This window comes from Patella vulgata, chromosome 3 (assembly GCF_932274485.2).
Source record: "Patella vulgata chromosome 3, xgPatVulg1.2, whole genome shotgun sequence".
Taxonomy (NCBI): Eukaryota; Metazoa; Mollusca; class Gastropoda; family Patellidae; genus Patella; species Patella vulgata.
In genome coordinates this window covers 76,061,918-76,117,716 of record NC_065881.2, presented here as the reverse complement: position 1 = coordinate 76,117,716, position 55,799 = coordinate 76,061,918, and the positions used below count along the sequence as shown (strand labels likewise).

General features: G+C 35.4%; 1 protein-coding gene across 1 annotated transcript; it reads left to right on the top strand.

Annotated features, from left to right (window-relative positions):
- Nucleotides 1-21,050: 21,050 nt before the first annotated feature.
- LOC126816130 (T-cell immunomodulatory protein) lies at nucleotides 21,051-54,983 on the top strand. The gene is made up of 17 exons (XM_050542335.2): nucleotides 21,051-21,283; nucleotides 23,080-23,313; nucleotides 24,762-24,816; nucleotides 25,724-25,804; nucleotides 26,567-26,685; nucleotides 28,373-28,431; nucleotides 29,048-29,129; nucleotides 29,817-29,911; nucleotides 30,994-31,157; nucleotides 31,692-31,842; nucleotides 32,423-32,525; nucleotides 34,157-34,200; nucleotides 36,994-37,072; nucleotides 39,095-39,216; nucleotides 39,811-39,893; nucleotides 41,565-41,682; nucleotides 52,270-54,983. The coding sequence occupies exons 1-17, from the start codon at nucleotides 21,088-21,090 to the stop codon at nucleotides 52,327-52,329; spliced, it is 1,845 nt and encodes a 614-aa protein (XP_050398292.1). The 5' UTR covers nucleotides 21,051-21,087; the 3' UTR covers nucleotides 52,330-54,983.
- The last annotated feature ends 816 nt before the right edge of the window (nucleotides 54,984-55,799 follow it).

The window sequence follows — 55,799 nt, the reverse complement described above, 5'->3', positions numbered from 1 at the left end:
GCCAAGAAACCGTAAACTCATTTTCATTTACTCTTACTTAAAGATACATTATGGGAGATTTGATAACGAGTTGGCAGTTCTCACTATAATAGTTAAAAACTAGATAATGTAAAGGGACTTTGCCGAAAATTTCATTCAAATTGATCCACTATGAACCGAGAACTAAGCGACTGAAATTTCTGCCTAGCCTCGATCATCATTACTAAAGTCAGTACGATAAACGGAATAGTCTTGATTATCCATTTAATCGTTAAATCGTGAAGGAAAGTTATGCAGTAAATCGGCTCATAATCCACTAAAGATTGCAGACTAGCGATGCCATCTAGAGTTGATTATGGTCTGGATAAGTTAATTAATGTCTAATTCATAATTTAGATAACATTTCAGGCCTAAAGAAAGACCTGCAATAGACAGATTTAGCTCTTGCATAATGTATGTTTAAATGACGAAAAGAAGACGGACAGACATAAAGACAGGATAATTAAAACCTACCTGTTTACCACGTACTAATACGGTTGTAACAGACGGAGCTAAACTGTCAACTAATTTACCCAACAACGCTGAACATAGTCGTACAACCGACCAATGTTTATGTGCTCCAGCTCGATGAATCAATTTCTCTAGTTTCTCACTGACTGTATATGAGTCAATACGGAAAGAGTGACCTTCTCGTTCATAAAGAATTTTTAAGATTTGACTCTGAGGCTGCATGTCATCTAATGATTTTAACAAAGTCACTAATTCATAGCTGGTCTTGGGTTTCAATTCCTAACAAAAGAAATTGGGAAATAAATAATACAGCAATAAATATCATATTAAATACTAACTTTTCAAGATTCCAAGACAAAGAAACTTGAATGAACTTAAAGACTACGCTTTATTTTAGCGATATACAAACTACAAATTTAATCTCTAACGGGAATATCAATCCAAAAGTGGTTCTATGCTGCTCCTTATGTAACAAGACGGTTGCCATCTTTTTCTGCAGTGAACGAAATTGATGGCCCTGTTTTAAACGATTGAATCCAAGCCGGGAGATAATCTAGCATTAGTACATATATTTGATTTTGTTTTCTTAATTAAATAACCAATCTGAGTACCGGTACATATTAGTGTGCAAATCTGGCATCGTTACTTTAACAAGAATGATCAATACAGGAGAACTATAATCTACATGGTTTCAATGTGGCAGGGGCAATATCTCTGTGTACAGACTCTTAATTTCATAAATGTTCCTCCTCTGATATTCCGAGCGCTTATAAATAAAATGAAATGAAATGGGGTTTAACGTCCTAATGTTCTGCTCCGAACTAGGCTAATCATGACGGGCATACGCCATACTGTGTGCTATGAAGGAAATTTTGCCCGGACAGCAGCACTACGGCCTACTCTTATATCGAATTCCAACTGTCAAGGAATCTTTTACGTGCATGCCAATGTGTACACGGGACCTCTGTTTTTCGTCCCATCCGAACGGCTAGACAGCTGTCCTTGTCAGGCCCTCCATCCTGCATCACTGACAAGGAGGAACCATACTGGAAAATCTGGATGAACTTTCTCGGCCAATGCAGGGATCGAACACCTGAACTAAAAACTAGCGAGCCAGGATCTTACTTATTCAGCCACTTTGACCCCCAGAGCGCTTACAGGATGACAACACTTAAAATGTGGGAAAATAAACACCATACCTTTTCATTCACATAATGGCCATCAGTTATATCTGTCAATGTTGGAAGATCTGTTAAACTTTTAAAATTTGACCCCACAACTTTTTCTTTAAGAGGTTGAAATATATCGGGATCTTCAATTTGATGTAGAAAATCTAAATGTTCGATACATGCTGACTGAATAAATGACTGAAGAAAAAAATGAGTTTAAAGAAATGAATGATCAACACTGACTGTTTAGAATTTAGAGGACTTTTATTGTCCATTTGATACAGCTTAAATCATTAGGGGCTGAGATTACGTAGCTAAGAGATTCTAGTACCCAGAAAAATTCATTTGCAGTGAGTCGCCCAGGAAATTTAGAGAACGGTTATACTCATTCGACGCCACTTTTCGACCAATCAGCAGAATTCAAGAAAATTCCATTTTGGGCTACAATAATTAATCATCAAACAAGCAATTGCTGATTGGTAAAAAATATGATCGTGGATAAGGCATGTATAACTCATAACTGTGTATCAGGGATCCTAATTGGTTGATTATAGTCGGCTTTGGCAAGAGCTGATTGATAAGACAATGAACCAGCCACTATGGTATCATAAATCAATCTACTTTCGGCTCAATTACAACAAGTTAATTATTACTTGTTGATTAAGAAGTCAATCAACTTGCTTGTTGGCTACAATAACAGCCTTACCTTAGTGAGTACAGGCCAAGCAGTTCATATGATTCAAGCAATTAGCTCATTTAACGGTAATTATAACGAGGTAAAAAAAAAAAAAATTTTTAATAATGACTTTAAAAAAAACAACCCAAGGTTACTGATTATCCATAATGGATTCAGTCTGTACAGAACATGGTGTCCATTTATAAAACACAGACCCAGACTTCCACCAGCAGCCATTTGGCACATTTATAAACAGCAAATTCTGGGTAAAAAAATCTATTGATGTATAATAGTAAAATAAAATAAGTAAACTTACCTGTAATCTTCCGAGTCGAACTCTGACCCCATCAACATTACCTTTTTTAAATTGTGCTAACAAATCTAAAAACTCTCCAAAATTGTGGCCCCTGTAAAATGTAGAGAATAGTTACAAGCTTATTCTTGAACATCGATTAGGACTTAAATGTTCTATAAGCTAAGCTGCAGAGTTAACACTATTTAACCCCAATTAGATATCAGATATCTCATAGATACATGACATGCATTGATATACCCTTCTATCAAACATAAATTATGATATGCATGTTGTTAACAAAACATGTGGATATCTTTCAAAGATATTTATTGAAAGATTTATATAATAATACAGACAGCTTTATGGATATCATTTACTAAATTCATTAACTGTAATGTTTCAAAGATGATACTCACATGGTTATCAAGCAATGATAAAATCTAACATGTTACAGAATGTTGATAATGGTTAGAGTACCCTCATTGAAACATTAAAGTTAATAAATATTGACCCGTTACAGTTAAACTTAGTGAATGATATCCATAAAGCTATCTGTATTATATAAACTTCTGGAATTTCAAGAAACAATAAATTGTAACCTAGTTACCACATAACTAGCTAGCATTAATTTCATAAATTAACTTTCATGTTTACATTATCATCTTTAGAAACGGAAAAATCATCTTGTATAATCTAAATTTCCTTTGATTAAAAACAATCTGAAGACAGACAGTGTCCTATGAGGGAAATTTTACTCAGACAGTGGTTCTACAGCCTACCCTTAATTTGAATTCCAACTGTTAAGTGCTCTTTTAAGTGCAGGTCAATGTGTACACATATACTCAGTTTTTGGTCCAATCTAAACGACTAGACACTTTCTTATCAGGGCCTCAAATCATTCACAACTGAAAAGGGAAATCCACTCGGGAAAATCCTAAGGAACTTTCTTGGCCAACACTGGGAGCACATTCGAGACCTCCTGGTAAGCGAGTCAGCGTTTACACAATGAACCACCATGGCTCCGTATTTTTGAGAGAGATTAAAAACAGGAAGATATAGAATGTTACCTGATAGAATTTTCCCTAATGACCATACACCATGTAGGACGACCAGATAGTTTCCAACAATTTGATAGAAATGCTAAATCATTCTGAAATATGTAAGTAATTATGGATAGTTTGAAACACAATAGTACAACAAAAGTTTGTTAGCTATAGGATGTACCATAAAGCAAAGTGCTTCAAGAGAGTAGACTGCCTCATGCATGACACCCAACTACTTACGACCAAAGGAAGATTCAATAGTTTGGAAATCAATTTTCGAAGGATAAAAGATAACATCGGGGATAAAGCCATCACAAAAGTAACACGTCCATACAAATGTGCAACACTCCAATGAAAGTTCTACCAAAAGGCTTGTTGGTAAGATACAGGAGGGGTAGGGTGCGTATCCAGGGGGGAACTAGTTTCATTTAAGCTGCCATATGTCAACTTTAATCATAGAGCTTTAAATTTCAATTAATACATGTCACAATTTTGAGCTATATATTAGTTTATTAGTAAATCTACAAATTGATTGAATTTATTGTGTTTTAATAGAAAATCAAGTAAAATATACCAAACTGCTATTATTCAGCTGGCCTGTTATTACAGTCCTTACTGATAAATATGACTGAAGCAGTCATTACTGATCTATGTTACTGATAAACAGTTGTTTATCAGATAAATATAACTGAATTGGTCATTACTGATCAATATGACTCAAACAAATATGACAGTCATTACTGATAATATGACTCAAACAGTTATTACCGATAAATATGACAGTCATTACTGATCAATATGACTCAAACAGTTATTACCGATAAATATGACAGTCATTGCTGATCAATGTGACTCAAACAGTCATTACAGATAAATATGACAGTCATTACTGATCAATATGACAGTCATTACTGATAAATATGACAGTCATTACTGATCAATATGACAGTCATTAATGATCAATATGACTCAAACAGTCATTGCAGATAAATATGACTGATAAGATATATCCACTTACCCTACAATCATCCATAACAAGTGAAATATCTTGAGCTAGATAAAAATCACTGAGTTCAAACAAGAGAGGATAACATAATATAGTTCTACTGCATGCTCGGTATATCTGTAAAATAAATAACATTAATCTGTTTATATACACCGACCTTATAATGCACTATATTAATGATTGTTTCAATAACAGGAATATAACTTCGTATCTATCATTTGAAATATTCTCATCAATTCATATTTTATAAGGAGAAGACATTCATAAATTGTTAGAATTTTTGTTTAAACCTTTTGTATTGTACAATGAAATGTTGATACAATAAAATAAATTTAAACTGAACTTTAAGAAGACGCATTTCATCAAGTATCATTATGATATCTTGAATGTTTTCCGAGATGTGCTCCTTAGTAACACAAAAATATGTGTTAGAAGTCTCATAAAAATATCTTGATTGGTTTATGAAATGTGATCTTGCACAAAACAAAAACCAAAGGACATGTGTAAGAAGTCTCATAAGATATCTTGATCAGTTCAGTTTATGAAAAGTGATCTTGCACAAAACAAGAACCAAATCCGTAATGTATAAGACTCAAAATAAACATATAAACTTTAATTCTGAGTGTTTTTTTTTTATAGGAATACCGTCTCTTCAATGATTTTGAGCTATAGAAACAGATATATATAGTCGTACAATTTTCCATTCAAATTTTTTTACCTTGTCTAATCATAAAGCATAAATAGATACAGAATATATATAACAGAGTTATCTTTTCTTACCTTTGATGTACTCAAAACACCAAACGGTCTGCTAGGACGTCCAGTTAGGTCAAGTTTATCATTATGCCCGAGAAATTCATAAGCTTTGGTTAATTCTTTTGGTGACCATATTTGTATTGGTTCTATCTGATGTGCTGTTTGAGTTTGAATACCATAGGTAGCTAGTAATTGCTGGAGTCGTGCTGTTTCTGCTATTAATACGATTTGGATGACTAGATCTGGGGGCGTGCCCTATTTAAGGATAAAAGATTATAAAGTTTCATATTTATTCATGGAAATCTTCTCTCACTTTTGATGACAAAAACTCTAGGCTATATTGTTTGAATGTACCGTGATCAGAGCCAGGTGATATATGGAGCATAAATGACGTTTAAATTGCGGAATCTACCTTATTTTCTTTGCCAATACTTCTATTATCTGTGCTGATATGGTAAATGTATATAAAGGTTGTCTCTTCAGGAAATTTTCTGCAGTGTGTTAGTGTTAAAGTTAAAGACCACATAAGATTAAAAATCTTAATTGAATGTACTTATAGCCAATGGTTACTATATCCATTTCACAGCAAGTTCAAACCAATCTGATTAAAATTAATTCAGCTATTGAAGTTTAAGTATCCGAAAGCCAAAAACGGTTTTCAAATTTTCAATTACAACCTTAATCCGGTTGATTGGCTGGTGACGTCACAGGCACTACACATACTATATACATTATCTATACAATACACACCACCAGTTGACAAGTGTGTATGTGTCCAATTAACATGTGACTGGCATAATTATAATTACCAATTATCGTCTTGCGTTGTTATAGATTAGACATTTGTGATTGGAATATTTTAGAGCAAATTTAAAATTCTGTATCATGCCCTAGATTCATTTAAGGTGCCACTGTTTAAATAGGCCCCATGACAACTAAAGACGACCTAAGCAATTAGCGCATTTACCGGTAATTTTGATAAACCCATAATACTTGATATCCCAAACTATTCTCTATAAGTACAGAAATACAAATGGTGCCAGTCAATTGTCGATATATTCATTATTAGCTATATATAATAACTAGCAGGATACCTGGCTTCGCTAGGGGGGTCATAACTCCTAAACCGGAAGTGGTAGACTAACGCCACCTGGCCTATGTTACTCCCCGGTCCGAGCTACCCCTATACCCCAAATTTCAGACTCGGGGCAGACGTAGTGTAGCCGCCAACCCCAAACAGACCGGCTTCGCTCGGGGGTCATAACTCCAAAACCGGAAGTGGTAGACTAACGCCACCTGGCCTATGTTACTCCCCGGTCCGAGCTACCCCTATACCCAAAATTTCAGACTTGGGGCAGACCTAGTGTAGCCGTCAACCCCGAACAGACAGACAGACAAACGACAGTCCCAAATATATATATAGCTAATAACCATTTCTATACACAAAGAACAACTTTTATCGTAACTCCATTTGAAATTCACAGCGAATATGGAATTTTCCGATGACCATGCATAGATCGCCCTCATTTTTCAGCCAATCAACGCTGGGAATCTTATTGCCATGTACGGTTCCATGCACGACAGGCTTAGTAACTGAGGTTAAACTTTGGCGCGAAAATAGCGTGGGATTCATGGACATGAATATCAAATACACTTGATCATACGCAGAGTTCCTGATGCCGTTTGGTGAGTGATTAAACTGTCAATGCAATTGTAAAATACTTTTATTATAAAGAAGATAACCTAAATCATATCACAAAAGTTTATCCCTCGAATAATTTATATTCAGATTTCATATCAAGTCAATTAAATGTTGTTTAAACGCCAGTCAACAAATAATACGAGGCTACTTGATTACAAACACATCGGTGAGCAATAATTATTGGGTAAATAATAATTATAAACAACTGTTGAGTAAAAGTTAATTATTTTATACAATTAATATGTGTGTGTACGATTCTACCATTAGCTCATTCGTGGGTACTACGCACATGTTCCACCTAGAGTGATGTCTTTGATCTGGCCGGCGTCAAAAAGATAATTACCTAATCAGCATTCTTAATCCCACTAACAATCACTGCTAACACCGAGATGTAAATTAAATTATGACCCCAAGTCTGTATAACTTTAGTCGGATTGATTAATTAATGACAGATATTAACGACACTACTTGCCATAATATACAAAGATAGTTAGATGACCCCTCTCAATCTGTCTGTTATTCCATTTAGATGGTTACCAACAAAATTTATTTGTACTGTTAATTCTAACGTATATTGAGATATTTTTTCATATTTCATTTTTACGGTCTATTTCAGAGTAATGAAGTCAATTCCTCTGTACGATGATAACGGATCGTCATTTACAAATCGCTTTTCAATCATGTTTGACTTTTATGATACATTTTACATGACACCATCTTTTTACTCCTGTACTCTTTTACTCGGGGAAATTAGAACCACAATACTCTTTTGACGAATATGTATCTCAAATCGATTGGACTGCACCTGATGTTAGAGGGTATTAAAATTGCTGTCGTGAGAAACGAGAGCGACCATACATTATGAAACAAATTCTAAATTGGATCTTAAATTAAAATGAATTACAAAATAAATTATTCCGTAGTCAATTGTTTTATTTAATTATGGGAATTAAGGAATCAGTCAAGCGTTAATGAATACACAGGCCGCCTGTATATAGGTAATTAAGAATAAACATTCTGAATATGCATTCGGTCACTGTGACGTCACTGGCGTCTGAGGGGATTAAGAGTGTTTTCGATAATTGGCAAAGTCGTTTTTAAGCGAGGTCTATTTTTACGACTTTGAGTGAAGATAACTGAATTAATTTCAATCAGATTGATGCGAACTTGCCGTAAAGTTGATATAGTAACCATTGGCTACATGTATCGTAAATTTCCCAAACCCATCTTATGTGCACTTTAATAATACTAAAACTAATACTAATAATAATAACAATAATAATAATAATAACTAGATCTGCCATCTACTAGGCAGATATGAAAGCTTTCATATTCATAGTCACTTCCTATCTCATGTTACGGATAATACAAAAGAATCTCAAAAAGGAAAAAAGAATTATTCAAATCAGTCAGAAAATCGCAAGTTATAAGCAAAGTTGTAATTAGAAAAATTTTACCCAGGTGGAAAAACATTGAAAAAAAGGGAGATAACTTAGATGTATTTAGACGGAATTGGATTGACCTTAGCTGTCTAAATATGTAGGTCACATTCGATGATTTTGAAAAGTAAGAAAAAGTGATTCGTAAACATTATTTTCGGTAGAAAATACGTCAAAGGCAAAAAATCTAAATTTTAAATGCCGTCTATCAGACCCTATGAAAGCTTAATAATAATCTTAACAAAAACAATAAGTTTTCATATAAAATATGAAAGCTTCATAATAAACTTTATCTAAAACAAATTTAGAAATTAGGCCAATGGCCTTTCTTACATTTTTCCCCTTATACTAAAATGAAATGAAAAATACAGAAAACATGAAACTCAAGTAGTTCTTAATTCAATCTGATTAAAATACAGATTATATTTTGTTTCTTTTTTTATACTTTTGATGACCTCTACTACATGAAGATCTGACCAGTTGTGTATGTAGTGGGGGGGTCGTTTCAGGGGGCATACAAGAGGTTTTGACCCTATGACATCAGAATTTGATTAACCAATCAGTGTTGATGTTTCTAGTAGGATACCCACAGTTCCGTGCATAACGCGCAAAGAACACAGCGTTTCATTGGCTAATCCATCACATTAAGCAGAACGTGTTTGGTATAACAACTCTTCCAGATCCTAGTGTAGTGAGAGTACACACCCTCATTGAAACATATTTAATAAACTTAGTGAATGTTATCTATAAAGTTGTCTGCTATTGTTTAAAAGTAAAGAAAATATCGTTTTTTTAATCACTGATGTACCTACCTGAAATTTTGAATACCTGGTACTGAATTTAGGTCGTTCTAAAGCTGGTAAATATCTTCTAATTGGATCTAATTCATTAACATTCAGAATACCTTGAACTATAATATAAACAGATAATAGTCATCACAAACAGAAATCTACTAGGCTAATGATGAGGGGTGTACACCATACAGTATGCTACAATGAAAATTTTTGCCTGGACAGCGGCGTTACAGCCTACTTTTATTTCGAATTCCACCTGTTCTTTTATGTGCATGCCAACGTGTACATGGGACCTTCATTTTTCTTACCATCCAAAAAACTAGACACTGTCCTTGCCAGGCCCTCTGTCCTGCATCAACTGACAAGAGGAAAATTGGGCTGGAAAATAAAATCTAAATTTTCATGGATGAATTTACTTACACAGCATCTGACTAATTAAATAAACAGATTGACCCCACATAAATACACCCTCGCTGGTGCCCTCTGGACTGGGTAACCTTTCCTGACTTCCAGGTTTCCTTCTTTCTGCTTCTATTTTATTCTTTGGTACATAATAATACTTTGGCAACAATACACCTATAATAGATAAAGAAATAATTAGAACAACATATGGTTTATTATATTTTACTCGGACTAAGATACATGAAATGAAATAAAATGGGGTTTAACGTCCTACTGTTTTGTAGTGTCTGGGCTAATGAAGAGACGGGCATACGGTTTGTTATATTTTACTCCATCTTCAATAGAAAGTTTGATCTCACTTTAACTACGTACATCTTAACAAGGCCTTCACGTAATACCCTGCACATTGAAGCACTAATTTCGATTGGGTACAAGCCCAACTTGTGAGCCTATTAAATTCCTTGCTCGTCGCGAATACTAAGTCTCGCGCTTTCAAGCTAAAATGTCTACCTGTGATAATCGAGTTGCAAAGTTCAAGGTTCATTCGATGTCAAGGTTTCCATGGAGGTTGTGATGTCACAACCTCTGATTGGACGCTACTGCTCACGTGTCTGTAGATAACATAGCTATAAGTTCGGGAATTGTGAAGTAAACACGCAATGGCCAGATGTTGTGAAACTCTGACTAGATACATGAAATTAAATGAAATGGGGTTTAACGTCCTACTTTTCTGCAGTGTCTGGGCTAATAAAGACAAGCATGCAGTGTGCTATGAGGAGAATTTGCCCAAACAGCGGCACAACAGCCTACTATCATTTTGAATTACAACTGTCAAGGGTTCTTTAACGTGCAGGAGAATGTGTACGTGGGACCTCAGATTTTCATCTCATCCAAATGAATATATGATGTCTCTTGCCAGCTTCTGTATCTTACACCACTGAAAAGGGGGAAGCACACCGGAAAATCCTATGAACTTTCTCCGCTAACAATGGGATCAAACACTGTACTTCCAGGTTAACGAGCCACCGTCTTACTAAGTGAACCAACGTGCACACTGACTAGATACAAGCTTGTGTCATATTGACTATTTTCTAAGATTTGGAATGGCAGAATTATCTATTTATAATGGTAAAATGATTTCTGTTTGATGGCGGTAATGATTATGGTTGTAATGACAGTGGATTAATTAATAGTTAACTCACCATCTTTACTGTGTAATAATAGTGGTTGTAATTTCTTCATGTAATTTTCGGCTTCCTTTCGATGTCCATGGAAAATTTCTAAAATATAAAACCAACATCTGAGTCTAGCCGGAATTTGTCAACTCAGTTCTCAATTGATCTTACTATATTTAAACGAAACCAGATAAATGTTGTTTGCTTTAAATAAAAAAAGGGACCTGCTTCTTTAAGACAATGGTGTTTAATGGCATGTCAGCGTCAACTGGGCTATATTGTGCCAAACATATGATGATGTTCGCAAGACAATCCTTTAATAGAGAAGGCAGATATCAAAGTTAAACAAAGTGATACAGCACTGCACAGGTCCCCGACGACTATATACAGGGAACATCCGCACGATTTCATTTAAGCCTGATGAGTTCGAAATGAATGAAACTAGTAGCTTCATGAGAGAAATCTAGGACAGCTACCCGTATCCCAGGTATCATTTAATCTTGTGTATCCAGCACTAATTTCTTTCACATTTGTTTAATATCAATTCTTTGTTTAAAAATTCGTAAAAATCGTTTAAAATCACCAAAATTCATCTAATTTGTACATGTGTCCAGTTTAAAGCTGACTGATTAATTTTGATAATGAGTGTCCAATTTACAAGTATTTAATTTCCTGACCACTGTTCAAAAATTAATCATTAATCATTATACATCAATAATCAATTGGGTTGTTTATATTTTAACAGTGATTGAGAAATTAAACACTTGTAAATTGAACACTCATTATCAAAATTGAATGGTCACCATTGGTCAGCTTTAAACTGGACAGAAGTACAAATTAAACGATTTATGGTAATTTTAAGCAGTTTTTACGAATTTTTAAACAAAGATTTGATATTGGATGAATGTGAAAGAAATTAGTGCTAGATACACAAGATTAAATGATACCTGGTTTACAGTGGCTCGCCACTCATAGATTTCTAACTTTATAAAAAAATTTGCATTTCTCGAAAGCAATTATATTCCTTTTCTACTTACTGTCAATCATCAAATATAAATAAAACATCGGCCATTCACATTCAACACCATCAAAGTTCTGAAATACAACGATCATGTGACATAAAATATAAACCAATGGGATTAAATGTTTCTTTATAATGTCCACCATTTGTACAGGTATATCAAACTTTTATACTTGATTGCAACTTGACAAATTAAATTAGTTTGGGTTTTTCCATTTTATACCTCTGCCCATATTGAAACCATTACAAAGCCCAGATATCCTGATGGTTGTGACTGTGTTCATTAGCCCAGTCGGAGAGATCAGTAGGATCTTAAACCCCATTTCATTTCATTTCATTTTATCTGATGGCTGTGAAAACTAGTCTGTTAGACTGACAAATATGTAACAAAAGAAGAAGAGAATATATTTCTACGGAGGAATTTTACCTTGATTTCAGCTGGACGATAAAATTTTCTAGTTGGATCCTCTATTTCTGTTTTATAACCATCTCGTAGAAAACGTTTCATTCCATAACGTCCTTCTAGTTTTCGTTCAACTTTACTCACTGCTCGTTTTTTAATTGGTTCTTCATGAATAGCGAAAGCTGGCCAGCAAATAGTTGGAAGTAAGGAAGCATCCGTGTTCTGAAAAGAAAATGATCAATTCAGCAGAAAATGAAATCGGATTTAATGCCCTACTTATCTGCATCAGACGAGTTAATGAAGACGGGCAGTGTGCTATGAGGAAACTTTTACCAGGACAGCAACATTTTATATTCTATTTTCAATTTCCAACAGAAGTGGGATCTTTAGCATGCTGCCAATGTTTTACACATGACCTTGGTTTTTCTGTCCCATCCGAACAACTAGACAATTTCCAACAGAAGTGGGATCTTTAACATGATTCCAATGATCTACACAAGACCTCAGTTTTACTGTCCCATCTGAACAACTAGACAATTTTCCTTGCCATGCTCCCTGTTCTGTACCACTAACAAGAGGAAATCAGATTGTAAAATCCTGTGCAACTTACTTGGCCTGGAACCTCCTGGCTATTGACTAGCAAAATATTCAGGATGACCACACATAAAAAATTACAAACCCACAGACAAGACAGACACACAATATAAACAGACATTTCAAACAATGAATGCATATATATGTCAAATCAAGTGAACGGATCCAGGGATTAGCCATAAGTGTCCACTGCGATGTACAGTCCCGGGCCTGTAGTGATACAGGCTCCACTCAGAATGAAAACATACAAACAATAAGGGACACAATCCAAGAAAAAAGAGGGAATATTTTCCATCATACTTGGTGAGTCATGATCATCGGCTATGAGCTACAAGAAATCACTTGATATGATTTACACGGTTGTCGTTTATTCATTGCAATGTATGTATAATTTATGTGTTCCATTGTCTGCAGGTTTATCTAATGGGTTTTGTTTGTGTGTAGTGTGGTCCTCCTGCATTTGCTATTAATGGTTGAAATCATATATCTCACCTTTGAATTTGACTCTCTTGGTAAAATGGTTTCAAATATTGTTCTATTTCTATTATGAGCATCAATATCTACATAGATTACGGACCAGGCAGCACCAACTTCACCATATAAGTTACAACCATTAACGGCCTCTAATGCAGCCTTGGCCATTCCAATAGAACTATGACAATAGATTGGTAAATATATACTATTAGTTTATTAAAAGTAAATGCTTAAACATACATTATGCAAGAGGTAAATCTGCCTATTGCAGGTCTTTTTTTAGGCCTGAAATGTTATCTAAATTATTAATTAGACATTAATTAACTTAACCAGATTATAATCAACTCTCATTGTCAACGCTAGCCTGCAATGTTTACTGGATTAGAATCCCATTTGCTGCTCCACTTTTATTCTTGATTTAATCTTTAAATGGATAATCGAGAATGTTTTTTATCTTACCGACTTAAGGGGTGAGGCTACCCGGAAAATGCTTTCTGAAATTCTAAAGCTAGTGAATTGAAGATGGCACAAGTAGTTAGGAAATGTAATAAACAAGGGAAAGCTAACATTAAATATAAAGAAAAAAAAGTTGCTGCTAGGGTAACACATTTTTTTGGAAAAAGTATGAAAAATGTAGGTACACCATACATGTATCTCTGGCACTTATAAAGATAAATGTCTCATTTTCGGACAGCTAATTCTTTAATGATAACCCCAAAACCAGACAGAGAGTTTGTCTCTATAAGTTTATAGTTTCTTGGAAAATGGTGTTTAAAACATTAGCCTAAACACAATTTTTTGTCTTTGGAGAAATATTTTGATAACTTTTGAAATATTAATGATAATTCAAATTGCTTTCTGTCTGATTCTGTGGTAGATATTAGTTTATATATCCTGCAAATTTGTCAAAGATATCTTAATTAGTTACAGAGATATAGTGTACCTACGTTTTTTATAATTTTTTCCCAATGAGTTACCCTGGCAACAACTTTTTTTAATGCTAGTTTTCCCGTGTTTATTACATTTCCTAACTACTTGTACTATTTTCAATTCAATAGCTTTAACATTTCAGAATAAAAATTTTCAGATAGCTTCGCCCCTTAAGTAATGATGATCGAGGCTAGGCCAAAAATTCAATTGCTAAAATCTCGGTTCAGAGTGGATCAATTTGACTGAAATTTTCAGCGAAATCCCTTTACATTATCTAGTTTGTAGCCATTAGAGTGAGTACTGAGAGCTCTTTATCTAATTTCCCATAATGTATCTTTAATGAAAAATGATTTCCTCAGCTATTAATTTACTGTCAACTTGCATTAAGACAGTGTCGCGTACCTAACACAAAGAGCATGCACACTGACGTTCCTTAAGTCACACAAATAGAAAATGGTAAATTCTACAATCAGGGTGGGTTTGGGATGGTCTAGTGGTCTTGAGTGTCACGCTTCTAGCTCTACAAGGCCAGTCACATTTGGCATAGGTTTGTTGTTTCGATCCGTGGTTTGGGCATAGGGGTGACTGCCTTCTTAATCTCATGGTTTACACCAGTTTCCTCCCACAGGAAACAGCCCTAAGCGCGCACAGAATATAATAAAAATCTGACTTCTCCTCGATATCACCGTCAGTGCAAGCAGACATTAAACCCTATGAATTAAGAATCTTACCTTGCGTGTAATTCTGTAGAACCATTGTTATATTTACTGCCTCTTTCCCACATACCATAATCTGGTGTTCTGTAAGCTCGTTCAACGTAAAATACTAAATTCTGGACAAAGTTCACTTCATCTGTAGTAAATATTATCTAGAATGACAGAAAATAATAGATTATTAAACATACATTATGCAAGAGCTAAATCTGTCCATTGCAGGTCTTTCTTTAGGCCTGAAATGTTATCTAAATTATTAATTAAACATTAATTAACTTATCCAGACCATAATCAACTCTCGATGGCATGGCTAGCCTGCGATGTCTATTGGATTAGGTTCCGATTTGCTGTTCGACTTCCATTCATAACTTAATCATGAAATGGATAATTAAATTAAAAAATAGATAATCGAGACTATGTTTTTTATCCTACCGACTTTAGTAATGATGATAGAGGCTAGGTCGAAATTTCAATTGCTTAATTCTCAGTTCATAGTGGGACAATTTGACTGAAATTTTCAGCAAATTGCCTTTACATTATCTAGTTTTTAACTATTATAGTGAGTGCTGCCAGCTCTTTATCTAATCTCCCATAATGTACCTTTAAATAAATTTAATTCAACTTTCATGTATGAAAATGTTGCATGTTAAGTCCTTTATGAACCAAATTAGAATGTTTGGTCAGGTTTCACTTAAACTTTTATTTCTCAAAAAAAATGTAAGTGAGTACAGTAGAGTTTTAAAAAGATCTGACTCATTTATTTTTTAAAAAATAATCTCAAAAATTGCTTTTACTTCTCACAATACAAACCATAGAGAACATTTTAATTGTAGGGGGAATGTAAAAGAGACAGGTGCCTTTAAAAAATGTAATCACATACAGTGGAATTTTAAAAAGATTTCACTCCTTTATTTTAAAAAAAAACGTATCAAAAATTGCTTTTTCTTTTACCTGAAGACCTGATGTTATCATTTGGTTCAAAAATATTAAATATAAAGCTACACAATCTATCTGAAATATAGAAAATATTATACGCATTTTTAATATTTGGTTTAAGGCAACTATTTTAGTGTTATGTTGTGCACAGACGACCTTGACATCAACAGAAAGCAAGAATACGTCTCGCCGAAGGTCCTTGACATTGATAACGTTCGTGATGTCACAGTACCCCCCAAAATGAAATTCACAGACTTGGAGAACAATCGGATTATCGGATTAAAGTGTTTAGTAACGGTTGTGGCCTCCTCTAGCGTCTCGTACTGCCACACAACGTCTTCTCATGGATCTCAGAACATTAGTAAACACTACCCGAGGAAGACGTCGCCACTGCTCAGCAAGAGTATGTTGAAGGTCCTGCAACGTCAGTGGTGGATTCACTTGCTGACGAACACGTCGACCCAGTTTGTCCCAGATGTGTTCAATAGGATTATGGTCGGGGCTAAGCGTAAAAAAAATCTGGGTAGCAATTGTTGTATGGGGTCGAGCATTGTCTTGTTGAAACGTTAGTCCAGGCCCATGTTTCTGCATAAATGGAAGAAGAACAGGTTGCAAAATTTGATCCCTGTACTGGACAGCATTTAAGTTCCCTTGGACAACAACAAGAGGAGAACGTCCATGTGCACAAAAAGAACCCCAAACCATGACGCTGCCGCATGACGCATACTTGGGCGTAACGTTCACCTCGTCACTAAAGACAACCGAATTCCACTGTCTTTGAGTAAATCTTATGTGTCTTGTGGCCCACACATATCGGTTACGGCGATGAAGGGGTGTCAATATTGGTCCATTATAGGGCCTCCGAGCTCGAAGACCAGCAGCCTGCAAGCAATTTCGAACAGTTTGTGCAGTTACCCTTCCACCAAACATCCCTCTACTTGTGGAGGTTGCAGTGACAAATCTGTTTCTAAGATGACGTAATCGTATTGCTTGTTCTTCCTGGAGTGACGTCACATGTGGCGCTCCAGCCCTTGGGCGGTCGGCAATAGTTCCAGTTTGAAGCACTCTCATTCTAAGATTAATTATTGTCTGGCGTGAACAATTAAAGGCTCTTGCAACAGTGACCACAGACTGACCAGCATAGAGCCTACCTATAGCACGTAGACGTTCTACATTTGAAAGACGCGGCATTTTCTAACAAAGATGAAAATAACAATTTTAATTTGTTTTTCCAGTTCAAGTTACGTGTGCGTGTTCAGTTTAAGCAAAATTGCATCGATTGACCTCACGAGTTTGTGTTTGCACGTGTTTTTCAGGTTTTTCATCTTTATATGCTCAAAAGTCACGTGATCCACGTGACTTTACAATTTTATGAAATTAAAGGCTTCTTACTACTTACTATCGTTAGAAACACTTTAAAATTTATTTGACTTACCAAAAAAAAAAAATTGTTGAAATTCATCAGTGTCAAGTTTTTAATTTGGCTGAGTATATTACTTTATTATAGTATTAAAATGGAATACTGGTAATTTATAATTCAGTTATGTTACACATTAATTGTAACATAGTGTATACAAGCCGTTCTTTTAAACCACATACAAATGAATTAGGAAAGCCCCCTCAAACACCTGATGACCACTGAGAATTGAAATATACGCAAAAAGAATGCTAAAGAAAAAATTGGTCAAATAAATTCCTCTCTCGGGTGGTGATATTCCCCCTTGAGCCACCGGACTATACTCCTTGTCACGCACAGGCAGTGGGAATCAAAACCACGCCACTTGACTCAAAAGTGCACCCAACCTCCCTTATACTCAATATATTCGCTAACTTGTAGATGTCCGTATTCCTCATCTGTATAAACAGGATCACCAGTTATCATATCAAATGTTGAATGGAGAGCAAACTGGGGAAGCTGATGACGTTTGAATTTCTCCACCTGAAATAAATATCGATATATTTTCAATTTATTTTGTAGGACACCATTATTCAGTATCACCAATGAAAACTTTCTTTTTCCGTTGGGTTATATTTTCCTTACGGATTAGAAAATGACCCATAATTTTGACTTCGGATCACATCAGAACCTTGAAAACAACATTGAGGCAGTATTGAATTTTAAATGATTTCAATTCAGTTTGCAGTTTGATGATTTCATTCAGCTTTGTATGAACAGGTGACTCTGATCTGATTAACATCTCCATTTTGACATTTTAGTTTTTATTAAAGAATAAGAGAGCCGCAGGGATTTAGTGCGTAAGATGTTGGCTCGATAACCTGGGGGTCCCGTGTTCAATCCCAGTGTTCATCGGATGGGATGAAAAACAAACGTCCTGTGTGCACATTGACATGCACGTAAAAGAACCCCTGACAGATGGAATTCTTAATAAGAGTAGGCAATAAAGCAGCTGTCTGGGCAAAATTTCCTTTATTGTACACTGTATGACAATCAGTGGGAGCAGAACAGTAGGATGTTAAACCCCATTCCATTTATTGAAGAATTAAACCTTGGTTTAACAAAAGAACAAAACATTTCAGAACTGTATAGTCCAAATAAAGAGCTAGTAACAGAATTAAACAAAATTTCTTTAGTTAAATTCAAGATTAACAAACCTTTTCGGACTGTCGAATCCAACAGAATAAAATACCTCTCATACATTTTACCGCTATCTGACCTAATTCATGTGTTCGTCCATTATCATCATCTATACGCCTATATTATTTAAATAGTAAAAATATATCTATCAGTATTTAAAGGAGCTAAATCGCTAATATTTTCTGACCTAGAAATTGACCCAAACTGATCTATATTCAATTGTTTCCGTTTTGACACTAATTTCAAATCAGTTATGTCCAGCGAAATACGGCATCAGTCTCAACCGAATTGAAATTTATAGTGTCTGGTTATTCCAGTCTTTTGCACATGCTCTCCAGATAAGATATGGCGTCACCGGTTGACATGAGTTGTGGAATATGTCTAGCCTCGTTCTTTCTGGTCACTTGTTACAAATGAAGCTGAAACGCACTATGGTACACGATTCGTGTACCAATGGTAAAATGTTTATTATGTCTTAAATATTGGATATCCGAAACCTACCGTTTCCTGGTAAGATCACAACACCAATGTTGATTTTAATTAACAAATAATTTGTATTTTCAACGTGTAAGACTTTGGATGATACTGAGTTAAGAGACTTAACTACTTTAATTTACAGAGCTTTGTGTTCATTTAACACAACTGAGCCATTGTCCCAGTAAATTCACTTCCAACCTATAAACATTTTTTTAAATAAACAAATTATTTACCTGTAAGCCTGAGAGAGTGACCATGCTGCCACCGAACAGTATATACTGTCTCGTACATGTGCCACACGACTTGTATTATTTGGGGATCCTACTGAAGGAAATAATCCCAGACAACAATTCTGATACTGAAGAATTTGACGCTTCACTGAAAATATAGAAATTCATAAACTAAAAGAATAAATTGATATTTAAAAATCCCAGCACAACAGCATGACAAAAACAGACTTCGGTCATCATTGTTTGATCCAGCAGCTACAGAGAGAGAGAGAAGAGAGAGAGAGAGAGAGAGAGGGTTTAACATCCACTTGACACAAATTATGTCATTTCGGGACTAACATGTTTTAATTTATTTCAATAATTCACTTGCGCATGGGGGTCTTTAGCAGTGGGAGGAAACCGAAGGACCTGGAGAAAACCCACGAGGTTGGACAGATGACCCTACTACTTCTCACGTACAACCAGGGAATCGAAACCACGCCTGTTGACTCAATGACAGAACTTATGATACAGCGAGCACATGCTAACCATTCGGCCATCCAACCTCCCTCCAGCAGCTATAAAGATCTACTGGCCTTTCTCGCCTCTGCTACTCTTTGAAGGGAGCGTTGTTTTGCAGGTCTTCCGGTTTCCTCCCACTGCTACAGAACCCTATGTGCAAGCGAATTATTGAAATAAAACTGAACATATGTTAGTCCCAAAATTGGGTCGAGTGGACGTTAAACCCCATTTCTCTCTATCTATATATATATAATTAGCTGTACATCGATAAAAGCTGCACTAGATTCTCAGCAGGGCCTTCACTTCAAAATTTACCAGTCGAAACAACATCGAATGAAACATGTAGATGGGCGGACAGACAACCCGGAGAAAACCCACAAGGTTAGGCAGGCAATCTTACAAGTATGGGATCAAAACAGGTGCTTCTTGACTGTGCATGCGTTAGACCATTTGGCCACCCAACACGCACCACCCCTATCTCTGGTGAAGCTGCATCAATTATTCTGCAAATGTCAGGTAGGATATTAGCCTATAGGCCTAGATAATGGGAGCCATGGTGGCTCAGTGACTAGTATGTTGGCTCGCTAACATGGAGGTCCTATGTTTGACCCCTGTGTTGGCCGAGAAAGTTCATAAGGATTTTCTGGACAGAGGGCCTGGCACCCACAATAATGTGAATTTCATTTCGGTGGCCTATCTTCTGATGTCATCTGATTTAATAAAGTTACAATGTAATTGTTTTCATGAGGGTTGTAACTATCAAATCCACACCTAAAATGTAGGCTTATGTTATTGTTAGTATGTAATGTATCATTAATAAAATTCCAGTCTTACGTGTAAAATAAAAATCATTCAATTTCTTCAGAGTTTCCTCGTGAGACTCTACGTCCTGTGCCATTTCAGCAGTGTGCCATACATCACTCTGCTGCCTTTTAAAGGTTTTATTAACATGAATGCGAAGGTTATCACTCATTTTTGTTTGGAGGCCAATTTGTAGCCCTCCCTGCCGCGGCTCTGGTTTTCAGATTGACACTGACAGCGCTAAAATAGATCAGGTTCTAAATAATCGGTAAAGAACCCATTGCTACAACCAGAACTGCTGCTGTCGCTGATTAAAGCTTTGTTCCTTATTGCCTTTTTTCCTTAATTTACGAGATAAATTAACCATGTAACCCAAATTAATGCAATGTCGCAAATGTCGTAAACGAAGACCAATTTCCGTTATACATGTAATGCGCAACGCTTTATGGCTCAATGGCTGATTAGATGAGTCAAAATGACATGATGTGGATTTTAACAGTTTTTGTCGCGTTATTATTTCTTAATTTCACTAAAAATTGTCAGGGTTCTTTTTCTGACACTTCGTCTGGTATTTTTGGAAGAACCAAAAATGGTCTCTTAGCAGCTTTTGGCGATTTTAACGCCGACAAAGCTACCGATGTGTTTATCCTCTCTGACGACGGTTTGTTGACATTTTTTGTGTGCAAATCTCATGACTGAATTATGGTTCAGCTTATTGTACATTCTGTTCAGTTGAATAATAAGTTAACAAACCTAAAATTTATATCTTTGAACATTAGCCATATCAACGTACTGCACCGATTTGCCACGGGGCGGCCACTAGCTTAGGAATTATAACGTAACAGCATTTTAAGACTCTTATATATTGGTTTTGAATATAATCATGATCATGGGATATATTTAAAAGGCAGTGGATATTTAACCGGCAAAGTATCTATTTCCGCTATTTTACCGTACATCGTTTCTGATTGGCTAATTTGTATGATGAGGTCATACCTTATATAGCGGAAGTAGATACTTTGCCGTATACGGTCAAAATATACACTGCGTAACCCTTACCCAACACTGCAACAGTTCAAACCCAAATCCTAACCCAAACCCTAACCCAACAGTTCTTTTCGTCCTTTGTCTAACATTGCTTCTTTCTCCGTTTCTTATAAAGGAACGAAATAGCCATACTTGAATTTCTATGGTAGAAACTGGAGAATTATTTTTAAAAGATAATAAATGTAAATTGTAGAAAAGCATTTAGAATATTATTCTATTTTGGTCGAGGGCGGATTTTGGTTTTTAATTTAAGTACTAAGACTGTCAGTGGTTTATGTTTTTCTCCTAAAATCGTGCCGAACTTGAAAGACGAGTTGCCAAAATGGTGGAATATATCAAGAATCGCACAACTGCGCAAGTCGAACGATGTACGGTACAATAGCGGAAGTAGATACTTTGCCGTATACGGTTAAATATCTACTTCATATTTAAAAATAGAATATATATAAAAAAAATGATCCAGTCTTCTTCAATAAGTGTTTAGCATCGCAGACAAGTTGTTTTATTTTTATTATCTTATAGCAGGTTTTTGGGGAGGGGGGGTCTCTCCTGTGGGAGAAGGCGGCTATACATCTATCTCCAAGCCACATACGTTCACAGCAGGGATCTAAACCACGGCTGAAAGCCAGAGGTGACCAGCCAGCTAGAGCATGAAGCGAGACACTAGGCTATCCCAACCTTATAAATACTGTAACTAAGTTTGTTTTAGTTAATGGCATAAAACAATCTGGTTAAAACACAGATCCTATTTCGTTTCGTTTTTATAGTTCAAAATTTCGTTTTACTTGCCTTTACGACACTTTGATCTGGAAGACTTGTTATTTAACTCGTGTTCTGCTTGAAATGAGGGGTCAGCCAATCAAATGGTCTGTCGAATCGAGTGTTTGACCTTTTTTGCCCGGAACTGTGGGTAATCCACTAGTAACATCAATGCCTATTGGTTAATCAAATGTCTGATGTCATAGGTCAAGAGTCAGTCTTTTGACCCCTGACGTGACGTATCGCTATAACTTGTCAAATCTTCATGTAGTGTAGGCCATCGAAAGTATAAAAAAACGAAATATAGATCTGGGCCCTGTTTCACGAAATTTTAACTAAAGATAAAATCAAAATTTTAGTAGATACTTCAATTTTGATTGGCTAAGCACTAAAATCAATCTAATATTATCCAATCAGATTACTAAAATTTGGATTTTATCTTAGTTAAAATTTCGTGAAACAGGCCCTAGTATTTTAATCAGATTGGGCATAAAACATCCATTGGCTGACTGTGAACTGGACTTAAAAATTTTGTTTGAACTGTATGTTACACACAGTGTTTACAATGTTGAGTGTGATTTAATTACCATAATTTATTTTACACGTCATACGGTACATGTATGTAATAAATTGTTTGTCTTTTTTTTGCAGGGAAATCCATCCAACTTGTTCTGGGAACAACTGAAAAAATAGATGCATCTTATTCTGAAAAGGAATTGATCAGTAAATCCCAAACAAATGATACCTATATTGTAAATGTAGTACCAGCGGATTTTGATGGTGATTCTATGATGGATGTCATGGTTACAAGAAGAAATGAAGGTGTTACACAGGGACCATTACAAGTAGTCATCTACTGGGGAAATATCCTCAAAAATAATTTAGGTAGGACTTCATTGCCAGCAGTTTGCTTTAAAATTATACTATTTATGCTTAGAAGATCATTTCCATTTTGTACATGTAAATTCTCTTTAAAGCTGAACTCCGATTACAAAACTACAGAAATAATTAAAGGAGCTAAATCGCTAATATTTGGGACCTATATAATAATGTAATCTGATTGTATATAAACTGATTTACATTCAATTGTTTCCGTTTTGACTCTTAATTTCAAATCAGTTATGTCCAGCAAATTACTACATGTGTCTCAACCCTATAGCAATTTCTAGCGTCTGGTTATTCCAGTCTATTGAGCAGGCTCTCCAGTTGAATATGTCTAGCCTCGTTCTTTCTGGTCACTTGTTGCAAATCACGCTAAAACGCACTATGGTACACGAATGGTAAAATGTTTATTTTGTCTTAAATATTGGATATCAGAAGCCTGTCTTTTCCTGTTAAGATCACAGCATCAATGTTGATTTGAATTGACAAATAATTCGTATTTTCAACGTGTAAGACTTTGGATGGTATTGAGTTAGAGACTTAGCTACTTTAAATAAAAAAAGGTAAAGCCCAAAACAACCGCCATACTTGTTTTGTTTTGAATTTGTAGAACAACAATGCCGATTACTTTGGGCAAACAAACACATAGACAGGCCACACCCACTTCCAGTAAACGCCGTATGAATTATTTCTGTAGTTTTGTAATCAGAGTTCAGCTTTAATTGTTTGCATAGGACAAAAGTCAATAATCCTGTTAATAAAATGATTGCGCAAGTAAAAGATCATTTGACAGATGGAATTTACAGAAGAGTAAGGACAAAACATGTTATGCAGTCCAGAAACCACACCCTCCACTGCACGTGTAATTTTACCAAATTGGAAAAATTTATATTTGTGAGTTTCTAAATAAAAAAAATAGAGAGAGAGAGAGATGGGGTTTAATGTCCAATCGACATAAACTAGGTCATTTCGGGACTAACACATGGTTCAATTTTATTTCAATAATTCGCGTGTGGGTCTTTAGCAGTGGGAGGAAACCGGAGGACCCGGAGAAAACCCACGAGGTTGGACAGGCGACCCTACTCCTTGTCACATACAACCGGGGAATCGAAACCACACCAGTTGACTCAATGACAGACTTTATGGTACAGCGGGCACTTGCTAACCATTCAGCCGTCCAGCCCCCCTCTAAATAAAAAAAGAATAGCATTGACAAGACATTTAAATCCTACTTATTTACAAACTTATTGTACGTAACTTTTGCTAGCATCTCTATAGATATTATACAGTACTATACTTACAATAAATGTATTTATTTTATGGTTGATCATTTTCTTAATTCAGAATTTCAACTTAGTGGTAGGAGTGATTTTTTTTTATTATTTTTTATTATTCATTTTTTTATACATACTTGTTTTTATTACAACATTCTGTATTTTAATTAATTTCAGATACAATACCATTAGTTATAAAGGAAACATTCGCAGATCAACCAGCAATAATAGAGTTAGTTGTTTTGTATTTTTTTTTAATTTTTATTATTAAATTAGATTACCTACACAATTTGAGTCGTCACTCAGTTATGGCCATTTCAAGATTCCATGAGTTTTATGCATTATAGAAAGAAGTGGTTTTCAACAAAACTCTTGACCAGTTCTTGCATTTTCTTTAATTAGCTATGCCTAGCTTCAGTTTTAATATGATTAATATCTACATGTAAATCAATTTTTTTGTTGAAAAATTGTGTGGATAGTTATTGTTGCCTGTATCTCTTTAAGCTTCCATTTCAGATTGGGTTTCCTCTCAATAAATTTATTTGCCATGAAAAATTGCTTCGACTTTTAGTTGGTACATATACACGAAGGCCAAAGTATGTTGAAGTGTGAATATGCACATGTAGAGCTTTTGAAGTCATTCTCAAATTTCTTAAAAGATGTAAACACAATCATCAAGGTTATGAAAGCAACATATAGCTTTCTAACAATCTGATTATAATACAGATCTATATTTCGTTTCGTTTTTTTATACCTTCGATAGCCTACACTACATGAAGATCTGAAAAGTTATAGCGATAGGTCACGTCAGGGGTCAAAAGACTGACTTATGACCCTGTGACGTCAGACATTTGATTAACCAATCAGTATTGATGTTAATAGTGGATTACCCACAGTTCCGTGAAAAACACGCCTAAAGCTTGCTGTAACAGACCGTTTCATTGGCTTATCCCTGACACCATTCAGAACACGAGTTAAATAACAACTTTTCCAGATCCAAGTGTAGTAAAGACAAGTAAAACGAAATTTTAAACTATAAAAACGAAACAAAATAGGATCTGTGTTTTAACCAGATTGAGCTTTCTAATAAATATTCTGGCTTTCAGTTATTTGCATCATGTCCAATTTTAATATTTCAGCGTGAATGGAGATATGATTCCAGATTTAGTAGGAGAAAAATTTATGAATGGAGATAAAGAAAGAACATATTGGATATTTGGGTACGTTACTAGATAATGCAATGGCAGATCCCAGGGGATTTGGTGGATTCAAAATATCAGCACCACTCTCTTTGTCTTCCATCTTGTTATCATAAGTTATTACAGCTACATGTATAACTTTTTTTTTAAACCATGTCCTCCTCCACTTCAGAATTTTGTCCCTGCACATATCTCTGATATCCCGACTGCAAAACTGCTATTTGTATGGGGCCAATCTCTCCTTGTAAATGGTTTTGTTTTGGTATTTATAATTTGGGTTTATACAACAACAAATACCAATTTAAGTGAATGGATTTTTGGACCAACCATAAGCGTCCACTTCGCTGTACAGTCCCAAGCTTGTATTAATGCAGGCTTCACTCAAAATGAAAAGAAAATTATTAATTTACAAGAAAGACTTAATGCGACTGGTCTTGACAGTATGGCAATAGTCTGTCCGTTGACATCATGAGTGATAATGTAATGATTTAAGCTAGATTGTCACTTTAACCATTTATTTGTCTTATCACAGTAATGGTTAAAGCTAGATAAAGCTAGATGACGTCATGAGTGATAATATAATGATTAAATTAAGCTATTAAAGCTAGCTAAACTGTCACTTTAACCATTTATTTGTCTTATCTCAATAATGGGTAAAGCTAAATAATGTAGATAATAATTTGTATCCGTATGAACAAAATGAATCATTTTATCAGACTAATCCTTACGTTTTTTAAATAAAACCGTTTCCAAAATTCTAATGAAAGTTTAATTTTTCGACAGTGAGGGCAGAAATTATACATTAGAAACAGTCAAAAATGAAACATCTTCCGCTCCTTTAGCACCTCTGTATGTTCCACAGTCCAGCGCATTCTTAGATTTCAACATGGATTTAACAGCAGGTAAGTTGTGTTTTTGTTAGAAAATTGACAACCAGAAATATGTTAAGAAATTTGTCATTTTATTTTCAAGTCACCGTAGATCATTTTAGGGGGTTGGATGCACGTGCTGTATCATAAGGCCTGTCATTGAGTCAACTGGCGTGGTTTCGAATCCCCGGTTGTTTTCTCCTGGTCCTCCAGTTTCTTCCCACTGCTAAAGACCCCTAACGCAAGCGAATTATGGAAATAAAAATAAAACCATATGTAAGTCTCGAAATGTTAAACTCCATTTCTCTCAATCTCTCCCTGTAGATCATTTGAATTTATCAGACAATATCACGGCTTATTCAACGCTAAAATCTACTCAGATTCATTATTTAACATTTACCTGGTTATTAGAAACAATATCTCCCAGCTTGGATTCAATTGGATAAAAAAAGAGGCCCATCAAAGATTTCAGTAGTTCTGGTTTATGTTGACTATATCCTATATCGTCTACAGTGGATGAAGATTGTTAACAAATTTGTAATTTGTCATATCTTTATAAATACTGAACCATTCTGAACCAATCTGATTAAAACACAGATCCTATTTCGTTTCGTTTTTTTATAGTTCAAAATTTTGTTTTACATGTCTTCACAACACTAGGATCTGGAAGAGTTGTTATATAACAGGCGTTCTAGTTGATGTGAGGAATTAACCAATGAAACGGTCTGTTACGGCGAGTTCTTGGCGTGCTCTGCATGGAACTGTGGGTAAACACCTTGAAATGTCAACGCTGACTGATTAATCAATGTCTGACATCATAGGGTCAAAAGTTGCTTGTATAACCCCTGACATGACCTCCCAGTACAACTGGTCAGATCTTCATGTAGTGTAATAGGCCATCGAAAGTATAAAAAAACGAAATATAGAGCTGTATTTTAATTAGATTGTCTTTACTACACCAGGATCTGGAAGAGTTGTTATATATAACCTGCGTTCTATATTCAATTTAGAGAATCAGGTTTCACAATGTTATAACTTGTCATAATATGTTTATAAATTATAAACCTGTTTGAACTTATATTCCATTTAGAGATAAGTATTTTACAATGTTATAGTTTGCAAGGGATGACAAATCCCTGAACTGAGACCAGACTGTGAGATTATGAATATCAAATGTCATGAATATTGCATCTGCATACGCACCCTGTCCATTACTGGCACTCGCCCTGTACAGTCGAATAAAGTGTTTATGTTTCCATTTATATAAACTATTACATTGAGCCGTATAGATAATCTCAAAACTTGGATTCAATCGAATTGAAAACAGGTCCATCAATTAGATTTCGTGAGACATAAAGATGGCGGTGTACCAGTACATAGGGAGCAGCATAGATTGACGCAATTTCAAGAAATAGAAGAGAGAAAAAAGAAAAACTAATATGTTATATTTACAAAAGGGCCAGCATAAATCGTGACATCATATCTCCGTAAATACTGAATAAAACTGAACTATTATTGGACTAAATAAACTATGGCTTCAACCTTGTTATTGTAATTTTGTCTATATATGTTGCTTCAAATTTTGTTATATTGTATTAGGTTAAAAATGTTGAGAAAATACTCTTCGAAACGTCGCCTAAATAAATCAGTAGCTGTTTTCCATAAGTATGTTTATAGTTTATTTATCTGCCCAGTTAAGATAATGTTCTGTTTGTTTCAGATTTGATAACAGTTTCTGATGAAAGTGGAAAAATTCAATTTGAAATCTGGCTAAACCAGGTAGGCTATGCACGTTAGTAATAATATCTGAAAATTTTAATTTAATAATCCATCCACAAAACAGCTTTATTTTCTACAAAATATTTCTGTACATTTTCGTAACTTGTGAAATACAGCTAGGATACAGTATGGGAAATGTCAATGGTAGATGATCTCCTAGCTTGGAATTAAAAGAGACTCATCAAAAGATTCTAGCAAAGATTATAGATGGTACTGGCTTGTTTTCACCCCGTTAATGTCATCTGTAGATGATGCCAATTGTTGACATGCACCATTTCAACGATGATTCTCTTGGCTATATCCAATCGGATTAAAACACAGATCCTATTTCGTTTCGTTTTTTATAGTTCAACATTTCGTTTTACTTGTCTTTACTACACTAGGATCTAGAAGAGTAATTATATTACCAGCGTTCTGGTTGAAGTGAGGGATTAGCCAATGAAATGGTCTGTTACCACGAGTTCTGACTGATGTCATACGATCAAAAGTCGTTCGTATGACCCCTGACGCAACCAGTCAGATCTTCATGTATTGAAAAGCGAACCAAAATCAGATTGGGCTTTATCAAGAAAATGTTAATCTTTCAAAGGGATCTAATTTTGATTGTTATTTTTAGAAAGGTAAATTACTGTGGAATCAGACAATTGTATCACCCGAAGAATTAAAATCATTTGGTCAACCAGTATTTTTAGATATGGGTAAGTTTAAACATAAATCTTTTTCCTTAAAATGTGAAGAAATTAACTAGAAATGTTTCTTGAAAGATTTAAATCTCTGCTACAGCGGTGTTGAGTAATTAATTAGTCTGTATCATAAGGTCCGTCATTCAGTCAACTGGCGTGATTTTGATTCCCCGGTTGTATGTGTCAAGGAGTTGGGTCGTCTGTCCAACCTCATGAGTTTTCTTTGAGTCCTCCGGTCTCCTCCCACTGCTAAAGACCACTATGCGCAAGTGAATTGTTGAAATAAAATTAAATCATGTGTTAGTCCCAAAATGAACTAGTTTGTGTTGAGTGGACGTTAAACTATGCGACAGTAGAAATCCAACAGTTTTAACAATTTATCTACAATGGTTTGAATCTAAACATTAAATACTCTCTCTCTCTCTCTCCTGCTAAAACAGGACAACTACAAGATACCTGAGTTTTAGTGACAAGGCTTAGTATCCAAATTATAGAGCACTATGTTACAGGGTCAGCAAATATCGACTGCTGATCACTTTAGGTCAGGTAGTTAGTTAGAACACTGTGTTACCTAGTATCATTGTTAGTTGATTACAATAATGTATTAAGTCGTGAGATCGCATTCCTGATCTAATCAGGTTTTTTGGGGGACTTAGTTTTCAGATGACAACTAAATTTATGAAATAAAACTGTCTATTTTAGATAATGATCATAGTGTTGATATAGTATTACCAGGTTGTACAGATGCTACTGACTGTACTACTACTAGTGCAATATATGTCTGGTCCAAAAATGAGGTGAGTAACTATTATTAATATCGTCATAACTGAATCGTTTAGATACGATAGATTATTCAACTACTGCATTATTTACGTAAGATAGACTATTCACTTACATGGGATAGACTGTTCAACTACTATTTACATAGGATAGACTATTCAACTAATATTTATATAGGATAAACTATTACAAATACTATATCATTTACATAGGATAGACTATTCATGCAATTCTGCATCATATACATAGGATAGACTATTCAAGTACTGTATCAGATACATAGGATAGACTATTCAAGTACTTATCAGATCTTACATAGGATAGACTATTCAAGTACTATTTACATAGGATAGACTAAGGGTGGATTTGGAAAAATAGGGGTACATTTAGGAAAAGGGCGTGGAGGGGGAGGGGACATCTAGGAAAGGGGGTGTATTTAGGGAAAGTGTCTGATGGAACTTCTAGGAAGGAAATGTATTTAGGAAAATAGTGTTGAGGGAAGATCTAGTATTGATGGAAGGGGGGGATGCATTTTAGTAAGAGGCATCAAGGGAATAGTGTATGAAAAGAAGAGTTAACCCCTTAACTGTGTAGTTTTTAAAACGTTAACTACCCCCTATTGTGTAATTAATTTGACGAAAAACGTCATTTTTGGACCTTTGTATTCCTGAATAAACACTATAGTAGACTGAAACCATATTAAAACTAACGGTAAATAGAGTTGTCTCCCTTCAATTAGATTTCCTCGACCAGACATTATATAACGTCCTACACATGCTGCGATCGTATGTTCGAGGAATAGGTTGGGGAAAATACCTCCGGGGCGTTATATTACATCCTACACACGGTGAGTGGCAGTTGTCCAGGACGTTATATAACGCCCTACGCAGTTAACAGGTTAAGAGGGGTACCATCCCAGGTAAGAGGTTGATGGTGTGTGCAGGAGAGACAAGGAAAAGTATGGGTAGGCTTCGAACAGTGTTAGAGATATAAGTTTTCATTTCCTCACCCTTAGACATACTGCATTCTGTAGAACTGACCATATGTTAAAATAGACATGGGTGTCTTAATTGTTTGTTTATAAATATTCTATTTTCAGTGGTATAAATTAGATGTTAAATTTAATGATGGAACCAATCAATGGGGATTCCTCCCAGACAATACTATCCCAACTCTTTCTGTACCTATCAATCTCAGAATGGGAGACTTGAATCTAGATGGCTTCCCAGATGCATTGACAGTTTTATCCTGGAAAAAAGCAGAGTGAGTGAAATTGCGATATATTTTAATGTCATTTATGGCAAGATTTGGGGCCTTTTGTGTGGAATATTTTTCACCACAAGTGTTCCACAAGATATTGGACATCAAAAAGAAATCAGTTTTTTTTTCAAAAATATCTTTTAAGATCCCCTTTATCCCTGTTCACGTAATTAACTTAGTTGTTTCAAAATATATTCCTTTATGATATTACTAATATTAGACATTCTTTTTATACAACCATGTTTTAGAAATTATATCTGAACTAATGGGGGTTGGGTGGTCTAGCGGTTTAATGTGTGTGCGGGAAATCACAAGGTCACAAGGTCTGTCATTGAGTCAAGTGGCGTGGATTTCAGTTCTCTGCTTGTAAATGAGAAGTAGTATGGCTATCTGTCCAACCTCATGGGTGTTCTCAGGTTCCTCCGGTTTCCTCCCACTGCTAAAGACATCTAAGGGCATGCAAATTATTTAAATAAGATTGAACCATTTGTTAGCCTAGTCCCGAAATAATCTATGTGGTTAACATTTTCTTTTTAGGAATACATCTCAAGTAGCATATGTTTTAAAAAATGTTGGTTGCAGTACCTGTGATGGATTTTCTCGAACTTTTACAATTCAATTCTCGGATCCGCTAACCAAACCAACAACAATTCCTGTTTTGGTAGCTTTCTTCGACATAGGAGAAAATGTACGTAAAATGAAAAAAAGATCTAAAATTGTTTTTACTAATTAACACACAATATATATATATTTTGATTGCATTATAATTGGGGGCTGCAGTGACTCAGTGAGTAACCTAGATTTCCTCTCTTTGCTCACTTTCTTGGCTGAGAAAGTTCATCTGAATATTCCAGCGCGGTTCCCCCTTGTCAGTCATGTAGGACCTGGCAAGGGACAGTGTATAGTCCATCGGATGGGAAGACAAACTGAGGTCCTGTGTAAACATTGACTTGCACGTAAAAGAACCCTTGACAGAATTCGAAATAAGACTGTGCCATAGTGCTGCTGTCAGGGCAAAATGGCCCTCATACTGTGTGGCGTATGCCCGTCTTCATTAGCCCAGTCAGAGCAGAAAAGTCGGACATTAAACCCCATTTCATTTTATTTTATAGCACACTGTATGGCATATGCCCATCTTCATTAGCCCAGTCTGTATAGGACATTAAAAAACCTGTTTCATTTCATTGCATTTTAAAAAATTACTCTTTGATTTACATTGTCAGTGGTTTATGATGTAGAGTAATGTTTAATTTGATTGTTATTTTCAGGGTATTTTAGACATAGTTTTGTCGAATTATCAAGATAAAAAAACACATCTTCAGGCTTTATCTCAAGTTTTTACAGAAGATGCATATTTCATTAAAATCATGGGTGAGTTATTAAATTGTTACATTTTAAAATTTTGGTGTTGTAGACACTTAGAAGTCCATGAGCATGATTTGAGTGATATAGGCATGCCTTGCAAACTATAATATTGAAAAAGTTAAATTTCTAAGAGGAATATCAGTCTAAAATGGATCAATTTGTTCAGTATTTACAAAAGATATAATAATGTAAAAATCCATTGATCTATGCTGTCCCTTTTTGTAAAGCGTACACATTAACTTTCTATTTTGTCTCTTCTTTTCTTGACAGAATCTGTCGACAAAACCCATCTACATTTCATTTAAGTTGAACTTTCCGCTATTTTGCAATCTACGGTAGGCTAATTGCCAAAAAACAAGTCTCTGTACTGTCAGAATGATCTCATGATATTATAGCACGCCACCTTAACGTGTCTGCGAATCTAATTGATAGTCATTTTCTTATCTGATTAAATCCCAATCTGGTTAAAACACAGATCCTATTTCGTTTCGTTTTTATAGTTCAAAATTTTGTTTTACTTGTCTTTACTACACTTGGATCTGGAAGAGTTGTTATTTTACTCGTGTTCTGAATGGTGGCAGGGATAAGCCAATGAAACGGTCTGTTACGGCGAGCTTTAGGCTTATTTTTCACGGAACTGTGGGTAATCCACTAGTAACATCAATGCTGATTGGTTAATCAAATGTCTGACACCATAGGGTCATAAGTCAGTCTTTTGACCCCTGACGTGACCTATCTCTATAACTTGTCAGATCTTCATGTGGTGTAGGCCATTGAAAGTATAAAAAAATGAAACGAAATATAGATATGTATGTTTAATCAGATTAATTAAATCCAAGTCAGGAGATTATCTAGTGTTGATATTTTAATTTCTTAAATACATGTTAAATAATCAATCTGAGTATATAAGCATGGATTAAGCTGTGAGAAATTTGAAATTTTCGGACAAAAAAATGAATCACGCACTGTTACAATTAATTGGTTATTGACAGTTTATATCGGCCGTCAGTTGACGAGAAAGAGAATAGGGGTTTAACATCCACTTGAAACAAACTAGGTTATTTCGGGACTTACATGGGTTAGGTTTATTTCAATAATTCGCTTGCACGTAGGGGGACCTGAAGAAATCCCACACGTCCGATGCAGGACGGAGGGCCTGACAAGGACAGATGTCTAGTTGTTTGGATGGGACGAAAAGATGAGGTCCTACGTACACATTGGCGTGCACGTAAAAGATCCCTTGACAGTTGGAATTCGATATAAGAGTAGGCTGTAGTGCCGCTGTCCGGGCAAAATTTCCCTCATAGCACACTGTATGGTGTATGCCCGTCTTCATTCGCCCGGTTCATAGCAAAACAGTAGAAAGTTAAACCCCATTTCATTTCTTCTATGGAACTTAATCACTTTTATTACTGGGTGACATTTTGCCTAGGCTTCTCGTAGAGTTTATCAAGCAATGGTAAAATATAAAACGTGATGTAAAAACAGTACTTAGTTAATTATGACCAATCAGAGACATCCCACTATTTACCTCGAAGGTAACCTATTATCATTTCTTTCCTCCAATCCTTTCACGTCTAAACATAACTCTTATCGCCATTGACAATAAGATGATTTATTATTTATATATATTTTAGTGTTAAGTGGTTTATGTAAAGATGATTGTCCAGCTGGTCATCAGGTAAGAAGAATGTCATATTTGTTTTAAAACAGGGTTATCTTGAAATGAGCTGTGATTATGCAGTTGGACGATTTACCCAATACTACTAGGGGTTTCAGGTCAAAGTTTCAAATGACAGAAAAAAATTTTTTTTAAATATTTTGTGAAAATATACATAAAATGCTACCCAAATTTTTTTATTTCATCAAAATATTCTGATTAGATCAAAAGTTATGGAATTTTAAAATCTGAGATCGACGTCAATAATGTAATCAAAATGCTCTATACCAGTCAATGCGTGGCATGGCACCAAAATAAGTGCTTTTCAGTCATATTTGAGTGACGTCATAAGCGGTATTTTCCCTTCAGAATTGCTAGTACCAATTTTAAAACTGAAATCCGCACGTTATTGTCAGCTAAAATTTATTAAAATCGTAATAATTTGAATGATAATATGTCAAATATTTATAATCTGGATGATACCTCAAGAAACTTTTTTTATATTTAGTCGAATTTGGCAATTTTCATTCATCAAAACAGATAAATCCCATTTTCTACGGGTCTACTTGTCCGACCACGTTGTATCAACAACCATAATAACCACAAAAATGTTATCTATCGTTTGATTGGTTCTATATCAAAATCCCCCGGTAACTAAGAAGCGGATTCACCAATGAAGTGAGTCGTAGCAATGGAAAATCTCAGGCCGTGTGACGTCAGAGCGGTATTTTCCTGCGAGCGTCTCATGTAAACAAACGGTCATTTCGCTTACATTTTGATAATTTTTTAGCCTGAATCTTTGCTGATATTGAGATAGCACACTATATGCCCGTCTTCATTAGCCCAGTCGGAGCAGAACAGTAGAACGTTAAACCCTATTTCATTTCATTTCATTTCATATAAAATAAAAAGAATTAATTCAGGGAATTAGCAAAATTTTTACAATAAACTGGAAAAGTATATTTATAGTATCGGTACCCGGTAGTTTAAGGGTCTGAAAGTCTAGCTAAATATGACCAAATATCTCCCAATACTACAAAATTCAACCACATACTAACTTATTATTATCCAAAATTGACAGAATTCTGCAATTACTTCAATATCAATGAATTAATTCCTTTAATAAGTAATAAATGAAACAGCTAATCATTGAATAAATAATTTATTTTCAACAAGTAAACATTTTGTTATTCAAATAATTTTACTTTTATGTCATTTTTAGGTAATATTACCACTAATATTTGTTAGTATTAGGTGATCAATTTGCCATACATTTTTGCAATTTTTCCACTTATTAACTAAAACCTTTTGTCATATAATTGAAGTATTCTGTTAGTTTTTCTCAATATTGAGGTAGTACATGTATGTGGTGGTATTTGGTAGTATTTAGTTAATATTGGGGTCGTATTTGGTAGTATTTAGTTAGTATTGGAAACTATTGGGTGATATTTAGTATTGGGTAGTATTGGGTGGTATTTTGTAGTATTTAGGTAGTATTTATTAGTATTGGGTAATATTTAGTTAGTATTGGGTGGTGTTGGGTAGTATTGGGTGGTATTTTGTAGTATTTAGTTAGTATTTGGGGTTGTATTAGGTAGCATTGGGGAGGTAATTAGTTTGTAAAGGGGTGGTATTTGGTAGTATTTACTTAGTATTGGGTGGTATTAGGTAAATAGTCCCACATTTGATTATGCTTTATATTCATGTACAGTAGAATCTGTATGAGCAGCCACTCCTATTCAGCGACATCTCCTTGTAAGCGGTCACGATAAATTCCCCCCGTAGAAATTCTGTTGTTTCATCTCTTTATTCAACGGTCACTCCTCTAGCGCGGCCAGCGGTCACTATTTTACTAATAAATTCAACAAAACATCGCCCATTCAACGGCCATTGTTGAATGATACCATCTTGTCGTTCTTTGTAACACCCCCGCTAATCCCGTGAGTAGTAGTTAATTAACTGGACCCCCACTGATCAGGTAAAAAGAAATGTAAACATAACAATCAACCCGGGATTATCTGTTAATTAATCTTTTGTTTTATTAAACGACTAACCTGATCATTGTTTTCACGCGTAACGACACATTATTTGATACTTTGATGTTTTTTGTTCATGTGCTTTTTTGATAAAATAAAATGAATTCATCGATTTTCTTCACAAAAATGGATAAATATTATCGAATGCATCACAATGGTAGACAGTAGTATCGAAGGTTGCTACAAAATGACAAGTTTACAGAAGTTATGTCCGAGATTTGAGTAAAGAATTTTCGTCCGGCGCAAGATTCAGCGACGGCCAAATTTACCGCTTCCAATGCATCCAAGCGTAATATTTAATTTATGTCGGCACAAAAAGCAACAAGATTTTATTAAGAGGCCACTCCCGTTAAGTTATGTCCGAGATTTGAGTAAAGAATTTTCGTTCGGCGCAAGATTCAGCGACGGCCAAATTTACCGCTTCCAATGCATCCAAGCGTAATATTTAATTTATGTCGGCACAAAAAGCAACGAGATTTTATTAAGAGGCCACTCCCGTTAAGTTATGTCCGAGATTTGAGTAAAGAATTTTCGTTCGGCGCAAGATTCAGCGACGGCCAAATTTACCGCTTCCAATGCATCCAAGCGTAATATTTAATTTATGTCGACACAAAAAGCAACGAGATTTTATTAAGAGGCCACTCCCGTTAAGCGGTCAGTTGTGAAAATTCCCTTGGGTGGCTGCTTAATGCAGATTCTACTGTAGTATTCTCAAATATATTTAGTGTCTGCTGTATCTATTGTCAGGTATATAAGGTTTTGTTTTTTTGTTGACTAGAGATATGGTGTTAATCAAGTTGGACCAGCAGTAAGATATGAGACAGTAAATTCCAACGGAGACCAACAGATTGGAATAGGTATGTACCATCGATATATTCAATCGTAGAAGTTGAAATTAACCCTTACTCAAGACATACACTCATGCTTTGTATTTAATATACTATGGTCAGAATAGTCATTTAGTCATATCCAGCATGGTTTCCCCTTGTCACTGGTGAAGGACCCAGGGCCTGGCAAGTATAGTGTCTAGTCATCGGATGGGACGTAAAAAAATCCTTGACAGTTGGAATTGGGTATAAAGAATAGGTTGTAACACCACTGTCCCGGAAAAATTTTCCCTCATAGTCACAGCACACTGCAGAAACGTAGGACATTAAACCCTATTTCATTTTATTTGGTAAATGGTAGACAAATCTAAAATCCTGACTTTATGTGTGTTGTCCATGTTCCGCAGTTTTCTCCCATTGATAAAGACTTAGGAGAACAAGCAAATTATTGAATATAGATTTACCATATTTTAGTCCCAGCAAAATATCTGAGTTTGTGTTGAGCAGACTTTTACCCCATTTCTCTCTCTCTCATCTAAAATTCTTCATTCTTTAATAAAATAAGGTTCGCACCAGGGTTCTGAATCCATTTTTAAACGAATCAGGTAGAATTGGGTCATATGAGGTCCTGATAGGAACTGGGTTTTAAAATTTCAAGTTTCCATTCCCTTTAATTAGTTTAATACAAGTTATATAACCAGATTTCAACAAAAATAATTCTTGGTAATTTGTTATGAGGAATATATCGTATTCTACTGTAAGTAATTACCACAAATAGCCTATAACATCAAACAGGTACACCGTTCGGAAAATTGTCCATATTTAATTCGCGTACCAGCTTAAAATTCACGTCAGTAATATTCCTGAATAAATTACTGTATTCGTTACTGTAACTGGTGCTAATTAACGGATTATGAACCACATGGCCGATTCTTACTAAGGTATGATTTTTATTGTAGCCGACAAGCAAGTTGATTGACTATTTAATTAACAAGTAATAATTAAACCGTTGTAATTTGGCCGAAAGTAGATTGATTTATGATAGCATAGTGGCCGGTTTATTGTTTTACCAATCGGCTTGATTGAACTTCAAGCGGCTAAAGCCGACAAAAAACAGCCAATTAAAATCCTTAAAATCCAGAAAAAATGAAAATGTGATTTCCAGTACTGGAAAATCCTGGACAAACAAGATTACTCCTTGAAACTCCTGGAAAATTAACATTTGTGGTTTCCCTATATTTTTTAGTAGTAGACAAATGTCTCTGTCGCAGTTGTTAAAATCTCGAAAGAACAATTGGACACTGCAAATGGATACCATTATGCTTGTAAAAAAATGAATAAACTCTGTTGAAATCTAATTTTGATGAGATCCTTTATTTCTTCGAGTCAGTCGAACAATGTTCTTCAAGCGTAAAAAAGATACATTATGATGTAGAATTCTGTACAGGGACTCCTGGAATCTGGTAAATAACTCCTGGAAAGTCCTGGAATTTAAAGTGTTCTGAGTTGTGCACACCCTGTGAAACAAATTAACAGGTTTGTTGGCAAATCAAAATGGGCATTAAACATACATTATGCAAGAGTTAAATCTGCCTATTGAAGGTCTTTGTTTAGGCCTGAAATGTTATATAAACTATTAATTAGACATTTAATAACAAAACAAGACCATAATCAACTCTCGATGGCATCGGATACTCAGGATTTAACTGGATTAGAACAATTCGCCATTTAAATATAATTTAAAAATGGGAAAGCGAGGCTAAGTCTCGAATATACCAGTACCCTGGTTACCACAACGCATATATATCTCATCAAAACTACGAACAATGATAACTTGGCTCAGAATGAAGTAATTTGAATGGAAGTTTCAATATTTTCATTTTACAATATCTACTTTTGAGCTATTATAGCAAGAATGGTCAGTTCTTTATCTAAATCTTACATAATGTATCTTTAATTATTCTGTAATGAATGAGGTTTGATTGTTAAAATCAGTAATGTATAGAAGTCTATACCATAGTAGTTATTGGTTTATCAAATTTGTTTTTTCAGCCTCTCAGTTGACTCAGTCAGCCTATTTTTCTCTGCAACTACCATTTACTGTTTTTGGGTTAGGACAGACACCTAATTTTGTTGACACCTTAGAAGTTGGTGTACCTTATCAAGCCGGAAAAGTAGGTATTTGTTCTGTTTTTTCTTTAATAACAAATGCATTGCCCAAAAGTACTCTCCGTTTTACAACTACAAGCGTAGTTTTCCCTAGTCGGTGGTGCAGGTTGCACCAAGGTCCCGTATACATGTTAGTGTGCACTTAAAAAGAAACCTGTGCACGTTCAAGGCGACGACGATTCTGCTCGCTGACCATTCGCTCGACCGATTGCCTGTATCTAGCATATTATATATTTTCATTCGAATATTTTACGCCAGCGATGTGTGTGTCTGCCCGTGACCAGCGTATTTGACGTCACGATTCCAGATTTTTAATAGTAAATAAATAGCAGCTACCACAGCAAGCTTACTTTTTAGAGGGTTCACCATTTTGTACAGGTAACGTGGTCGACCTAATTTACTTGCAGAGACGATCACTACATGTGCCCACTCGTGATCGGTCGTAAAATATCGCTGGTGAATTTCAATCGCTACAACCAAACAAAAAAATACGCTCGTCTGCGCATAGCTTATAGAAAAGATCATATCTTCTAAGAAGATATGGTTTGACTGAATCTTGTGTATCATATCTTTGGTAAATTTGAATTATTATGTTTCAGAGTCCTAGACATAAGGCATTTACTTCTATAATTCCAAACTCACGTTTAGTTATCACACCATACAAGCTAGATTCTCCTAACAGGTATGTTACTAGACTTGACTATTAAAATCATTTAGATTCTTTCCTTCCCAAATGTTGTCACTGTTAGTCATTTTTGACTCCTCCTAAACCGTTCAGTGGATTTGTCTCGAAGTTGTCAGGGTGAAGTTTATTCAGATTTGTTTAAAGAAAGTTGCTGGGCAAGGGTACCTTTGCAGAGAAAATTTTGGTATATGTTTAAAAAAGACTTTTTTTATCAGAATGACTGAATGGATTTCTTGGAAAGAATGGTAGCAATCAATCATCCTTATACCCCCCCCGTCAGACCCGTGCAGCGTCCTTACGGCGATGGAAATTGGTTTTAGAGCGCGTCAAGATCGCCATAAGCGTGGTAGAAATGCCAGCTATTGTGCTGTGGTCTCCATGGTCGTCAATGCTTGCCTAGTCACGGCATTTCTTTTGAGCATGTTCAAAACAAACGCCAATTTTTTGGGACATTTTCTTGTGTTATATTCACGTTTGCCGGCAACCTTGTGCATTTTCTGGTCACAGTACGGTCGCAGCAGCGCAGTAAGGACGCCACCCCGGTCTGACGGGGGCATTAGATGATAAATATTAACAATTTGTTAAACAGAAAGGGCTAGACCCCATAGTTGTGAGCAAGGCAACCACAGAGTGACAAATTTAAACATTTTTAACATCTTCTTTGTAAGTGCAGGGGCACTTTGATTGGGCAAATTTATGTATTTTAAACCAGTTCTCCAAAACTGCTTGATGGATTTCAACTTGAGATCGGACTTCAGAAGGATGTTGATTGCAGGATGCTTGTCCGTATTTGTTCATATAAATTTACCTGGAGACCAGGAGCTGATTTTTCCTAACCCACTGGATAGAATAAAACCAAAATTTATAGATAGGCTCTATGTTCCTTGAGTAATGTTTATGCAGATTGTTTATGTAATGTTGCTTTGGTTCAAGAAACTCTGCTGTTTGATAAAAGTTTCATTGCCTGGAGTAGCAACTTATTTTTCCATAGGATACTAAACTTTTGTGATCAATCAGTTTTGAAAGTTTCTGTTAAAATGTGTGAAAAGCAAATTTTTGGCAGAGTTGGAGCTATTTGATGATTAAATGTGATGCAAGAATGTACCATACCACAAATATCAATATCAAATACTTCCATTCTTCCAATTAATTTTTTGCTCTTTTAAAGATACATTATGGGAGATTTGATAACAAGTTGGCAGTTCTCACTATAATAGTTAAAAACTAGATAATGTAAAGGGACTTTGCTGAAAATTTCATTCTAATTGATCCACTATGAACCGAGAACTAAGCGATTGAAATTTCCGCCTAGCCTCGATCATCATTACTAAAGTCAGTACGATAAAAAGCATAGTCTCGATTATCCATTTAATCGTTAAATCTGAAGGAAAGTTATGCAGTAAATCGACTCATAATGCACTAAATATTGCAGGCTAGCGATGCTATCTAGAGTTGATTATGGTCTGGATAATTTAATTAATGTCTAATTAATAATTTAGATAACATTTTAGGCCTCTAGAAAGACCTGCAATAGACAGATTTAGCTCTTGCATAATGTATGTTTAAATATATATATTATAAGTAAGACAAAATTGGTCGAGGCTATTTCTAGATATAAATAATTATAAGTATAATGAGTTATAATATATTTATTGTGTATATTTATAGTTGGAGTAACAAGTTATTTATAACACCAAGTCGTTTAGTATTATTAACAGGAGCAGCTTTATTAGGAACCTGTGGTTTTATAGCTATTATAGTTGGTATATTACACTGGAGAGATAGGGTAGGTATCATATATATTTTTATACGCCCACATTTTCATGTGGACGTATATTCTCGTCGCCCATGTCCGTCCGTCCACAATTGTTTGTAAACACTAAACAGTCTACAGGTCACAATTTTTATCCGATTTCAATGAAACTTGAAATATAGGTTTATCACCCTAAGATCTCGGTTCCTTTCGATATTGGCATGTATCGGACTGTAATTTCATGGATTATGGCCCCTGATTGTACGACAAATCACGTTTTTAGCTTGTGAACACTGTAGAGGTCACAAGTTTTATCCGATTTGGTTTAAACTTGAAATGTATGCTTATAACCTAAAGACCTCGGTTCCTTTCGATATTCGTGCATATCGGAACGTAACTTCTGAATTATGGTCCCTGATTGTACGAAAAATTACGTTTTTAGCTTGTGGACCCTATAGAGGTCATAATTTTTATCCGATTTTGTTGAAACTTGAAATGTAAGTTTATCCCCAAAAGATCTCGGCTGCTTTCGATATTGGCATGTATCGGATCGAAACTTCATGGGTTATGGCCCCTGATTGTATGAAAAATCACGTTTTTAGCTTGTGGACCCTATAGAGATCACAATTTTTATTACAATTTTGTTGAAACTTGAAATGTAAGTTTATAACCCAAAGATCTTGGTTCCTTTTGATATTCGCGCATATCGGACCGTAACTTCCTGAATTATGGCCCCTGATTGTATGAAAAATCGTGTTTTTAGCTTGTGGATCCTATATAGGCGGGTCAAACGACGGCTAAATGATGTCGTACATAGAACAAATTGAAACAAAAGGTTTTTATACGCACACATTTTCAAGTGGACGTATTATGCCGTCGCCCCTGTCCGTCCGGACGTCCGTCCGCCCACAATTGTTTGTGGACTCTCAACAGGTCACAATTCTTATCCGATTTTGACGAAACTTGAAATATAGGTTTATCCCCAAAAGATCTCGGCTGCTTTCGATATTGGCATGTATCGGATCGAAACTTCATGAATTATGGCCCCTGATTCTCCGAAAAATCGCATTTTTTAGCTTGTGGTCCCTCTGAAGGTCACAATTATTATCCGATTTGAAAAACCGTCTGACTATATCACCGTTACACAGTAAGAAAGTTTGAATTCGAATTTCGTGAAAATCGGACCAAAATTGCCGGACAAAATGGCCGCCGTTTGTACACGAATCGTGTAAAAATATGGTATATCAAGGTTGTGGACTCATTACTGGTCAGAATTCTTATCCAATTTTGACGAAACTTGAAATATAGGTTTATCCCAAAAAGATCTCGGCTGCTTTCGATATTGGCATGTATCGGATCGAAACTTCATGGATTATGGCCCCTGATTGTTGTACGAAAAATCATGTTTTTAGGCTTGTGGACCCTATAAAGGTCACAATTTTGAACCGATATTGATGAAACTTGACATGCATGTTTATAACCCAAAGATCTTGGTTCCTATCGATATTTGCACCCATCGTAACATAACTTCCTGAATTACGGCCCCTGATTGTCCGAAAAATCGCCTTTTTTTAACTTGTGGTCCCTCTGGAGGTCACAATTATTATCCGATTTAAAAAAAAACGTCTGATTATATTACCGTTACAACATAAGGAAGGTTGAGTTCGAATTTCGTGAAAATCCGACTAAAATTTCCGGACAAAATGGCTGCCATTTGTACATGAATGGTGTAAAAATATGGTATATCAAGGTTGTGGACTCTCTACAGGTCACAATTCTTATCCGATTTTGACGAAAAGTCACATTTCTAGGTTGTGTACCGTCACACCATAATCATTGTCGGCTTCGAATTTCATGAAAATCGGACTGAAACTGACCAACAAAATGGCTGCTCCCAATACAGTATGAAATACAGGTTGTGGATCCTCTAATGAATTATGGCCTTTGATTGTAGGAAAAATCACTTTCAGTATTAATTGTTCTCTATCCATCTCTTGAAAATGTGGGCGTATCCTGCCTGGCAGTGCCAGCCTATCTTTTGTTTTCTATTGACTCATACCAAAATCGGAGTCCAAATAAGGACAGGGGGCGTCGCCAAATCAAAGATGGCGGCTGTCGACCAAAAATTGCAAATATCACTAAAACTGTTGGTTTTAGATACCATAAATGTATTGTGGACAGATAGGAAGTCGGTACCAGCGAGTTCAAAAATGGCGACGTTATGTCTCTACGACGTCATGACGTTACTGTGACGTCACAACGGCATATCAGACGTCGCATTTTTTTCAAAATCAGTCAATTTATGCATGTTAGCAGTAGAAACGAATGCTGATTCAGAGAAGAGGATTTGCCCATTATGGGTTGATAAACAAGAACAATGTGTTACAATAACGTAGAAGGAAGCTAAAAGTATATAAATATTGCTGCATTGTCAAAAGGTGATACTATTACAGTAGCTGTAGGAACACAGATTCATTTTAATTGTTGACAAAAATAGCCTACGTCAATAAAAAGAAATGAAATGAAATGGGGTGATACATATATACGTCCTACTGTTCTGCTCCAACTGGGCTCCATCAGTATGCTATGAGGGGGATTTTGCCCTGCAAAAGCACTCTTATATCGAATTCCAACTGCAAAGGGTTCTTTTACTGGAGAAGTGCATTAAAGGTTGAATGGGTGGGGCTGACCAATTTTCACATTTGGGCCACTCAGAAGTAGGTTAATCCCCCAAATCATCATAAGGATTCATATTTTGACACAGGTGTACTCGAGATGTGTAACAAAAAAACAATTTTGGCTGTAATGCGAAAAGCGCCCCCTGGTAGTGTTCCTAAAAGCTGCACTTAAAAAGTTACGTTTTGGGTTCCCGTTCATGTGGACAGACAGGAAGTCAATACCACAGAGTTCAAAAAGATGAAAACTGGTCTACCCGATTTTTTACGTTTTAGCTGAAAGTCTGTTGGGATGTATTTTTCCTGATGAGCATGGCTAATGGTACTACTTCGGTAGTCAAACACCAGGTTAAGCCGTGCGATGGAAATAAAGCAGGGCTCGTAAGAGAGGTGGGGGGCAACTGGGACACTTGTCCAGGGGCCCGGAGTCTAGAGGGGCCCGGAGGTATGCCGCGTAATGGTAATGTTTTAATAAAACATTTGTTGGTATAAAGTAATTAAAAAATACACTGTTACTTGATAGTGAAGCAGAAGAAAACAGGTAACTTTGCTGAATGTGGATATCTAGTTCCATTGGTAAGATTAGAATCGGATTCTGTCAGTTCACCTTTTTTGGAAAAATTGGTAAATTTAAAACTATAAGTCACCTGTCCAGGCCTAAGTGCCATGGAGCCCTGACCCGTTCTTGTTCCGTTTGATGCTATCGTCAACGTCAGGGTATCTAATCCAGCATCTGACTACGGTTCTGTAGGAAGGTTTGAGTAGGGAGAATTTTTTTTGAAGAAATGTTTAGTGGGTGCCGAAATAAGTATTTTGAACTTAGTTGGACACTCACCACGTGGTAGGTTATTCCACAATGACGTCATCAAATATGGCCGCCGACATTATATCAATTTTATCCTACCCACTCTAGTTTTCCGTCAATTTCTATGAAATAAAGGCCAGAATGAAGCTGTTTATTTGAACTGATTTGAAGAACATATTTTTGGTATTTTTTTTATTAATTTTCAAGAAAACACATACCACATTTTTAAGCGAAAACGTGGAAAAAGTTTAAAAAAATATAAGAAAATTAGCACATTTACAATGCTACAACAATAAGAATACTTTAATAACACTCAAAAAAGAAGTTCTGTCTTTTTATATAAAGAACTATCTGTGCATACTAATTAATGATGTCAAGCATAGTTACCGCAAGATGTGATGTCACAATACATAGTTACCACAAGATGTATCTTCTGACTGTGCAGAAATACACCGAGCGGAATCTCTCACACAAATTCAAAATGAAATTAGCAAACATATACCTAGCGTGAATAAAACCTATATATATATTTATATGTATCACGATAATAATTGTTACCTTTATGATAGAAGCATTTTTATATGCCCACATTGAAATGTGGACGTATATTGCCGTCGCCCCCGTCCGTCCGTCTGTCGGTCCGTCCGTCGTCCACAATTTCTTGTGAACGCTCTAACGCCAAAAGTTTTATCCAATTGTTTTAAAATTGATATATGTTGTTTACATTAGTGAGATGAAGAAGCCTATTGAATTTCAATAATTTCCGTTTATTACGTCTAGAGTTATGGCCCTTGTTTCACTTTGTTGAACATACGATCTTTGTGAAATTTATATGCAATATTTAAGTTAGTGAAACAAAGAAGCCTATTGAATTTCAACAATTTATGTTTATTACGTCTAGAGTTATGGCCCTTGTTTCACTTTATTGAACATTGTGAACGCTCTAACTCCAAAAGTTAACATTCGATCTTTCTGTGATTTACATGCATTATTTAAATTAGTGAAACGAAGAAGCCTATTGAATTTCAGCAATTTCCGTTTATTACGTCTAGAGTTATGGCCCTTGTTTCACTTTATTGAACCTTGTGAACGCTCTAACGCCAAAAGTTATCATCCGATCTTTCTGAAATTTATATGCATTATTTAGATTACTGAAACGAAGAATCCTATTGAATTTCGGCAATTTCCGTTTATTACGTCTAGAGTTATGGCCCTTGTTTCACTTTATTGATCCTTGTGAACGCTCTCACGTCAAAAGTTATCATCCGATCTTTCTGAAATTTATATGCATTATTTAGATTGCTGAAACGAAGAAACCTATTGAATTTCAGCAATTCCTGTTTATTACATCTAGAGTTATGGCCCTTGTTTCACTTTATTGATCCTTGTGAACGCTCTCACGTCAAAAGTTATCATCCGATCTTTCTGAAATTTATATGCATTATTTAGATTGCTGAAACGAAGAAGCCTATTGAATTTCAGCAATTCCCGTTTATTATGTCTAGAGTTATGGCCCTTGTTACACTTAATTGATCCTTGTGAACGCTCTAACATCAAAAGTTATCATTCGATCTTTCTAAAAATTATATGCATTATTTAAATTAGTGAGACAAAGAATCCTATTGAATTTCAGCAATTTCCGTTTATTACGTCTAGAGTAATGGCCCTTGTTTCACTTTATTGAACCCTGTGAAAGTTATAACTCCAAAAGTTATCATCCGATCTTTCTGAAATTTACATGCATTATTTAAATAGATGAAACGAAGAAGCCTATTGAATTTCAGCAATTTCCATTTATTATGTCTAGAGTTATGGCCCTTGTTTCACTTTATTGAACCTTGTGAACGCTCCTTCGCCAAAAGTTATCATTCGATCTTTGTGAAATTTATATGCATTATTTAGATTAGTGAAACGGAGAAGCCTATTGAATTTCAGCAATTTCCATTTATTACGTCTAGAATTATGGCCCTTGTTTCACTTTATTGATCCTTGTGAACGCTCTAACACAAAAAGTTATCACCCGATCTTTGTGAAATTTATATGCATGATTTGAATTAGTGAAACGAAAAAGCCTATTGAATTTCAGCAATTTACAATAATTACTTATAGAGTTATTGCCCTTGTTCACTTTGTTAAACCTTGTTAATACTCGATTGATGATAGTTATCATCCGATATGTATGAAATTTATATGCATCATTTAAATTTGTAAAACGGGTCTATTGAATTTCAGCAATTTCCGTCAATAATTTCTAGAGTTATGGCGATTGTGAACGTTTGAATGACAAAAGTGATCATGTGATCTGTATGAAATTTATATACATTATTTAAATTAGTAAAACGAAAAAGCCTGTCAAATTTCAACAATTTCTGTAGATTACTTCCAGAGTTGAGACCCTTGTTTCAGTTTGTAGAACCTTGTAAACCCTCAAACGACAAAATTTATAATCTGATCTGTATGGAACTCTCTTGTAAAGGCCCCCAATTACCTACAAAGGAATAAATATGCGACAACCCTTGACGACCGCTCGGACGATTTAGCTGCTGTGGGCGTATGTTTTGTTGCCTGGCAACCTATCTTAATACATGTTATTACCGTAAACATACTAAAATATTGCAGACTGGGCCCGCAGTAAAGGGTACGTTCACTTTGCATCAAACAGTATTCAAACCAGCTTTGGTGGCAAAATGTTTTTTTATTTCTCAGAATCAAGGGATGAATAAACTACTAGACTGCAAAATTCCATAAGCCGCCTATGTTGTATTGTATTCAAGACGCCTATTTCACACAAAATATTATTTTATATCCATATGGACCTTCCATATAAACATCTATCTGCATAATAAGTTTATGAAAATATGCATTTAAACAACATTTAGATATTATCCACCACCTGTTACACTGTCCCCTCAAACTAATTGTTTATTGGAATTTTCTATTAAATGGAAAAGTGCTTGTCGCAGTAAAATACTCGATCAATATACCAAGTGTTAATTTATATAATAATTTAATAAAATATCTTTCTGCAATAAAATGCTTTTTATACGCCCACATTGAAATGTGGTTGTATATTGTCGTCCGCCCCCGTCCGTCCATCCGTTCGGCGGTCCGTCCGTCCGGCGGTCCGTCCGTCCGGCGGTCCGGTGTCCACAACTGCTTGTGGACGCTCTAGAGGCCAAAGTTAATATCCGATTGACTTTAAATTTATACACTGTGTTTAAGGTCATGAGATGAAGAAGCCTATTGATTTTCAGCGATTTCTGATAATTACTGCCAGAGTTATCGCCCTTGATCACTTCAAAAAATCTTATGGACGCTCTAGAGGTCAAAGTTAATATCCGATTGAGTTTAAATTTATACACAGTGTTTAAGGTCATGAGACGAAGAAGTTTATTCATTTTCAGCCATTTTCGATAATTACTGCCAGAGTTATGGCCCTTGATCACTTAAAAAAATCTTGTAAATGCTCTAGAGGCTAAAGTTAATATCCGATTGACTTTAAATTTATACACAGTGTTAAATGTCATTAGACGAAGAAGCCTATTGATTTTCAGCGATTTCTGATAATTACTGTTAGAGTTATGACCCTTGATCACTTTGAAAAATCTTGTGGATGCTCTAGAGGCTAAAGTTAATATTCGATTGAGTTTAAATTTATACACAGTGTTTAAGGTTATGAGGCGAAGAAGTTTATTCATTTACAGCGATTTTCGATAATTACTGCCAGAGTTATGGCCCTTGATCACTTCAAAAAATCTTGTAAATGCTCTAGAGGCTAAAGTTAATATCCGATTGACTTTAAATTGATACAGTGTTTGAGGTCATGAGACGAAGAATTGTATTGATTTTCAACGATTTCCGATAATTACTGCCAAAGTTATGGCCCTTGATCACTTTTAAAAACCTTGTGACCCTCTAGAAGCTAAAGTTATCATCCGATTGACTTCAGATTCATACACAGAGTGTAAGGTCTTGAGACAAACAAGTATATTGATTTTCAATGAATTTTTATGACTTGAACAGCTAAATCCATGATGTTAAAAGTTTCCTATACTAAATGTTAGCATGGGGCAAAACTTTATAAAAACCAAACAAATTCTAATGGTTTTCTGATATTTACTTAATGAGTTGTTACTGTTAATCAGATTTTAATGTATTATAAATCAAATAAATGTTTCATTACCGAAAAAAGTAAAAATATGTGACAACTCTTGTTGACTGCCCAGACAAGTTAGCTGCTGTGGGCGTATGTTTTGTTGCCTGGCAACCTATCTTTGAATAAAACGGAAACATACTTTTCATTCGTTATTGTAGCTGTAAAATAATATACGAATTATTATTTTATATAGCGTATTTCTACTGATCAATAAAGTAATCAGGTACCGCAGAAATTTGCAACACTTTTTAACATCCCATCTGTCCTCTCCCTTTTTAGGGATGGGTTGAAGAAGAATATAGTAGTTTCAGGGCTCCCAAAACTAGTTTAGGTTCTTGCGTAATTTGGTGTCCCCGTTTAATCATGAATTTATGTTGTTTTTGATGAATTGCTAAGGTTGCCGCAAGTTAGATGTGCAGAAGCTAGAAACACCAAGATAAACTCTATAAAGCACAGTTTACATTAAAAACGAAACTGAAAGCGAAACTTTTACTTTCGTCTTTGTTTTATTAGGCGCTACAAATCTGGAAGTTTTTCAATATTTTTGGTAATTGCGGACCTTTTTCCAACCAATGTGCTTTAGCAAAATGACCTCCAGTTACCACATATATACGCCAAGTGACGCTAGAGACTAGGTGTCTTTCAAAACGTTTCGTCGAGTTGCTTGTCCCAGGGCCTGGATGTCGCTGTCGCGGGCCATGAAATAAAGTCCAACTAATGTGTTTTGATGGATTATATATCTTTAATATGTGCCAATCCATAATCCGGATGATGCCAATACAAATTAGTATTCCAATATGACGACTTTATTCAAAATATGCCCACAATTGACGGGAAATTTCGATGTTAGCAATGTGGTGGCATAATAGGTCAAATAGTAGGTTTTCAGGGTAGGCAAATTAACATCTGAACTCCAAAATGTGCCATGACCGAACAAAACACCAATATGGTACTCAAATTTGACAAAATATCTATGTTCAGTAGACCATGAAAGACAAAATTACATTTAGCAGTTCAGATATGAATTCGGCGACCTCGAAAACCCCCAGTTTAACGTATTACACCATCACATTACTACAATTAACATTGAAATGTCTCTCCGTCTTCATTATCCTGTTACACCCTAAGGACGTCTGAGTTCGAATTTCGTGCAAATCGACCCAAAACTGGAAGTCGAACAGCAAATCGGAACCTAATTCAATAAGCATCGCAGGCTAGCGATGACATCGAGAGTTGATTATGGTCTGAATAAGTTAATTAATGTTTAATTAATAATTTAGATAACATTTCAGGCCTAAAGAAAGACCTGCAATTTAGGCAGATTTAGCTCTTGCACAAATAATAAAGAATATTAAATGCTTGATAGAATAAGTAATCGCATCTGTCACGTTACTTGACTTGGGAAGAATCCATTTTTAGCTTGTATTAGTCGTTATGACCACTGTCTATTTATCATAAATTAGATAAGTAATTCTTGGATTATCTTCTGCCAATTACTTTTTCTTCCAATTAATCGCAGAGTCTACTGGACGTTTAACCCCCTTAATCTTCTCACAATCATAAGCCATTTAGATCAACACATAAGAAGCACTCCTTACTTCACTCAAGCTGACAGGCTGTCAGTTAATGGCTCCCTTACAATTTTGTTTTGTGCATGCCCCATGTGTGTTTTTCATGGAATCCAGTATTTTTCTAGTAAGATTGCGTGTCTTTACTTCCCATATATATAATAAAATAATAATAATAATATATATTTTTTATAAACCGTTACACACAAATTGTCTCAACCATCTTTACATGGGTGTACTACATTGTATATACATAATAATAAATAAATAAAAACTATCAATAATTGGTTAAGTTAAATAAAGATATAGAAATGTATGCCTATAAAAACATTAGATTGACTAGTAGTATTATTGCCTAATTGAATAAAATATGTTTTGAGGTTGGATTTAAACAGGCTGAATTTGGTGAGTGATCTAAGTCTTAGTGGCAGCTCATTCCAGAGAGTAGGCGCGGCACAACTGAAGGCGCGATTGCCATACAACTCACTGGTTTGTTTTCCATGTGTTTTGTGGGAAAACCTCATCTCACTGCTTCTGGTCCGATAAGATGGAACTTGAATACTAATGATATTAGTGAGGTAGCAAGGCGCTGACTCACTATGCGTATTAACTTGAAAATTATACATGACAGTTTGAAATGAACCCGCTTCTCAACTGGGAGCCAGTGTAGTTCCCGAAGAATGGGCGTCATCTCTTCGAGCAGCGGAATTCTGAACATGTTGTAATTTCTTTAACTTGTATTTTGGGAGACCATAAAAAAGACTGTTACAGTAATCCAGTTTTGATGTCACAAAGCCATGCACCAATTTCTCAGTACTGGCCTAGTCTAACAAATGCCGGATTCGCCCTATACGCCACAGCGAGTGAGAAGCCTTGCTACACACACTCTTGATCTGATCATCCATCAGTCCGGCCGAGTCCATCATCACCCCCAAGTCCCATGCGGAAGCCGATGGTGAAACAAGCACCTCACCAACTCGTACATCACCCGCGACAACCTGCGGACTTGCATTTTTCCTGCACGATGAGAAACGGACGATTTCAGTCTTATCGTCATTGAGTGCAAGTAAGTTTGCACGCATCCAGAGACGAATCTCATCTATACAGGCCTCAATACAACCGGCAGAAATCGAGTCCATTCGCGAGTCACAAGTGACTGGGTGTCATCAGCGTATATTACGGCATATATATACCAAAATTGGAAATAACTACCCGATAAATACTTTGTGGGAATGTATCTTTAAATATTACATGGAGCAATTTTACACAGCTCCCAACAGTTTATGGTTAATTTTGTGTGCATAATAAATGAAGGTGTCGTTATAACATTGGCAGATATTTTGACTACAACCTCCACATTATAATGAAGCTGTATTGAATGGTATATTGTAACGTTTTTTATTTTTTTTATTACAGGCAGAAGATAAAAGAGAGAAACTCCAGGACGCTCACAAATTCCATTTTGATGCCATGTAACAAATTGTCTTCCAACGTTCTTTCATCACGGTCATTTGTGATTGTATTATACTGTGTGCATGGAAAAACTACACCAATAGCTAGGCAATGTCCAAGAAAAACGTTTTATGGACATTATTTACTGCTCTGGATTGTCTGAAATTAATGTTACCCTGTTCCCTTTGGGGTTTTTTTTGTCCCCCGCCTTTCGAAGAAAGCAGGGGACTATTAAAATGGGTTCGTCCGTCTGTCTGTCCGTCTGTCCGTCTGTCTGTCCGTCTGTCTGTCCGTCACACTTTTTGGGACACAATAACTCTCTTCCTAATTGAGCTAGAATGTTCAAACTTGGTGTATGTGTTTATTAGGTCAATGCCTTGATGGAGTTCGAAGATGAGCATTTTCCGCTTAGGGTAAGCAGAGATAAGCAATTTGATTGGTTGATACTTTGGGGCACGATAACTCTCTTCCTAATTGAGCTAGAATGTTCAAACTTGGTGTATGTGTTGATTAGGTCAATGCCTTGATGGAGTTCGAAGATGAGCATTTTCCGCTTAGGGTAAGCAGAGATAAGCAATTTGATTGGTTGATGCTTTGGGACACGATAACTTTAGTTCTAATTAAGTGAGAACTATTATAAATTAATTAAATATGTAGTATGCAATAATGAATTGACATTTAATGACAGAAAGAAAACAGTGAACTTTGCACAACTTGCAGCAAGATGGAAAATAGACCCGTAGATGCAACCAAACTCTAGATCTGTAGGCATAGAGCATGTTTTCCCCTTAATATGCTATAATTATTCCATCAAAAACATTGTATGCTTAGACTATAAGTAAAGATATACTGTTTGATTGTTCAATACTTTGTAAAAGATAATTTGTGATAAATTTATATGTGTCCTCTAATTATTTTCCTATTTCGGCGGGGGACATCAGCCTCACTGTTGGCTTGTTTAAGTTCTTTGGATTTAGTTCACTGTTCTGGAACATACAAAATTCCCCTGAGGTTTTTGATTGGTGTCAGCTCTTGTAAATTAAATATGTGGGGGAGGAGAGTATGTGATCTAAGTCATGTTTCAGATACAAGTCTAAACTTGCTCTAACATTTACAGGAGGAACATGACATTTCTTACCCTACCAAAATCATGGTTAATCTTCTCCATTGGACATTTTAGCAGGCAATTAATTAAAGATACATTATGGGAGGTAAGATAAAGAGCTGGCAGTTCTCACTATAATAGTTAAAAACTAGATAATGTAAAGGGAATTTGCTAAAAAAATTTCAGTCAAATTGATCCACTCTGTACCAAGATTTTAGCGATTGAATTTTCTGTCTAGCCTCGATCATCATTACTAAAGTCGGTACGATAAACAGCACAGTCTCGATTATCCATTTAATCGTTAAATCGTGAAGAAAAGTTATGCAGTAAATCGGCTCATAATCCACTAAAGATCGCAGGCTAGCAATGACACTGAGATTTGATTATGGTCTGGATAAGTTAATTAATGTCTAATCAATAATTTAGATAACATTTCAGGCCTAAAGAAAGACCTGCAATAGGCAGATTTAGCTCTTGCATAATGTATGTTTGATTAATTATATAATGGAGCATATACTGTAATATGGGAATCTCCAGATACTGTGTCGGCATTTCAGCTGCAGGTCACTGTGGGACTTTTGGAGATCAGGACTGAAAATTATTCAGGTTTCTTTACCCAGGAGCAATTGATTTTATTATTATTATTATTATTCGCACAGTGACATCAAGTATGTTATGTTTGTGCAAGATAAATATATTATATGTAATTTATTTAATTTATATATATCCATGTATATACAGACACTTATTATTATTAGGAGGTAAACAAGTCTTTAAATACCCTCATATTCAAAGTTGTGTTTTTATCTTTTCATTAAAAGAATCTACAGTGGTCTATTACTCATATTGTGTTAAATTTTAATGGTTTACCCACAGGAGCTTTATAATTGTTTTTTTTTTTTTTTGTTTTGTTTTTTTTTAAACTATTTTTCATTCAATAAGAAAAGGATTGGGGAACAGACTACACCAGTATTAGTCCTCTCCCTTCAAAAGGATTTAATTACTAATTACAATTAATTTACATAAATGTGTAGTCAGAAGTATTCATATTGTGTTAACTTTTAAAGGTTTATTCGCAGCACCTTTTACTGTTATTGTTTGTTTCTTTTAAACTTTATTTTATTCAATAATAATAAGACTGGGGAGGGAACATGCTTAGTCGATATATCAACCCCCTCCCTTCAAAAAAATTTAATTACAATTAATTTACTTAAATATATAGTCGGAACATTTCATATAGTGTTATTGATAACAGTAAACAGTATGATAATTTAATTACAATTAATTTACATAAATATATAGTCGTAACTTTTCATATAGTGTTATTGATAACAGTAAATATGAAATTAAATATGAAAATTTAATTACAGTTAATTTACATAAATATATAGTCGGAACGTTTCATATAGTGTTATTGATAACAGTATACAGTATGAAAGAAAATAATAGTATTTTCACAAAAAGATTATTCAATATAGATTGAGTCTGATGAAGGCTACAAGCCCCGAAATTATACCCTCATTAATTATTATCAGAAATTAAAGACGAAATTATGTTTCTTTCGAAGTTTAAATCGTGTTTCATTTCTCAGAAAACGAACTATTAAATGTATAAAAAAGACATGAAATGAACTGGGGTTTATGGTCCTATTGTTACGCTGGGTAATACTGTTATGCTGGACTAAGCTAATTGTGAGAGAGAGACAGTGATAGTGACAAAATGGAAATGGACGAAGTAATGTAAATATTGGAAACAAGTGGCTATGATATCGTTTTGTGTGAGTATTTATGCAAATCAAAACGACTAGATTGAAGAAAAAACATATCTGAGTGAATCGACAGAGGTTTGATTGCCTGACAATACGAATTGTTGAGAAAAAACGAGCCGAAGCGAGAGCAGGTAAAATCGAGTCAACAGGCATTGCATTCCTGTTCTTTTTTATTATATATTGTCTGGTTAGACATGGTGTATGCATATATACTATTCAAAAAAAGTAGGGGATATTTGATTTTTAAGTGTTATTAAAGTCACCTAATGAAACTGACGAAGAAACAAATGACAAAATGAAATGAAGTTCACATTCATCGATTTATTCCAAATGATCGTTAGACTAAGTAAGGCACAGACTGACCATTATAAGGGTAAAATGATACCCGGGGTCAAACAGCAAAGTTACCACAGCATCACAACCAAGTCAGTAACAGGTAAATCCTCCTCTGTTTGCCAAACAAGCATTGATCCGACGTGGCATACTCCTAATGAGACGTCTAAGGTCATTTTGGTCCAGATTGTCCCATTCCTGTTGCAACGCAGCAGCAAGTTCTTGGACATTGGCAGGACGTTGTTGACGTTGACGTAACCTCTGTCCAAGCATGTCCCAGACATGCTC

Excerpts from the sequence above, each read along its gene's own strand:
- LOC126816130 (XM_050542335.2), top strand. The coding sequence starts at position 21,088 with ATGAGTCAAAATGACATGATGTGGATTTTAACAGTTTTTGTCGCGTTA. Across the intron at positions 25,805-26,566 it reads AGAACATATTGGATATTTGG|TGAGGGCAGAAATTATACAT; the intron begins GTACGTTACTAG and ends ATTTTTCGACAG. Across the intron at positions 29,130-29,816 it reads ACCAGTATTTTTAGATATGG|ATAATGATCATAGTGTTGAT; the intron begins GTAAGTTTAAAC and ends TGTCTATTTTAG.